Raw genomic sequence first — 71,074 nt, forward strand, 5'->3', positions numbered from 1 at the left:
AATCATCCCCTCAGTGAATTCCCTATCTTCATGGAAGAGACACATATTGCAACATGACTGTTAGTTATCTCTCTAGAAAGCAGGTTTTTCTGACATGTTATTTGGACATAAACATAAAAATGAAGGGCCATTTCTGTCTATGATCTTAAGCTCAGACACTGGCTAGGTATACAATTGAAAGTTGTATTTCAAGCCAGTTCTGACCTCTTTATGGTTAATTAGTTCCATAATTAAGAACAGTTATTTTATCTTCTTTACTGGGGCTATGTGCCAATAAAATGTTTCTTATACATTATTAAATAGCTGATTTATTCCAAGTTACAAGATCCCTAAATCATCACAACTAATGCTCAGAGTGAAGCTTCATAATTTTCTGATAGCTACAAATGTTCAAAGGCACACCTTGCCAAAATGACATGTAAATTCTACTTGGAATTCTATAGTTCCACAGGAAATAACCACTTCTTTGTGGGCAAAATTTAACACTAGTAAAAGCTGAAAGGAAGGAGTCACCCAACATAGTCAACCTGTTAAAGAACAAATTATTAGTTGTTTGCAAATTTATAATATAAGGTATGTTAAGAACTCAAACAGCAATGAGTTTAAAGCATTTGATAAATGATTTTCATATGGATATTAAATTACCACTTTTAAAATATTTCACAGTGAAGACAGACCTCCAGGAGAGCAAAAACCAATACTTAAGAAAGAGCCTGTCCAGATCAATACAGGTAAGATTAATAGTGAATATTCTACTGATTCTACCCAACTTAAAAAAGAGTAAATAGTTTTGCCCCTGCTAACAGGAACCAAGGAAATCAATATAAATGTAGTTATAGTCTTTTTTTTTTCCTACATGTTCGTTATAGTCTTTCTTAATTTGCTTCTTAACACCTTAAAAATTCAGAGTCAGTTAAAATATTTCTATGAAATTTCAAATCCCCAAACCTATCATCTGAAACACATTTAACATTCATTTAACACAAGCCTACTCATGAATGTAATATCTTTGTGTAAGTAAGAAAAAGATTTATAACCTAGTAGACAATATGTGTTCTCTATAGTGACATAATAGCAAGTTGGCTTTGTTATAAACTGGGTTGTTTTTCAGTTTTTATAGTAAATGAATTACATTCTGTGCTACATATTATATAGTTCAGTATTACAATAAATTTATCTGTTTGGCCTAGGATGCCAATAATTGACACAGAGACTGAAATGTACTTTAAAGCTGCAAGCACTATGCCGGGCAGAATCTAAACTGATACTAATTTACTAGTAAACTAAAATAAGCTACTCTAAGCCTCATAACATACATATATTCCAAGCACTTGCCTATCTGATCCTTGGAGACTCCTCTCCTCCTCCCCTCTCTCCTCTCAACTCCTGGCTTCTCTCCCACTCCAGGAAGTCCCACCTTCCACTTCCTGTCCTTCCACCTAGCCGATTGGCTAAACAGCGCTTTACTGACAGTTGTTACATCCACTCAAGACATTCCTCCACAGTCATCCCTTGTGGTTCTTCCTTTAGTCAGGCTTTGCTTACTCCAGACTCATGTTAAAGTAGACACTCTCAAAGCTTCAAAGGATTAGCAAGCATTAAGCATTAATTTTACTAAGGACTGTAAGCACGCTGCTCTGTGGTGATAGCTACAAGCTATTTAAATACCCTGTGTGGGACTGGGGTCATTGCACTTGTCTTAAAGAACAGGGCCTCCCAGCCACATATAAACCAGTTTTGATATGGCAACAGAGTAACAACAGAAGACTTTTATTAAAATTAAAAGTGAAACATCTTTTTAACAAAAGGAGAAAAATTACTTTATAGGAACTGCTTACTGAAATTTGAAAAAGTAAACAAAAAATAAAAATAAAAAAATTGTACACAATTTCATGTTTTATACTTTAAGACCTAAAATACCATTTTATAAAACTATCTCTGCTATATTTATACAAAGACGGTACCGTACTCTGTCACTCCTTTGAAAACAGGAGTAGCAATTTCCTTTTAAATAGTTACAAAGAACCATACAACTTTCTTTTCCTCTCCTTCTTCTTCCTCCTCCTTTTTTTTTTAGCCTCAGGGTCCTCACCATGTAGACCAGACTGGCCTGGAACTAACAGATCCACCTGCCTCTGCCTCCTGAGTCCCAGGATTACAGGCATGCACCACCACACCAAGTTAATATTTTAGCTAGACAAAGCCCTTTAGTTCTACAAATTAAATCTGAAGGCTTGTAAGCTGTACTCCTCGGTCACTTAAGACACTAACGCATTATACATAAACCTGCTTTAGCCAGTGTTCCATTTCAGGACAGCACGTGTGAGTCTTCTGACATTCTATAGTAAGACACTTTTATGAGAGTCAGAAGCCTAGCTAAAATTCCCTAAGTGAGTACAGAACAGGAACCAACAAAAGGTCTTGAACAGAGAGAAAAGTCTAGAGGTCTCTCGGGCAGCAAGGGTGCCTTTCCAGTACAGGCTTCCGTGGGTACCATCCTCCATTCGTCCTCACGTTTCCCAGGCCCTACAGATGAGCAAGGAGACTTTACTGTAGATTAATTAATTTTCATGCTCCATGAAAATAAGAAAACTACTTTATAAACTCATATAAATTATGAAGATCATGACATTAAGAGTGACAACAGTCTTTGTGTTCTTTTTGGTATCAGTGATTACTTAAGAGGGAGAAATTAATATGAACTCGAAGTTAGTAGACTGGCAACTACCAGGAGCATCAGTCCCTACCCCTTACAGTGTCTGCTTCTTTGTACAATCTCCATATTTCCAACCCCAACCCAGCATTTATTAACTACATATTATAAAAGTATGCTTATTTTTAAGGATTATTTTTTCATATTTTGCCTGTACGCATGTAGGTGCACCACACACACAGTATCCATGGAGAACAAAAGAGTGCGTCAGGTCCTTTGGAATTGGAGCTATAGACACTTGTAGGCTAACATGTGGGTGTTAGGAATCGAATCTGGGTCCTCTAAAAGAGCAAGTGCTCTAACCAGTGAGGCAGCTTTCCAGCCACCCAAATTATATTTCTTAAAAAGTACAGTATACATGTGCATGGTGGCACATACCTACAGACCCAGCAGTTGGCACTGAGGCAGGAGGGCTGCTGTAAGTTCAAGGCCAGCCTGGCCTACCTAGGAAGACCCTTGTCATGAACACGCTAAAGCAAAGGAATACACACTTTAGAAAGGTAATCACTTTTGTTTGCAGATTTGGAAAACTGCAGTTCCCTAAGCGAGGTAAGCATATGTCAGTGTAGGCCACTCCTGGGTATAAACGCATCTCGAGGTAAGAGCACACGCTGTGCAGAGCCCTGTTAGAAAAACAGGGCAGTATTATCTGAAACAGCTGCAAAATGCAAGGAACCTTACGAGTAGTCACATGTCCCCAGCTGGAAGGAGGGATAGTCTCAATGCAGCAGGGATGAACATTGACAAGCTGACTGCTTTAAGCCACCTGACTTGTCCCATTCACAAGACTATCCAGAATAAACAAGGTAAACGTCTGTTGCCAGGGCCTGGAGGTAAAGCTGAAGGAGATTAACGAATAGAAAATGGCCACTGCTGGTGGGTGGGGTGGGCTTTAACTATGTGATATGAGATATTCTGCTTCTACAAGGTGGCAGTTGCATAAGTGTGTGGACGTAATAAAATACAGTGAATTCTCCAGCCTAGAAAGGTGATTTGCCAGGCTTGATGGCACACGCCTGTACTCCCAGCTCCTTGGAAGGTGAGACAGGACAATTGCAAACTCAAGGTCTGTTTCAGTTGTAGGTCAAGCTCAAGGCCAATTTACGAAAGTTAGCAAGATTTGATCTCAAAAAACACCAAAATGGAAGGCCACAGATCCAGCCCATTCAATGATGGAATGCCTACCTAGCCCACCTGAGGCCCTAGGTTCCACCCTCTGTACCAAGAATGAGGGGGAAAAAATGAAAAGAGAAAAAAGGCTCGAAACAGCAGAAAGGTGAATTTCATGCTATGTGAGTTGGATCTACCTGGATAAGCTTTCTCCTATGTTGGATCCCCAGTCTCGTCTCTGAAAGACAAGTGCTGCTTATGGTTTTTTCTACTCTTTCGGAAATTCTTCAAGCACATAGCCAGCATGAATATGAAAATCTCACTGCTCAGCTGACTTCCTAATGCGAACGATGACCTAAGTCAGCACCCAACACCCAATTTTACCAGCCACTGCACTCTGCAGGGGATCTGCACTCTTTATCTGGAGCAGCGAAGGGCACAGAGGAAAATCACACCCTTCCCCAGCAGCCATTAACTCCCCACAGGCCTGCTGAGAGGGATGGGTGATAAGTGTTTATTGTTTATTGCCACACATGGGTTCATGGTGTGTGTGTGTGTGTGTGTGTGTGTGTGTGTGTGCGCGCGTGCGCGCACACGCGCCAAACTGTGCCTGTGGGAGGACAGAGGACAACTCTGTGGAGTCGCTTCTCTCCTGTCACCTTTATGTAAGTCCTAGGGACCAAAATCAGGGCACTGGACTTATGAGGCAGCTGCCCTTTCCTTCTGAACCACCTCAGCAGCCACACCTTTCCATTTTTAGGTGAGCATTTCCATTTCTATAATTTTTCCTGTGAACTATTTCCTCATATCCTGTGTCTACTTTTCCTTTAGTCCTTAAAAACTTGAAAGCAAATTAATTTCTATCCGAAAAATGCTTTGTGGGCTGGAGGGTTGGCTCAACAGTTAAGAGCACTAGTTGCTCTGGTAGAGGGCCCAGGTTTGATTCCTAGCAGCCATGTGGTGCCTCACAACTGTCTGTTACTCCAGCCCCAGGAGATCTGATGCCCTCTGCTCTCTGGGCACTAGGAATGCATGTGGTGCACAGACATACATGAAGGCAAATCACGCATACACATAAAATTAATTTTTTTTTAAATCTGAAAAAAAAAACAGCATTCTGATTAAGTAATTCTCAGTAAATTTATCTCTGTTTATATATTCTCATCTACAAATATATTCATGAGTTTCTCCTACTGTTCAGTAACAAAATATTTATTTCGATTAATTCTAACTAACTATTAATAATGCTCTATGTGTGATTATTAAATAGTTTTAGGGGACAGGAGAAAGGTGCATTAGAGAGGACAAGAACTTAATGCCTGGGCTGGAGAGAGTTCAGCAATTAAGTGTGTCCACTGATTTCCCAGAGTTCAATTTCCAGCAGCATCACCAGTCAGCCCACAACCACCCATAGCTCTAACTCCAGGCAAGGATCTGGACATCTTTCACCTACTCTGGGCATCCTCACTCAGGTGTGCACACCCACACACAGACATACAAACATATCCATAACTGAAAATAAAACAAATATTAAGAAACAAAACAAAAGCACAATTATTGGGGAAATGTTTTGGTGCTTCACAAATTAAAGAAAAAAAAAAGATAAAATTTGGCCATTATATTTGCCCAAATTTCTATAGGCACCCCTTGAATATTTTAGTTTTTTTTTTTCATTGAAAAATATGTGGGCATGTGTGTGCACATGGGTAGGCGCAGATGAGAACACTGGCAAGAATATAACGCATTCTTTTCTGTTTTGTATGCCATCAAAGAGTTCCCCAAAGAGTCCCTTTAAGTGCTGCTGTGTGTTCTAAATTCCCACCAGTGGTCCCACGTGGGCTCTTATCCGGCTGCTTGCATGGAGGCTGCTGTGGGCGGAACAAGGCTGTCCAGCTGCTGTCGATGTCCTGTGTTAATCAACCATTCATAGAACTTGTTCTCCACAAGGCCCTGGAACTGCTTCCTCTGCTCCCTGGAGTTGGGATGGAGAGCAGAAGAATTAAAGATGACAAAGCCCAGCGGATTTTACTCCCACGATTACCTAAAACCTCAACACAACAGAATGACTATTCCTGGCCTCCCTTCAGTTCTCACTGTATTCGCGGCACAGTGAGACACAATGGCTACAGCCTGCCCATTGCCAGATTCTTACTAAGGACAAAATGAATGAGGTAGGGTTCTGCTTGATGGGCAGAAATACATAAGGAGAGAGACTGCCCTGTTGTGCGCGTCAGCACACAGTGATCTGTGTGTGTGTCCCTGTGAGCTGTATACCCTTACAGGGAAGCCAGGAAAGAAGCAGGAAGAGTATGCAGCACCAAGTTAAGTACTAATAAGAAAACAATGGCGCATCAGGTGAGGACACAGCGTCACTAGGAATGGACAGAAGATGCTCTCTAACATGGCGCTTGAACAGACGTCTACAGGAAACGATGAAAGCAGCAAAAGGATGATGTGGAATGCGGGCCAGGCAGAAGAAACAGAAATGATAAAGGCCACAACGTGACAGCATGGTGTAGGCAAGAAAGAGAAGAGTAGCCCCACAGCTGGGGACAGCTCGCACACCAGTCTGGCCTTACAGTGCAGCACACATTCCACTGGCCCCACACGACACCGACAGCAGACAGGGCACTTTGGGGTGACTACAGCCCATCAAGAACAGGACACTCCACAACCCCACTGAGGTCATGTTTAAGTTAGAAATTTAACTTCATGACAGGATAAAAACAACATGTTTACTCTGCAGGAAACTCTTCTTCCATGTGTGTATTTTCTCACACTCATATTCCGCAACGATCCTCCTTTAAATGCTGGGCAGCGGCAGTGAAGTACAAGCCAGCCACAGGTCAGGAGAGCGGATGCACTACAGCACACTGTGCTCCCACACTGCGCAATCAGCTCTGTCACTTAGGAACAGTAAAGGAATTGTTGGCTTACAATAAGTTTTGCTCTGGACATAACCCTTGTATAAGCTGAAGTTCACCTTCATTCCTAAAATTACACTGGCTCCTTTTTCACCATTTCTAGCATGGGTTATAAGTGCTCACCACATTCCAGATTCTACCAATCTCCCTAGGCTTTTCACGTGTGTAATAAAGTTTAGGCATTTAAATGGTAGAAACATTTAAACAGGGGGCTGGAGAGATGGCTCAGAGGTTAAGAGCACTGGCTGTGCTTCCAAAGGTCCTGAGTTCAATTCCCAGCAACAACATGGTGGCTCACAACCACCTATAATGAGATCTGGTGCCCTCTTCTGGCATACAGGTGTACATGCAGGCAGAACACTGTATACATAATAAATAAATGTTTAATTAAAAAAAAAAGAAACATTTAAACAGCAAGTGTTCTAAAGGGGTTTTTTTCAATGAAGACCTGTTTTTATACAGTATAATTTTACTACTGCCCTATATAGTGTAATAACAAATGAAAGGAATAATAAAGCCAGCAGACACACGAAAACCACCTCTAGAACAAGGCCAACAAGGCAGTACTGAGTCGTTTGTGGCTAAGCAGGGTACTTAATCTTAGTTTTCCCTCTACAACTGGGTATAGGTGATAAAAATAATCAGCGAGCCAGCACAGCTGTTTAGATCAGTATTTGGAACATCATAAGAACTCAGCTGCGCCATTACTGGTAGAGAGTACTTTTTATCAGAAGGCTCTGAGTACGATGAGATGACCAGTCTAGTGACAAGAGCCACGTTCAGTTTTATAAAGGTACCTGTAGTATTATATAACATGGATTCCCAATTAAAGCAGAAGCTGTGACTGTAGTTGAGTGTGTGTGTGTGTGTGTGTGTGTCTGTGTGTGTGTGTGTGTGTGTGTGTGTGTGTCTGTGTGTGTGGTATATATATGTACAGAGAGAGAGAGAGAGAATAGATTGAGATTTACAAAAAGAACTTGGGCCCTCTACTTAAATGGAGAGATAAAGAAGCCACAATGTTTTGGTACTGTAGTATTTCCTTTTTCTCCCCGCCCCCCATTAGCATCTCCAACAAATAAAATCTGTCCAACAACAAATTTGTAAAAACAATTACTTACTCTGAGCATTGGTAATTTTAAGTTACATACAGTTGTCTGCTCAGAGAAAAATTGGTTAATGAAAACTTACTAAGCCAAGGCCCAACTTTTTTACTTCCTTGTCTTCACAAAATCACACCCTGAGCCCTGCCTCCAGCCTGAGCCCTTCCGCCCTCGACCCTCCTCCTTTCTGCTTCACCCAGACACTGAGCCACCATCTCCTCCTTCAGTTTGCTTTCTGACTGCACATGTGCCAGCCCCACGGCCTCTAGTGAGTAGTCCGTGTGCTGTGCGGCTTACGGATGTTCCGAAATAAATAATACCTTTCAGGAATGCATTCCACTGCTTAAAGTAAACACTGAAAGGCTCCTACTGCCTGATTCCAATGGAATCTTCCCGGCCAGATTGTCAGCAGGTGACGTAATCTGACTCAGGTCACGCATCAGGCTTAAGGACCAATAAGCACCTTAGTCTCTGCTCCTCAGACATCTGTTCCTCCAGCACTTCCCAGAGACTCAGACTAGCCCTCACTTGCTATGCAAATATTTCATTCTTCAGGACTCGTCACAAAGTCTACAGCCTTGATACACCTCCCTTAACTGTACACTCTGCTGTCTTCTGACTCTCTGGGAACTGCAGGCCACGTCCCCAGCTTCTGGAGTTCAAGACCAGGATCCCTTAAGTAAAGGGTTGTGCATAACATAGTATCTACAGCTATTATCTGTTACCCTATGCATGTAATTAAAAATAAGCTATTTCAGTGCCCCCTAAGTAGAATGAAACCCAACATTTTATACTGCAAATCTAGCTTAAAAAAAAAAAAAAAAAAAACACTTTACAACAACAAAAACCACTTTACTTATTTCTCTCATTTTAGCATGGCTTAAGAAATTAAGTGATAGAAACCTACAAGTGGAACATTATGATAGGCAGATTCGGGCCCAGGGGTCCCGCTCAAACTAAGGCACCAGCCAAGGACAATACAGGCGGTAAACTTTAAGCCCCTACCCAGATCTAGCCAATGGTCAGAATATTCTCCACAGTTGAGTGGAGAGTGGGATATGACTTTCTCACGTACTCTTGTGCCTCATATTTGACCATGTCTCCTGGAGGGGGAGACCTGGTGGCACTCAGAGGAAGGACAGCAGGTTACCGAGAAGAGACTTGATACCCTATGAGCATATACAGGGGGAGGTAATCCCCCTCAGAAACAGTCATAGGGGAGGGGAATAAGGGGAAAATGGGAGGGAGAGAAGAATGGGAGGATACAAGGGATGGGATAAACATTGAGATGTAACAAGAATAAATTAATTTTAAAAAAATTTTTTTAAAAAAAGAAATTAAGTGACAAGAACTAGCAATAATCCATAGGTCAGCCTTGGAAAAACACCCCTCAAAAATGTGACTTGTAAGTCTGTGCTGTATTTTACACAAGGTTTCTGGAGGATTCTGATGCAGGGAGCTCTCAGGCAGCCACCAGTATAGAACAGTAAGCGAGAGGACGTGAATAGCTAAATCATTTAAGACTGAATCATGTGCCATCTTCTAGACAACGCTGCTTTAACCCATGCAAGCCTTACCTCCGCCAACTAAATATGCTTACTTTTATTTTGAGGCAGGGTCTGACCATACAGCTCCCACTAACTTTGAATTTGTGATCCTCCTGCCTCGAGCCTTTCGAGGCTGGGATTACAGGTTTATGCCACAGAGCAATTTCAACTTCTTCAAGTAAGGGAGCCTAGAATACTAACTTGGGGGTAAAAAAAGACTAACAAAACACTGGCTCTAGAAAACACTTACTTGGTCAAACAGGCCTCCTTCACAGTTTTCTGCCAGATCTGTATCCTCTGCTCCCTTTGAGCCAGCGCTTTCTGGTAAGCAGAGGGGAGACCCCCTGGTATCTCCACTGTGTCCCCTTCCATCTCAAAGGGAGTAATAAATACGTAGAATTCACAAGGCGGCAGAAGCTGGAAGACTCTGGTGTCACTGCTCTCTCTGCACACAACCATTGGGTTATCCCAAAGGTTAGGCACTGTGGCAAGGCCAGCCCTGGCCATATGGTCCTCCAATGTTGGGTAATAGGTATGATATGGGGCAAACGTCACTCTCTGGTTCCCAGAGAGAATGAGTGGGCGGGAAGGCGTCATAACATGAAAGGTGCAGCCTGTTGTTGAGGAGATGGACAGGCGATGGCAAACAGCAATGACTTTCAGATTCTCACAGTCATGTAGGTGAAGAGCCGTCTCCACAGGACCCAACACAAATGTGCTATTCCTGCATTTTTCAATTGTCACAGATCTGAAAAAGTTTAAATGAATTAAATTCTTCTGAATGAATTACCTAGAATAAAATGCTTTCCTTAAAAAAGTAAAATAAAAAAGAATCATAGTATCAGGATGCTGAGCTTACCGTAACGGGGAGAGCAGATATATAAAAGACTTGTTGCAGCGATGAACCCTGACATGGGCTCCAACTAAAGTATCCGAGCTCTTGGCCAGTGTCTGCTTGTAAACCTGGCTCATCACCACAATGCGGTGCTTCCGAGGGGCCACGTGAGTATTGCAAGCAATCTTAGCTCTCTTGGTCATTCCTTCAACTATTTATGAAAACAAGCAAATAATAAGATAGCTTCAATTCAAAGGAAAACATGTGACCATGAGATCATACGTGTCTGCATGTAACCATGTCTAAACTCAAATATACGTGAAGAAAACAGATTTGAGTTAATGATAAAGAAGTGTTTACAGTTCTTTTCTACACATCTGTAATCTTTCAAAACTATTATTAAGAAATGTAAACCTGTAATATAGTCACGATTTCTGATAGAGCTAAGATGTGATTTGTTTGTTTGTTTACCTGTGTGCCTAGGGTCCTCGACTAGTGTGAGATCCAAACAGCTCTTCCTACAGGATTCTCACTGTGTCGTCCCAATCATATGGACCTCTCACGCTGCCATAATGTAAATTCTGCAGCCCTCTCAACTTACCAACAGCGTCATTCCTGAACCCATGCCTTCACCCCCAACATCAATACTACTTGGGAGCACAACTTCCCCGCACAGGGTCCAACATAACTACAAAAGGTTTCCTCCTGAATCAGCCCTGTCAGGCTGAGACCTGCTTCTCTGCCTGCACTCCCCCACAAGCCATGCAAACAGTCTAGACTGGCCCAACGTGGATAGGATACACAAATATGCCAAAATCCTTCTTTTCAAAAGACTTAGTTTTAAATTGCACATACACCATATGCACAATACATGATTATGTATAAAAATAATAGTGAAAAGTATGTTCCCAAAGTATGAGCATTTATTATAATCTTATGAGACTGAATAGTCCTAATTTTCCTAGTGCTGCCTACCCCATCAAGGTGAAAAAGCTCACTTAAGCCTAAGTGTTTTTACAAAGCTAAAGACTACATGGTTTCACCTACAGAACTAAAGGAGCCCTGGATCCCAAGGGGAGTCCGATGCATAGCAGAAGAGCTGGGTTGGACACAGACTTCCTGATCCCTTTTTAAAAACAAAACAAAAAACCCTTCAGATTCTGTAGATAATGTGCAATCACTCTGTTTCATAATGTAAAAATACGAAAAAGTGTGATTCTTTCTGGAAGCGTTGCTCAGTGGCAGAATGCATTCTGAGCCCTGGGTTTGATCCCCTAGAATGCCAAAAAAAAAAAAAAAAAAAAACTGGAAAAGATTAAATTTGGGGGGAGGGGCACTAAGGCAGGGTCTCACTATACAGACCAGGCTGTCCTGGAACTCACTCTCAGAGACCAGGTTGGCCTGAGATCCACAGCCCTCTGCCTCTATGAGTGCTGGGATTAAAGGCATGTGACACCATGTCCAGCTAAACCAGTATATTTTTAAACGTATATATGGAAGCTTTCTGTGTGTCTACGTTTGAGATTCTGTGACTGTGGAAACACAGTCTACTATATTTTCTCTCAACAACTTGGCGTGGCACCTAGCTTATAAGGTAGCACAAACATCTGCAGACATGTTTTCCTGGTTCTTCTTTTGAAATTTCTCCATGGGCCCAGGAGTCTACAGCTCTTTGCTTGTGCTATGCAGCTAAAAGCCACTGGTCTCTACACCAACTCTGAGGTGACGTCTATTGGTTTGCCAAATTCTGCCGCTCAACAGAAATTAAAACGCCTCAGGCAAGTACCTCACAGCAAGGGGAGAGAGTCTGCAGGGAGGATGGACTATAGTTTCTGTGACTTCTAACAAAACACCCAAGTTAACTCAGAACTGCTCCAATGTGCGAATCACAGAAAATGGAGCCTCTTTTATACTGGAGGTTTTGTGGATTTTTTTTCCTTACATACTGTGGTGGTTGGAATAGGAACGGCCCGCACACTCATGTGTGTGAATGCATGGCCCACTGGGAGGGGCACTATTAGGAGGTGTGGCCTCACAGGAGGAGGTGTGTCACTAAGGGATGGGCTTTGAGGTCCCAGAAGCTCAAGCCAGATTTTCTTCCTGCTGCCTGCGGATCAAGTGTAGATCTCACAGGTACCTCTCGCACACCATGTCTGTCTGCATCCCACCATGCTACCCACCATGACGATAACAGACTAAACCTCTGAACTCTAGGCCAGCCCTAGTGAAATGTTTTCCTTTATATAAGAGCTACCATGATCATGGTGTCTATTCACAGCAATAAAACTCTAAGATAATGACTTGATTTTTCCCTCTTTTATTTTTACCTTATGTGTATGGGTGTTTTGCCTGCATGTATGCTGTGTACCACATGTATGAAGTACAGAGAAAGGGTCTCTGTAGCCCAATTTGGCCTTGAGCCAGTGATTCTTCTGCCCTGTCCTCCAAGTGTGAGATTACAAGTATATGGCACTGCACTGGGCTGATAGACACCTGACCATTAATACAGCAAGAAATAGGAGGTGTCCTTGTTGCTCAACTTAAGATTAGGTAAAGGATGTTTTAAAAATACCTTGGCGAGCCCAGGCCAATTTCCTTCCAGTCTTGAGGCAAGCAGATGGACCAAATGGATTTGCAGTCAAACAGGCTCTCAACCAGGCTTCCAGCTTGAAGAAAGAGAAAGCCTTAGAGAGTTTTGAGAAGCCGCTTGCTGCGTGCAGCGGTTGCCACAGTGCGAGCTCATGAAGCGGGTAAACCTTCCTGGCTCCGCTCACAGTGCCCTCGATGAGGAAGCTGAGCGCCATGACAGCCTCGAGGGAGAGCAGACTACTGTGGGATGAATGAAAGGACGCAGTGAGCTGCTCTGGAGCTAGAAGCAGCTCGAGCAGATCCGGCAGGTGGTCACAGACGAAAGCCCGGTGACTGTAGTCATTCCAGTTCTAAAACAAGCAAGGAAGCAACACTCAACAGAATGAAGAGACGCTGCAAGAGAAAACTCTTACATTTCAACTATAGCATTTTTATGCTATCTCAGTCCCTCAAAAGAAAGTAGGCAGCTATGTAAAACTGGCCTTTATGTATGTAACGTTTGTAAACTAACTCAAAAGCTCTACAGGCACAGGGCCCTTATCAAATATGTTGAGACCGAAACTGTTCTGCATTTTTTTCAGATTTTGCAAATTTTACATTTTTACCCAAGGAGCTATCTTAAGGATGGGACCATGCCATCACACCTTACACACACAGCCTAAAGGGAGTTCTAGTCAATTTTTTTTTTTTTTTTTTTTTTTTGTATACTTGCTTGACTGCAATCTGATTAAATACAAAAGTAAGCATTGTAGGAACTCATTCAACAAGCACTGGGCTTTTCAATTTACAGTGTCTAGTGACAATTTTGAATTCTGATGAGTAAGACAGTTTCATGCTACCTACATTTATAGGAATTAGTACCTTCGGTATACGGTTTGAGTAGGTGAGTGCCATGGCTACTTGCCTCAATATGAAAGCTATCAGTTTAGACTTGCCAGCTGGCCCGGACTGTGCTACAGGGTGGTATGCAAACTGAGTAAAGCACTCCAGAGTCCACAGTGAGAAGACAGCCTAGAGGAGAGATCTGTAAGGGCATTCTACAAGCCTGAGATGAGATTCTACAAGCCTGAGAAAACTACCTCCTCCAAGGGGCATCATGACGCAGTGCTATTTAAGTAAATTCTTGATTGACGCTGGGAGTGAAGTGAACCACTAAGAAAAAGGGCAGTGAAGTTACAGAGAAGAGCAAAGCCTCATAGGAGCAAGCACACAACTCTGTCAAGAAAAAGAAGTTCTGGGTGGGGTACAGGAAGCACACTGGGAAGTAGGCAGGGCCAATCATGGCCGACTTCAACAGCTCTGCATCTGCCATGTCAGAGGCACTCGATCTATACTTTCTTTTCTTTTAAATAAAATCTCATTTGTATTCTGATGAAAACAGGCCAAGGAGGAACCGTGTTTAGCCTCAATCTGGTATTATTCATTCTTGTTATACCCTGGCGAGCAATATGAAAACAAGCACGACAGTAAGGAATCATCAACAGCATTTAAGTAGGTGATTACAACACACCCGTACTTTACAAAGTCCAGTAGAGTAGGGGCCGACTGTAGACTAAAAGTAGGGAGACCAGCTAGGATCTAATGATGGGAATCAAAGCCAAGAAGTCTAGCTAAGAGAGGAAAGGAGCAATATTTAAAGTGTTCTTTTGAGGCAGTCAGTGAGAACTGACAACTACTAGCTATGGCTAGACTGAGGAGTACACACAGGGCAGGTGGAAGCTTCCCTGGCATGTGGGGTACAGATAAAGGTAGACTGTACCTCGGGGACACATATTCCTCTTCCAAGCTAAAGCCATCAGGGCTCACTATAGAGCAGGGACTGGAAAGCCATCTGCTCCTCTGTGTCTCCCATAACTGAAGGTCACTCGCGAGACTTGCGGCTACTCTAATGGGCTACAGAGGCACGTAAGTACCCACTGTTAGCTAGTGAGCTCTTCAGTCTGAAGGACTGACATCTCTAGGTCTTCGTTTCAAATCAGCTGCCGAGAGGCACGGAGGGCAGTCCATTTCAATTACTTGGGACGCTCAGGCCGCAAGAACATGTGTGCCAGGGAGTGTGGGACCAGCTTTGCTAATACAACGAGATTCTGTCCCGACAACAAAGCAAAGGTCTGACAGTGAATAAGTTACTCCTCAAGAGTCCGTTTCTCAATTTTCCTCGAGCCTTAGCCATAAAGACTATGCTCTAGATGTATTATTTGGCGCTGGGCACTCCACAATTACTTATTTCCTGTATTTTGGCCCTTTTTGAGTCCCTGCAAACAGCCTGCATTTGCTGCAAAAAGCTACTTTGAGGAGGGGTGCAAGATGCATGCCTCTGTGAATGCAAAGATAAGAACACAGTTCGACTGCACTGGGCTAGGATAATGGCAGCAGTCGCTTCTTCTCTAAGCTCCAGGACCTCTCCAGACACAGGAAGTTAGCTGGCTGGGTTTACAGTACCAAGCATGAATTCCCTCCCTTAACTACAGCTAGACAGTTGCTGGTTACCTCTAAGATTTAAGTGCCACTCCTGCACCACTGGAGGTACCCTGCCAGGCCAGTCACTGCTGTGGTTGGTAGGTTTTACACTGTGGCAGCCTGGGCGAAGACCAGAATGCCTGCTCTAACATATTATCTTCAAGCATGACAGAAAAGTTGTATCTATCAAATCTTAACAATATGGTTGCATTAAAAAAGGACCTGTGAAATGATACCAGTTGACATGACAATGTGGAGGGTGGAGACTTCACAAGGCCTCCCTCCTAGGTGATCATCAGCTGCTGATCATTTTTCTCTACAGACAAGCCCTCTGAGAGGTGATCCAATTACAAGAATTCAGCGCGCGCGCACACACACGTCTGAACACACATGTATGTATGCATGTATGTGTGTGAGCAACACTAACATAAGTAACAATAATAACTATGGAAGAGGCTAACTCTAAGGGGGTACGGTGGGGGGCAAGGGAGGAGCTGGGAGACAAGAGGGAGAGGCAGCAATGATGGAACTTTAGTACTTGTGTATAAAATTCTCAAGAAGGATAATTAAATTCAAAGAGCCCATTCATGTTATAACCCAGGACTTTAGTTTATTCATGTGCATGTGTCTCTGTGCATGAAGGTATGCGCATGTGTGCGCTGCTCCACAGAGAGCATGTCAGGAATCCTCCAGCACTTTCTAACTGTTACTTTTGAGAGAGCATCTTTCCCTGAACCTGGAGCTTACATTTTCTCAGGCTAGAAGCCAGCAAGTCCTAACAAATCAACAAAAAACCTTTTTCTTTCTAGTTAAAAAATTTTTTATCTTGTGTGCATGGGTATTTTGTCTGCAGGCATGTCTGTGCAGCACGCCTTGTGCCAGTGGAGGCCAGAAGAGGGTGTTGGACACTGTGGTGGGTTGACGAGGAATGGCCCCGAGACTCGTGTGTTTGAAGGCTTGGCCCACAGGGAGCGGTCCTGTTACGAACTATGGCCTTGTGGGAGGAAGTGTGTCCCTGTGAGGTCTCCAACGCTCAAGCTACAGCCAGTGTGGCCCACAGTCTCCTTCCACTGCCTGTGGTTCAAGATGTAGAACTCTCAGCTCCTGCTCTAGCACCATGTCTGCCTGAGCACTGCCTTGCTTCCCGCCATGACCACACTGATAACGGACTGAACCTCTGAAACTGTAAGCCAGCCCCAGTGCAATGCTTTCCTTATAAAAGTTGCCATGGCCATGCTATCTCTTTATAATAATAAAACCCTGACTAAGATAGATGCCACAGAGCTTGAGTTATGAACAGTGATGGTGTGTGTACTAGAAATACAATCTGGGTCTTCTGCAGGAGCACCAGTGCTAACTGTTGCGCTGTGGGGATCCATGCTAAATTCAGCCATGATAGAAATCCCATGCTTAGGCTGCACACTGAGAGTTGTTGACTCTTGCTGAAGAAGGTCTTGTGTTCTAGGCTATCTTTGGATTATTTTACCTTTGAAAGAAATAGGGAAGTCCTTACAAGGAACTACCCAGAGGAATAAGGAAGTTCTTACAGGGAGATATTCAGGTGACTGTATTCTTGCCTGGGGGCTAGGGAAAGTGGGCTTAGAATAGATCCTGTTGACCTTGCTTTATAAAGTCTTACTCACCTGCATTGAAGGAAGTCTTGATCAGAAATTTCCAGACTTGGCTCATTATTTTTTATGTCTCTGTCCCCCACTTTCAATCCCTACTCCCTCTTTCAGGGGAACCCTGATTCGATTTGTCCCGTGGGCCAGGACACTGAGTCATCTGTCCAGCTGCTAATAAGGACTTATTAAACTTTTTCTACTCTTACTTTTTTGCCTGAGAAATTTTTACATAATCCTAGATGTGCGGGTCTATAAACCCGGCAGAGAGTCAAACTGAAACATGTGCTGACAATAAAGCACTAAGAAATTCACTTTAAGGTGAAAGCAGAAGTTTGCTCCTGGCAGAGGTGGAGGGTTGGCTACCCTGAGTGAAAAACGCCTCTTTAAAGGTAGCCCAAGCTGAAAGAATGCTCATCAAGCAGACATCTTGCAGAACAATTTGCAACTAGAGAATAAACAACATGTCAAAAATGGAAGAGAAACAAAGGTTGCCTACTGGCCAAGGTGGCCAAGGTATATACATCTGACGGAAACTCTCTCAAATTGCGCGGCAATGACACACTACCATAGCTACTTGACACTATCTGGAATCAACCTGACTACATCCAGAATCAACTAAAACTCAAGATGTTGGACACACCTCCAAGAGATTTTCTTAATCTAATTACTTGAGGTAGAATGACCCCACCCCACCCCAGAAAAAAAAAAAAAAAACAACAACTGGGCCACACCTTCTCGCAGCAGTCTACATATAGGACCTGGAAGAAGGAAGCTTTGCTTTGTGCCTGCTTGCCGCTACACTTGCTGCTGGCAAGTTCATCTACCCTGGCTGAGGCGGTGGTCTTATGTCTTAACTTCTTCAGAATTCCAACAGAGACTGAAGACTGGCAGATCTCCAGGGATGCCCCAGCCCTTCAGCACCAGATCCAGATTGGGAGGGAAGAGACATCCAGCATCATGGACTGAGCAACTACTAGGTTCTCGGCCTTTCCCCTGTGAGATAGCAATTGCCTGTAAGGCATCCCGTAATACTACATCCTGTAATATAGTCCCTTTTACTGTGGGACTGTTCCTTGAGAACACTTGACTAATACGTACATCTTGTGCTGTAAAGTGGAATCTAGGAACAGTAGATTTGCTTCTACTGAATTAAAGTTCTAACAATGAGCTGCTCAACCAGAAAAAAAAAAAAATCAGAAATGGATTCATTCCCATAAAATAGTATTTTGATCTTAACCATTAGAGGGTCTGGCCTACACTAAAAATGGGGAAAGGTACAGGTTTATAACAAAGGATCCCTTTACAAATGATCTTCAGAAAATATATGAAGCAAATATCAAAAGTTTTTTTTTTTCAGAACCACCTTTCAATTAGGCCTAAGAATTCTAGGTATCCTGGGATATCTCCAGAAGCCTTGGGTGTGTGCCAAGGGACAACAGGGCCTCAAACCTTCTGAACGCGAAGAGCCTTGGCCAGGTCTACTTGGTACAGTACAGCCTTGGTTGCTGGTACTGTCCAGATGAAGTCCACAGAGAACACAAAGATGCTGGGATGCACTGTGGCATTCACCAGTGATGCTGCTGCACACAACGGCATGGCCCATCAAGATGGGTTACTGCATGCTCCAGCGGCTGCTACGTTTCCCTTAAGATAACTTGAGAAATCCTAACTACATTAAGAAATTCCAAACTTAAGTACAGAGAAAATCTTGCAGGTTTTCTGGGAAAGTGGAGTGGTAGGGCAGGTTTAAACCAGATGAAATTGCTGAGTAAATTGAAACTATAAAATTAATACTGAGAAAAATCTTCATCAAAATGTATGCAAGTATCTTTCACCCTGACCAAAAGCCATAGGAAGCCAGGATGACCGTACTGGGGCTTCGTGCTTTAGAAATGGGAGTTTGGAAAAAAAAAAAAAATCAGTATCAAGAAAGCAAAAGAGAGAATAAAGTACTGTTTAGTGCAGGAGCTACAGATGCTCAACTACAGACACATGCGAGAACTAGAAAGAGGACCATGGAGATGGCCCAGGGTGTAAAAGGCCTGCTTTACAAAACAGACCCCTTTACAAAATAGATCCCCAGCACTGGGTGTAAAGTGGGGAGCCACTGGGAAGGGTGAGCAGGGTAGACAGAAGAATCACTGAAGCTTGCTGCCTGCTGGCCTAGTCCCAAAACAGTGAGCTCCAGGCTCAATGAGAACCTCCGTATACTGGGGAGGGGAGGGGAGGGGCGAGGAGGGGAGGGGAAAGGAGAGTGACGTGGAGAGGAGAAGGGAAGAGGAGAGGAGGGAAGGGGAGGAGATAGGAGAGGGGTGGAAGAGGGGAGGGGAGGGGAGGAGAGAGGAGAGGGACAGGGACAGGGAAAGGGGAAGGGAAGGGGAGAGGTGGGGGAGGAGGAGAGGGGAAGAGAGAGGAGGGAAAGGAAAAGAGAGAAGAAGGAGAGTAAAGGGAGGGGAGAGTTGAGGAGGAAAGAGAGGGGAGGAGGAGAGAGGAGAAAGAGACTTTTATTTCACATGTTATTACCATGGCGTTAAGGATAAAAGGAGCCAGAGGGCTCAGAAGACAAATGCTGGGCCCTGATTTTCTTTGTGCTTATATGACAATTTTCGTTCCTTTCTTTCTATTTTCTAGAGTTTTGTGGCCCAAGAGGAATAATAACAGCTGTGTTTCTGAAAAGCTAGCTACTAGGCCACACTCTGTAGAGCTTAAAGACGGCTAGCTTGTGCGATCCCCAGACCTCCAGGTTGTACACGTTGAGCCAGCACAGCCAGTCTGTACTTGCCTTGCTGGAGAACACAGAAGAGTAGAAGAAATGCTTGCAAAATGCTTATTTTTAAGGAACTATCAAAACTAAAAATTAAGGTCTTTTTGGCTTGATGCAAATATAATTTTTTATTGTTATAAAAAAAAAATGGGTTCAGCCGGGCATGGTGCCGCACGCCTTTAATCCCAGCACTCGGGAGGCAGAGGCAGGTGAGTTCCAGGCTAGCCTGGTCTACAAAATGAATCCAGGACAGCCAGGGATACACACAGAGAAACCCTGTCTCATAAAAAACAAAAGGGGGGGGGGTTGACTTGTACTGATAAAAAAAAATTACAAGAATTCTTCAGAATACATATAATTTTACCATTTATTAAAGATTAAATCATATATGCATACTACTCCCATAGTGTAGGAAATAAGACCAATAATCAACAAATGGGACCTAAAAAGTGAGAAGAGGGGACTAACAAGGGGACTAACGAGGGAAATTACCAGGAAACAGAATGAGAGGAAATCTTTCCCAACTACTTATCTAACAAAGGATTAACATCGACAATATACTAAGAACTCAAAAAATTAAAGAAAATAACTAAAAATGGGCAATGAGAATCAACAAAATATTCCCAAAAGGAGATATGCAAATGGCTAGGAAACACTTTAAAAGTGCTCAACACCCTAGTCATAAGAAATACAGATGAAAACTACAGTAAGATTCCACGTCACCCCAGTCTGAAGGGCCATCATCAGGACACAAACAGCAACAAAAGCAGGTGTGAATGTGGCAAAAGAGCCCTTTCCTTATACACTGTTGGTGGGAGTATAGACTTGCAGACTAAGGAAGGTTTCTCAGAAAAAAAAAAAAAAACTAGAAAGAGGGTCAGGTATCATGGTACATGCCTTCAATCCCGGCACTTGGGAAGGAAGGGCAGGCAGATCTTGCCGAGTTGGAGGCCAGCCTGGTCTACATGGCGAGTTCCAGGGCAGCTGAGGCTACAAAGTGAAACCCTATTCCAAAAAAAAAAAAAAAAAAATAAGAAGCAGGTGAAGAAACGTATACTGCTCCTGGGCGTACACCCAAAGAGCTTCATGTCCTGCTAGACGCCTGCACATCCATGAGCTTAGCTGCTCTACTCACAATAGTCAGGAAGAGGAATCAACCTAGATGTCCACCAACAGATGAACGGATAAGGTAATGTGGCACACAGACTCAATGGGATTCCAGTCAGCTGTTAAGAAAATAGAATCTTGAAAATTGCAGATAAATGGACGGAAATGGAAAAAACTATACTGAGTGAGGTAACCTAGGTCCAGAAAGATGCCCTCCCCACATGCCCTCTCTCACAGTCGATCCTAGCTGCAAGCCTTTTCTTTCTGTGTGTAACTTGGAGCTTGAGTGGAAGCAAAGAAACTAGGGACATAAAGATTGCACTGAACCAGACCATAAAATACGAAAATACTGATTAGCCAAGCTAGATGTGCTTGGGGCCAGCTAGATGGCTCCACCAATAGAGGTGCTTGCTGCCAAGCCTGGGGACCTGAGTTCAGTCCCTCGGCCCCACAGGACAAAAGAGAAGAAACACATTTCCAGGCTACCCGCTGACCTCCGCATACACGCTATGGCACACCCACTAGTGTACATGCCCACACTAAAACAGAGCTTTCATATAGTACTACGATTTACATTTTGAAGTTTTTCAACATACTTTACACACACACAAAGCATAAAATATTTACTTTTCTTTAAAATAGAAAAGAAAAAGCAGTAAGACCTTTTTCAAGACTCACTGTTTGACAGTTAGTTATTTGCGACAGGTTGTTAAAACACATATAATTACTTAAGCAATTTAAGGAGAAAGAAAGCTTTCTTTTTCTTTCGTTTTGAGGCTCACTCTATAGGCCAAGTTGGGCTTGAACTCGTTACCCTCCTGGCTCAGCCTCCCAGGAACTGGAGGTTTCCAGCATGCTCTACAATGTCTGTGGCCATCCCAACATCCGTTGTTCAGTGAAGGGGAAGCCTTTCCTTACAAGCTACAGCAATACCTTACTGTGACAGCTGGGCCTCTCAGCCAGGCTCGGAGACTGAGGTCTGCCTCTGGGGCTGGGCCACTCCTCCCCAATCAACGATGTCCTCAGTGAGAGCTTGTTTAACTGCTGGATATACAGGAAGAGCAGAAACTGCAGTGTGTCCACTGAAAGCTGTTCGGGAAACAAGAGACGACCACGCCTTAAAACACCACCGACCACTAGTGTTCAATTCAGTGTACAATAAACCAGGGTTACACAGCTTCCCCATCTTAAAAACGACAAGTTTAGAAACGGCTATCATTTGATGCCTGGGCAGAGGGATTTTTTTTAATTAATTCATGCATTTATTGGCAGAGGAATTTCTTAACTATGTTAACTAGAGTCACTTCTGAAAACCAATGTACTTTCCAAAATTACACTACAGGTGAAAAAGCAGCCGTGCGTGGCAATTTGAGTAAGTGACCAGACAGAAGGAAGAAAAAAAAGAGTTCAACCGAGCACAGAGGTTTAACCTGGATTCACAGGCTGACCAAGAACACCCGGGGCAGTCTAACTGCCCTGGTATCAGTGTGGCAACTGGAACGATACCGTTTCTTCATGCACGTGCATTCTGGAGGGGAATGGACCTCAGGCTCCTGTAAAATTCTCAAAAGCTTGTCTGACTTAAAGAAAATGCCGTTGTGGTAGCTCACAGCTGTAACCCCAGAACTGAGCAAGCTAAGGTGGACGTACCGTAAGTCTGAGTACATCCCGGGCTACACAGTGAGGTGCTTTTAAAATAAACAAAACCACCACTGCTGCTCTGCCATCGCCATCTTATTTGAGGAAGGGTGCGGTTTCAAGACCATGACTGTCACACTTCCAGGCAAGCAATGCATCCGGGGCTACACTTAGATCCACGCCAACCTTGAATCGTGAGCATTTCTAACCCAACATACTGGCTAGTGTTTGTCGACTTGACGCAAACTTAAGTCCCCTGGGAAGAGGGACCCTGACTGGGGAGCGGGCTCCATCAGCGCGGCCTGGGGCCCATGTCTGTGGGACATCTTGATTAGTGATTGATGTAGGAACATCCAGCCCCGTGAGCCATGCCAACTCTGGACGGTGGTCCTGGGTTGTATAAGGAAAGCACAGTGAACATGCCACAGGAGGCAAGCCAGTAAGCCGCGCTCCTCTCTGGTCTCGCTTCAGTTCCTGTCTCTAGTTCCTGCTTGAGTTCGTGCCCTGGCTTCCCTGGAGGGACTAGAACCTTTAATAAACCCTTTCCAGTCCATGCTGGTTTTGGTCAGTGTTTTATCACAGCAATAGAGAGCAAGCATACCCAAGAAGCTGAAAAACACAGGTTCCCATGATCACCCAAATCCACTCAACCAATGTCAACTGTGAATACATGTATTTAAAAAAGTAAGACAGGGTTTCATGTGACCCTGAACTTCTGATCCTTCTGCTTCCACCTCCTTAGTTCTGGGGCCACAGGCATGCCCCACCCCATTCAGCTTATTCAATGAGGCAACTCAAGGCAAGCACTGTTTACTTTCTTAAACTTTTGGCAGAGATGTAAAAATGACATAAATCTCACATACTCTTCACCCAGCTTTCCACCTTTAAACCAGAGCAGTATCACAGCTAGGATATCTCCAGAAAAAGAACGTCCCCATCAACAAGAGGACCCCTTCCCTTTTTCCTTCACCCCTCCCCCGGCCCTTGGCATCCACTTACCAACTCCTCTTCTTGGTGTTTTAAGAGTGTTACACAAAAGGGCCACACTGAGGCAGGCAAGTTTGGGCCCTCCACTAGGTTTTGGGTTACACACACCCCTATTACGCCCTTAGCACCTTAATTCCCTCCCGGCACATAACACACACACACACAACCCTCTTCAAACAGTGTACCTAGCAACCCCAGGACTCAACTCCCCACCAGCACCAGGTCACTCCTGCTCCCACGTCTGGACAATGCTTGTTGTTTCCCTGCCCCTGGTAACATTTACAGTTTCCATTCAAGCATGCCCTCGGTGAAGACTAGAAGGACAGACCCAGGCAGAACTGCTTTTGGATGTATGCAGAACAGGGGGAAATTGTGTTCCCTAGCAACATTTTAAGGAGAATCCCCTATTTACCATCCTATGCCTACGCGTAGTTGGGCAAGGATGATTAAAATCAGATGCATCATGGGAGGTACATGTACAGTACAAAAAATGAACATATGATCCAATCTATCAATCAAAATAAAGAAGCACCCTCTTCCCCTTAATAACCAGCCCTTTCTTCCCTAAATTCCACAGAAAGACCCAGGCCGCAGCCCAAGGCCCGTGAGTGTCTTCAGTCACGTGCCTGCTATGAGTCTTGACAGCGCATCTCTCTTTAATCTGTACTGTCACTTTGTGCCAAATAAAATCACCTTGCTTCTTTCATAAATCTGTGCATCCTCTTGTTTTCAATTCTTGGGTAAAATACCAAGAAACTGGAAACACACAAGCTGGGCCCTGATCACCAGTAACAACTGGGTAACTAACATTTATTTTGAGGGATTCGCTTTCACAGGATGAATCTCTTAATTTTATCTCTATTTTAATAGGTGTTATAGTGTCATTACTACTTCAGGCAGTCTCCCTGTAAGGAGTCTTGCTTTTTCTACTTTATATCCACAGTAACTAGCAAGAACTGTGGTACAAAACAAACAGTCAAGAAGCTTGGAAGTGTCTTAACATTCTACACATCTCCGCGTCCAGGCACTGCTACTGCCCCTAGCGTATAACAGCTACTGGAAGATACATGTGACTAATGGCCCTGTCCTCCCCGCTTAGTTGTGGGACAAACTGCTTTTAGGTTTCCAAAATCTTTAGCTATTAGGTCAGTGTTACAAACACAAGGTAGATGTTAAGTCCTCCTCTTCTCCTAGGGCACACATCCAGGTGGCATTCATTTCCAGGCTCTGCTGAAGTTAATATGCTATGCGTTACAGTCATCGGACATAGATGAATTCATATTTGTCACTCTTAAGACTGGCCAATGAAAGTGAAGCCAAGGACTCAGGTCCTATTTTGCAGGGCTGGGGCAACTGTACTGTTGTCTGTAACTGTTTGATTCCCATCTTTCCAGAGACCTACACAGTGCTACCCACAGACAGGAACAAAGCACATGCTTAGTAAGCCAGACACAGAAAGTTAATCATGACTTCCTTTGCATGCTGTCTCAGTCTACTTTTGTTAGTATAATGAAATATGCATGGAAGGCTATTTTAGAAAAAAAAAAAAAAGTTGTTTTGGCTCACAGTTCTGGAGGGCAAGGTAAAGGGGTATCCGTCTGGTAGTAGCCTTCTGCTGGCAGAGTCACAAGCGGCCTGGGGACATCAGAGGCAAGAGTGGAAGCAAGAGTGGGAGTATATGTGTTGTCTGTCTGTCTGCCTGCCTGCCTGTCTGTCTCTCTGTCTCTGTCTCTCTCTGTCTTTCTCTGTCTCTGTCTGTCTCTGTCTGTCTGTCTGTCTGTCTGTCTCTCTCTCTCTCTCTCTCTCTCTCACACACACACACACACACACACACACACACACACACACACACACAATCCACCACTATTAAGTCTACCCTAATGACCTTACCTAATCTTAATCACTTTCTAAAAGCACCTATCTCTAAACACTGTAGTTAGATTAGATTTTGGAGTGTGATTTTAAAAACATTTTAATAGCACATACTCCCTATATGAAGCAATGGGCTTTGTTATGGCACTATCATGCACATAAACCACATATGCTAGTAATAGTAATCTAATTTCACTCTCTTTTACAGCTTAATAAAGTTCTACTAGGCACATATACATTTTCTTTCTTCATCCCTCTGTTGGTGGACAACTAGACTCATTCTATATTTTGGCCACTGTGCACTGTAACAATAAACATGGTTGTCACGTATGTCCTTGGTATGCTCACTTATGCTACGCTTAGGTACACACATTCAAGCAAATTCCCATAGTGGCTGCACCTGTTTACATCCCCATCAGCAGTGTGAGGGATCCTCTTCTCCCACATCTTCAGCAGTAGTCTTTGCAATGTGTTTTCTAGAACAATCATTCTGATTGTAGTAAACTGGATTCTCAAAGCAGCTTGAATTCCTATTTCCCTAATGACTAAAGACACTTAACATTTTTCTCATACATTTATTGCCACTTTTATTTGTTTTGTTTATTTGTTTTGTCTCTGTGCAGCCCTGGCTGTCCTGGAACCTGCTTTGCAGACTAGGTTAGCCTCAAAGTCACAGAGATGCACTTGCCTTTGCCTCCTGAGTGCTGGATTAAAGGTGTGTGCCTTCATGCCTGGTTGACACTTGGGTTTTTTGTTTGTTTGTTTGTTTGTTTGTTTGGAGACTTGTTACACAATTCATCTGCCCATTTATTGGTTGAGTTGTTTCATTTTGTTTAATTTGCATAGTTCTTTAGAGATCAATCCCATCAGATGTATAGCTTGCATTTTCTCTCAGTCTGTGATGTCTTTTCACTCTTCCAAGTATTTCCTTCACTGTGCAGTTTTAAGTGCACACAGTCCGTATCATCTACTCTTGATGCCCTGTGCTCTCCGAGTCCTTTCAGCAAGTCCTTGGCTAGGCCTGACCCTTATGCTGGTCTCCTTAACAGTTTTAGAGTTTCAGGTCTTTGGTGTACTTTTCATTGGCTTTTTTTTTTTTTTTTTTTGCTCCATATGGACGCCCAGCTTTCCCAGCACCACTCACTGAAGACAACACCATCTCTCCGATGTGTTTCTGACACCTGTTGAAGATTAGCAGCTAGAGCTGTGCTTGTTCTTCCTCTGGGTCCTCTATTCTATCTGTTAGGCTACGTGTCTGTTTTTGTTACTATGGCTCCTTGAGATCGAGTATTGTGATATCTCCAGCCTTGCTCTTTCTCCATTACTGCTTTGCCAGGGTCTTCTGTGCTTCTGTATGAATTCTAAGATTGGTTTCCTTGTATTGTAAAGAATTGTAGGGGCTAGGGCTGGGGCACAGTGGACTGTAAGGGAGGCTCCCATATCGCTCTATAGTGCATGTGCCCACGTCTGCCGGCACACCATGTAACACAAGATAGAGGATCCTGGCAAACTTCAGATGGAGCCCGGAACAGAGAGGTGGCTGCCTCCCCCATCTTCACAGAAGTCTCAGGTGCTGGAAGCCTGGCACCTACCCATAGTGACAGTGGGACAGTTGGCTACCCGAGAATTCGTGCTGATCCCTATTGGTCTGAACGCTATATAAAAATGCTTGTTGCTGCGTAATATAATAGATCTATGCCTTGATGTGGGGGAGTTTATTTCCTGGGTTTGTGACCCCACCTCCCTCACTCCCTCTTGGATCCCAGTTGCCATGAAGAATGTCATTAAAATTTTGAGTTGTATAGAACCTGTAGATCACTTTTAGTAACACTGCCATTTTTTATAATATTATTTCTGTTAATCTGTGAGCACTGGTGTCATTTCTATTTTTCTATGTCTTCTTCAATCTCCTCCTTCAGTACTTAACGTGTTCACTGTAGAGGTCTTTCGTTTCCTTTGTTATATTTATTCCCAGGTTGTTTGAGTGTTTTCCTGTCTCTCTGTCTCTCTGTCTGTCTCTCTGTCTTTCTTTCTATAGCAAAACTACTGATTTTTTGTTTGTTGTTCTTATACCCTATTATTGTACTTTTCTGAGATTGTCTGGTGGAGTCACTAGGATCTTTTGCAGATAATTATATATGCATTTTATTTATTTATTATTTTAAAACTAAGTTGCCCTGGATAGACTTAAACTCACTCTGTAGCCCAGGCTGCCCTGAACCTGTGGGTCTCCTGCCTGTTTAGTGGCTGGGATTACAGCCTGTGCCATGAGACCTTGCTCAGACTAAGTCTGTACTCTCTTAATCTCTCACAAGGAGCATTAAACTAAGGTAGCTCAGTAAGGTGAAGGCAGCAGACTGCTAAAGAGACTGGGGAGCCGCTAAAGAGACTGGGGTGCCGCTACGTGCAACATGTCACGCGTTCATAACATTCGCTTGCCCCAAAGTATTTTTACAGTCAGTGGAAGAGTTTCCAATTCAGGAGTGGGGAAATATGGACTAGTAAGTATGGACTAATTAATCAAACACACATATCAAAACACTTCCAAATTAGGAATGCTAAAATTCAAATGGTACTTTAGAATCACAATGGCCAACAACCTAAAACCTCAAACTATACTGTTAGTACAAAAATTAAGGATGGATTATTTTAATTCCAGCACTCGGGAGATCACTGTGAGTTCGAGGCCAGCCTGGTCCACAAAGTGAGTCCAGAACAGCCAAGGCTACACAGAGAAGCCTTGTCTTGAAAAAACAGACCAGAACAAAAACAAACAACAACAAAAGAATGGATTATTTCTCAAAGTAACTACATATACCTCAATCCATACCTTATTTCTTTGCTTTTCAATTTCATCTTCAGTTGTGCAGTTGGACAAAATTTCAGACCATTCCAGGCGCTCCTCCGGTGTCCTCACCGAAAGATTATCAAATATTTCAAAGTAAAGCCATGCGAGATCCTTAGCCAACTGCAGCTTCCCACAGGCAATGCGCCTCCACGTGGACCAGTAGAGACGTGGGTAGGCACCTTCTGTGGCCCGAGTTCGCACATAGGTGGCTATCTTCCTGATGTAGTGAAGACTGAACTTGGATGGAGGCGGGACTTGCAAGGCACCCACTATAAAAGGTTCCGCCTTTACCCAGAGGAGAACTCCGGACTGATCCATAGTCTCTCTGAAGACATCAGGACAAAGAGGCTTCTTCGCATACCTACGAAGGAACACGTTTCTTTACACACATGAAACAAATCCCATTTACCCATTTTCTTAAGAAGCGATCCTCCCTCAGTTACCTTTAAATGTGCTGTATCCTCTGTTTAACAGCAGCTATGGCCCCCACCAAAAGCGAAATAGAGACTTCTGGTCAAAGTCCATTGTAATCTATTGGAGAAAGAAAAAGCAAACAAAAACTTATGAGGAAATTATCTTATTTAAATTGTTTGAAATGGTTGTTTAAAAATATATAAATGCATAAGGTCAAGGTTATATTCCTGCCTAGAGAATGAAGAAAAGGAGAGGTGGTGGCAGTGGTAGGGGATGTCACACTGTCACTATGGATACTATGCTGTGTCCTGCTATGAAACATTGGTAGAAATAAGTGGACTAAGTTTACACAGTAGTATCAATTACACATGGAAGACAGATGGTCAATAATGATTTGGCTAAACAGGGTAATCAAGATGGCTCAGGGATAAAGATCTTGCCACCAAGCCTGATGACCTGAGTCCAACCCTCCAGCCTCACATGCTGAAGAAGGGAAGCCATTTCTGTAGGCTATCTTCTACTGCCCACAGCTCCCCACCCCACCCCCAACCAAGTAAACAAAAGTAAAATGAAAAGCTGTTCCTGAAGATTTGAACTTGTAATTTGAGCCTGAGGCTCAAGACCAAGGGGTCCTATCAGGAGGCAGACAGAGATGGGTGTGAACAGGGCTAAGGAGAGGGAAAGCATCAGTGAAAGGGTTCTCTGTGGCAGTGCACAGGCTGACAGGGGCTGACATGCCTGTGCTCAGTCCTGGCACAGAACTTCCAGATTTGTTATATACAATAACATAGCACAAGTGGGGCCCCACTCATATTCCCGCCACTAAAGGAAAATTAGTTACTTCGTGGTTTTTGTTTGTTTGTTTGTTTGTTTGTTTGTTTTGTCTTTTTTCTAGACTGGATGCTACTTTGATTTTGAATGTCCTTGGCTGTGGTACATATATACAACTCTATATTATTTTCAAGGTATCCACAGGCATTCTGAACGTACTCCAGTTTACTTTCCCAATACTTAATACTACTCAATTTTTCATAAAAACAAGCTGGGTAAAATACTGATGACTGTTCATAAGGATGGACAGAGGGATCTATTTACTTCTTACTCTCCTTTATCTTTAAAAATCCGATATTTAAAAGTCTGAATGTTTCAGCTATTACTATAACGCTCTGATTATCATCTTTCTGTATATCATGCACTATGAATTGCTTCCCAGAGATTTTTAGACGTGCAATTTAAAAAATAAAAAATGACATTTCTGGAACTCCTGACGGAGTCCCCATTCCCAAAACAACTATCACACTGAATCATTCATTGTCTAACTCAAAACCCATCTCACGAAGCACTTCTTAGCGTTAACATCACTTGAAAAGAACTTTCTATATAGCCAGTGAGAAATGTTCTATTATTGCATTTTGAAAAGAAATAATTGGGCAGCAGAAATGGCTCAGTGGTTAAGAGCACGACTGCTCTTCCAAAGGACCTGGGTTCAATTGCCAGCATCCACGTGCATAACCACACAGACAGCCAAAACATCCGTACACATGAAAATAAGTAAGTATGTATTTTTTTAAAAGAAATAATCGACAGAGCACTTATACGCCCTGTGGGGTGCTTATGTGGGCAACAGGATCCTAAGCGTTCGTTCTTTCATCCCTTCTACTCACACAATCTCCTGTATTTCCCTCACTTCACACAGGAAGCTTTGAGAAGTTAGGGGACTTGTCTAAGTTCATATATTTAACTGGCACACTCTGATTTAGGGTTCTGGACTGCTTTGAGAACTTCATAGCTACAAAAGTACTTTGGGAAGTCGTACAGGGACAATAGTTTTAAATGAATGGGTCTGTAAGAGGATGACAACCCTTAGACACGAGATCCTTTAAGTACCAGACGAAAGGACGAAGAATGAGCAACTTAAACGAGGGGTGTGGGGAAGTAAACCCCTACTAAACATCTACGGCGGTCCGGTCCAATCCAGGAATTGGACCAGCACCGTCAGGAAGCCCTCGGTTTTCTCCAAAACGGACAAGGTGTCCTGGAGGCACTAGGTGCTGGATGCTGCCGACCCCTGTATTTTGACTGAGCTCAACAAGGGCAGGTGAGGCACCACCCCGAGGCTGCTACCTGGGCAGCGCTGGCTTGGGCGGGTAAGCCAAGCGCTTCCCGGAGGTCGGCCGCCCCGCCGCTGTCCCCCGTGGAGGGGAAATAGCCAAGGGCGCAGACCGAGTTGGCGGGGCTCCGGGGCAGCCAACCCTCCCTCCCCCAGAGGCCGCAACACAGTGAGCAGCAGCGCAGCACTCACCACCACCCATCTCTTCAGCTGCAGGCGGAGCATCCCGTACCCCGCGCCGCCGCCCAGTGCGCAAGCGCCGGGTCTTCCACCACAGAGGCCTGGCGGACCGCGGCTAGAGCGGCCCAGGACAAGCTGGTTCCAGGGGGCTGGGAATTTTCTTGTGTTGTGCCCTTCACCTTTGGGAGTAGGATGTTTTCTATGGCTCAGTATAATTGTGGTCCTCCCACGCGGCTGGTACTGACGGGTAATTACAAGGATAACAGCCGATTATAGCTACTTTGGGGTGGGTACCTGTAAAGTTTCTCTAGTAAACAAAACCGAGGGTGGAAAGGCAAACTCAACCCAGTCCTAAGGTTGACGCTAAAGTCAGATGCCATGGATATGACAGGAGAGCCTTGGCATTAGCTCCTTAATTCTAAGTCCCTGGCTAAGTAAGCCCCAGCCTTCAGGAGGGTCTTTAGATTCCACCAAGAAGACGGGCAAGGAAGAAAATTTCCTCTTACTGACTTTCAATATTCTTGCTTTCCTAACTAGGAAATAACTATTCACAGCTTCTTTGGGTGATAGAACATAAGAAGTAATAGTTCTTTAAGGTAAGTTCCCTCCTCCCAGTGAGAGGGAGGGGCGAGAGCTTAAAGAGAGCTTCCCGCAAAGTACTCTTAGAAGAAAACATTTGAGGGGAGGGGAGACCACGCGTGGTTAATTTTTTGCCATCTTGACAAAAACTGAAGTCATCTAGGAAAGAGGGAATCTGAATTAAGGCCTTCCTCCATCAGAATTGCTTGGGGCCATGTCCAATGGGGGCATTTCCTCGATTAATAGTGGGAGTCTAGCCCACTGGTGGTGCCACCCTGAGCAGGTGGACTTGGATGGCATAAGAAAGCAGGCCAGGCAAGCGTTTGGGAGCAAGCCTGTAAGCAGCACTCCTCCATGGTCTCTGATTTGGTCCCTGCCTTGAGTCATCCTTGTTCCCCCCCACACACACACACAAAAAAAAAATTGGACTGTTACTATTAGGTCAAATAAGCCCTTCCCTCTCCAAGTTAAGTCATAGTGTTTACCACAGCAACAGAAAGCAGACTAAGACACCAGAAACCCCCTCTCTTCTGGGTATTCAACAAGAGAGGAGCAGGAACCATTTAAGATCCCTGTCCCCAAACAAATACCCTAAGACTACATGCTGAACCCAAACAGCAGATTTGCAAAAAGCCTATTCAGCAAGGAGCAAACATATTCGGAGCCAGGGTTGGCCTGGTTTCCAGTGGAGTGCCCCAGTGGAGGAGGACCTGACAGTATCTGCTGCTTGGCTCCTGAGGACAGGCCCAGCACTGTGGCAAGAAGAGTATTCACAACCCTGAAGGGCTGCCCAGCACTTGGGACCCCTCCTGGGAAGGACAGCCAAGTGCCAGGATCAGGATCTGTGGCTCGACCTTGCAAATGACTGTCTACGGGTGTGCCTGGCACCTAAGAGCCTAGGAAGGGAAATAGGACCCAGGCTGGTACTGGTGATGGATCAAGAGACCACAGTCACCCCGCTCTCTTCCCTTTACAATTATCTCTTTATTTAATACACAGGATCAGTTTACAGGCCTGTGTTGTTTTGTTTTTATCCCCGCCCCCCATTTACTTCCTTTCCCACTTTCATTTTGAAAGGCTTTCTCAAAGAACACAGGCTGGCCTGTTTGGTGGGATCTCTGAGTCTCCCGAGAGTCCCAGCTGTTTCAGGTTGTATGACTGCATTCCTTCTCTCTTTTCATTCCATCTTTAGCCTGAACAGCACCATCTCCCCTCCGGCACTCACTGCTCACTCTTATTTACTCTTCCCACCTCTAGTTTTAATCATCCCAACACTAATCCTAATTCTTAGCCGTCCTTATGGACTAATTGTGGTAGGGGACTGTTATCCTCTAAGCATGCTGTGGCTGTTGGCCCTAAACTCCCAGCAGCTGTGACCATCTGCAAAAGACCTGCACAAGGTTGGTGTCCTTCTTATGGAGAGTGCAAGGCTCCTGAGGCCTCAGGATACTCAGGCAGTTAATAGTTGCTAGGGTGGAAAGAATGACTCAAGAAGTCAAGCCTGCTCTGGAGATATATAATATATAGGCAGTGCACAATGCTGAGAGGAAGAGATTTTCCTCAAGGTGCAGTCACTTTTAAGTTGTCCGTGCTCCTGTTGAAACCTCTCACTCATGTTCCTGTAAGCAACCCCAATAAATTCACTGGTTATCGTGCGAGACTTCTTGTATGTGATTTTTCTTTTTTTTTTTTTTTTTTTTTTTTTTTTTTTTTTTTGGTGGTGGTGGTGATGGTGACCTATGTGGCATCAACAGACATCTAGTCACACTCCCAGAAAAAGCTCACACAATGCTTGTTGCCCAAACGTGGGACATGGTGGAACCAAAGAGGACTTTGTAAGGAGCACTTGCACAGCACTGAAGCAGGGACTGGGACAACCCTTCCAAATATGGGACAGGATGGCATGTCTTCTACTGTCCACACGCCATGGGTAAAGACACACCACGGGATCTGCTGTGTCTGAAGGAGGGGTGGCTGTAGATCTCAAGGTGGCCATCTTCCTCAAAAAGCTATGGAGTGGCCTGCCTCCTTGACAAATGGGTCCACTGAGTGCGGATTAGAGAATATGCTACCTTCCCCCCAAGTAGCATGTAGGGGACAAGTCTTCAAGCAATCTGGAGCCTGGGCCTTAGCTAGACAGTAAGGTACGCAACTAAGGTGGAGCTGTCTTCCCAGAAAAACTGAAGTCAAAAAGGAAGAATTATAAGAAAGAAACATAAAGATGATACCCACATTCACCTCTGCACTGGCAGGAGAGGGGGTAGTGAGAGACAAGGAGATGAAGCACTGACTTGATATTTCTTGTGCTGTCAGGAGCAAGGGATAGAGTACAAGTTCTATCTGTAGTAAATAACTTTCACCATATTGTATTGCTGTGACGAGACAGCATGAGCATGGCTACTCCTATAAAGGAAAGCGTTTAGTTGGAGCTTGCTTACAGTTGCAGGTTTAGCCCACTATCATCATGGGCGATGGTGCCACACAGGCAGATACGGTGCTGGTGACGTAGCTAAGAGCTCCAGATCCACAAGGAAGAGAAAGCACCAATTTTGAAACCTCAAAGACCATACCTACCCAGTGACACACCTCCTTTAACAAAGCCACACTTACTCTGACATTCCCTCCTACTCCATCCCACTTGAGCCTGTAAGGACCATTCTTACTCAGACCACCACATTCCACTCCCTGGCCTCTACAGGCTTGTAGCCATATCATAATGCAAAAATGCATTTAGCCCAACTTCTAAAATCCCCATAGTCTATCACAGTCTCAACCATATTTAAAAGCCCAAAGTTTAAAAGCTCTCCTGAGACTCATGGCAACCTTTTCACTGTAAAATTAAAAATAAAAAAGCAGATCACATGCTTCCAAACAACAATGGCACCGAATGTACGGTATCACTCCAAAAAGGAGGAAAGAAAGCATGGTAAGGAAATACTGGACCAAAGCGAGACAGAAAACCATCAGGAAAAACTCCGCATCTCCATATCTGATGTCAAAGTGCTCTCCCAGTCTCCAACTCCTTCCAGCTTTGTTGACTACAGCAGTCAGTAGGTGTCCCACCACTTTGCTATCTCAAAAATCTTGGGGTCTCCAAGGCAATCCAGGCTTCGCCTTCACAGCTTCGGGTAATGGCCTCTCTGGGCCTCCATGCAGGGACACTCCTGACATTCCTTTCCTCAGTCATGGAGGGAGAAAACTGCTTTCCTGTATCCTTGGCTCCAAAGCCAGACCCATAGGGCCAAGCTGCCAAGTTCTGCTGCTTGCTAGGGCTGGGACGTGGTCCCTCTTTCAATTACATCTGCATCAGCTTTCTGTTGTAGATGGTTTACTTCACTGCTTAAGCTTTCCTTTCATTCCTTTCCACAGCTGGAGGCTTATCTGGCAGAGGCCTTGCCCCGAGGTCACCACTCCCTTTATTCCATTTAGCATCAGGCTTTTATCTCCTTTAGCTTAGACTTAGCTCCATTACACTGCCTGGCGCTCCTTTTCTCCTCAAACTGTTCATTTTGTATTTTCCCCTGCTCAGCTTACTCTTTTTTCGTTATAGATCTGCGTCAGAGTAACCACTAACAACCACACAAGAGTCAATACTTGACTGTCTTAAAATCTCCTCTGCCAACGCATTCATCAAAAAACTCTTCAATTTAGCCTCAGGCAGACTTTTTTAGACACATCCTTTGCCAAAATATAATGAGAATGGTATCTAGGCCACTTGCTGATAGTCTTTCCCTCTGAAACTCCTTGAGCTGGACTCCCCCCCCCCCCAAGAGTTCAAATCTCCCTCAGTGCTGTCTTCTAAGCTCCTACTAGAATGGCCCATTACGCCCAGACACCAGCACATTCAACTGCTTCCCTAATCTGAAGTCCAAAAATGCCCACTCCACCAAAAAGAAGCATGGTCAGGTCATCACAGCAACACTCGGCTCCCTGGTAACAACTTCACTCTTAGTCCCCACATTGCGCCCTTGGGATCCCAAAGCTGGAAACCCATGATAAGTGAATAATGAGGATGAGGCAGGAGTGACTAAGATACCTAACCATCAGGCCTAGCCTTTAATACAGAAAGAAAACTTCATTGTACCGCTTACAGACAGAGGCCTTACTAATGTCCAATAAACTATGATAATCAGGGAATATTCTGTCACTGAACTGTATGACTTGAGAATGAGTTTTTAAATTGTGGGGTGTGGGTGTGTGTGTGTCTGTGTGCCTCTGTGTCTGTGTCTGTCTGTCTCACTCTCTGCTTCCTGAGTGTAGGTGCACTGTGGTCAGGCACCTTTCTGTTCTTACTATTATCATGCCTTCCCCTCCGGACAACCATCCCTTTGGAACTATGAGCTAAAATAAGATCTTTCTGCTCTAACTTTTTTTTTTTTTTAAATCACAATAACAGAAAAAAAACTAATACAGGAAATGATGCCAAAAGTGGAGTCATTGCTGTGGTAAACCTGACCACATGTTCTGTAGAATGTCAAGGTTTCAGAACTCTAGGCTGGAAAAGCATTGAATGCTGGAAGCAAAATGTCATGAGTCATTCTTGTGGAGGCCAAAAGACAGCAATGCTGAAAGATCGAGACAGTGGAGCCTGGATGATCCTCAGGAGGGGAACAAGGACTCTGCTAGGACTTGGACTGGGGCATTAGTGCAATGTTTTGGCACGGAATCTGGCTGCATCCTGCCCCTTTCCTAAGAATCTGAGTAAGCCTGAGTCTAAAAGTAACTGACTAAAATTTCAAGGCAGCCTAACACCGAGCCTGTTGCATGGTTTTTACTGGTTACTCTGATGTAGGCCTACAATAAAAAAAGAAGTGGGGTCGAAAGAAATACATGTGCAGTTTGGAGAGGAAGAAAAAGCAGTGAGAAGCTTAAATCTGCCTCCAAGGCATGTCCCGGAAAAGAGGCAGTAATTGCTAAAGGGATTACCGTATTTTTCAGAACATTAGATGCACTTTTGCCGCCCCCAAAAGTGGTGGGGGGAAATTAGGGTGCGCCTTATGGTCCGATTGCTGTTCTTACTGTTTTTCTTGTTTACTGCTCTAAAAACTGGGTGTGTCTTATGATCAGGTGTGTCTTACAGTCTGAAAAATACAGTTAACACCATTAGAGAGAAGCATCTTGCCCTGCACAGCAACAAAAGGAGAGGAAGGAGTCCTGAGAGCAACGCCTCAACTTAGGTCCCGACCTGGGAGAGGAGAACTCCTCTGGTCTCCACTTCATACCTAGCAAATACCTGGGTAAGTTTTCACCAGCGGCTACACACTGAAGCTGTTCCAACAGTAGTCCCGGGGGCTGAGGCTCCATCGCCAGCTGACAGAAGAAGTAGGTAGTATCATCCACGCCATACTGGCTTTGGAAACCCGAAAGATACAAGACTGCAGAGGTCATGGATTTGTTTTCCTTTGAACTTTCTGAGCCCTAGTAGTGTGTGTGTGTGTGTGTGTGTGTGTGTGTGTGTGTGTGTGTGTGTGTGTGTATCAGGTTGAGAGTCCCTGAGAAGCCACTGTACGAAGCTGTGAAGATAAAGCCTGGGTTGTGATGGAGTCCCCAAGATGTCTGAGATGTCGTCATCATAGCGCATTGAGCATGAAGGGCTGCATACAGAGTGGGACGCTCCACCCAGCAGGCAGCAGAGCTGGGGGGGGCAGTTAGGCCTTGGAAACAAGTCCCAGGTAACAGAAATGGCAGTAAAGGGGTTGTTATTTTCTCTCCTGGACTTTAGTAACATTTTGGTCTGATCTTTCATCACTATGCCCAGGGTTGACCACCTCCTTAAGAGCTGTTGGCCAGGCGTGGTGGCGCACGCCTGTAATCTCAGCACTCAAGGAGGCAGAGGCAGGTGGATCACTGTGAGTTCGAGGCCAGCCTGGTCTACAGAGTGTGTCCAGGACAGCCAAGGCTACACAGAGATCCCTGTCTTGGAAAAAAAAGGGGGGGGGGGGAAGCCCCTGGGCCCCCACCCCCAAACAATACAAGCAACTGAGTGCCTGAAGAACTAGACGGAAAGCCCCTACCACTGAAGACATCACATACTCCGGTTGCAGGTCATGGAGAGATCAAGCTGGGATTAAGCTGGAAGCTTTCTCCCTGTGGGCTACTTCTCAGAGTGCTGAATGCTGTCATTAACAGCCTTACCCATCCACATGCCTTCTGGTACAGCAGTCACATGGCTGCAGTAAAGAAGACCGACTTCTTTTCTATTAGACTTAAGGCCTGCGCCACAGAAAGAAATGGAAGAAATTCATGGCTGCGACTGTAAATCCAGTACTTAAACCTGGTCAAAAGCCAGTGGCTGGGTAGACCATAGCCCTAGGCGGGAAGCTACTCCTGTGAGTTTGCTAAGTGAACAGGATGCACTGGTCCACTTGTCTTTTACATGCTTATGTTTATGCCCAGATTACTGTTGCTGTCATCTCTGAACCACGGAAGCTTCTTTCTGCAGTGGGCAACAGTTCTGAAGAAACAGAAATGGCCAAAGTAGAAAAGTGTGACTCCTGAACGCTCAGCCCTGAATGGGCCATGTATATCACCAATATCTACGTCATCTATACCTGTATCATCTGTATCACTTACATACCCACCCAAGGCTCCAAGAACACAGAAGATGGAGAAGACTCAGAAGGGAGGAAAAGGCCGTTCCGGCGTGGTTGCCATCTTCCAAGCATGACACAGCTGTGGAGCTCTTGAACTCTAAACAGCTGTGATTAACTGCAGGCGATCTGCACGCCCTGTGCTTTTCTGTAAGACACCAGCCCACTAGTGTTCTGTTCTGCAGGCTGCCCCTCTGAGGATGTACAGGCAGTTAACAGTTGCTGGTGGAGGGGCTCACCGGGCTGTGTGCCTCCCCGAGCATCTGCATGCAGTTAACAGCTGGTAGGAGAAGCTTCTTCAGTGCTGCAGGGGCGAAACTGCTCATGCTGCTAAAAGTGATTCTAATTAGGACCCAGGCTTACGTAGAACTGTTTCTCTGGCGGGGTGAAAAGCCCACAGGTAAAGTTCATACAACACTAGTCTTACTCTGCTGCTTTTCTTTCCATTCATATTCACAGTAAATATGCCATAGTGAACTATCTTAGCTCTTACTAGTATCTTAGCACTTAAGGGTACTTAGTACTAAGTACTACCCTAAGTACTTAGGTATCCCTTTGCATCCAGAATGACTGGAGCTCAAGGGATGGCTTGCTTTTTGTTTTTCTATTACTGTATTTTCATAGTGAGCCTACACTTTGATAATGATTATTTTTACAGACAATATCTTTGCTCTCAGGGAAGTTTGGGTATTGTAGCTAGTACTCCAAACGCATGGGCCAAGGCTTGGAACCATACATTTTAAGCTTTGAAAGATAACAACTGCCAGCCCAGACTATCATATCCAAGCTACCTGTCATAACTGAAGAAGAAAGGAGGCCTTTTCATGATAAAAAAAAAAAAAAAAAAAACCAGACTAATGGAATTCATGGCCGCTAGGCTAGTTCTACAGAAGGAATCCTTCACAACGGAGACAGAAGTAAACATACCCACAAGGCCAACAGAAAGAAAAACCACCAAGGAACTAAAACTAAACAAGCAAGCACAGGATACCACCTAATATTACATATTAAACAAAACGATGGGAAATCAATACATACAATATATTGAGACTTGAATCTTAATGATCTTGATTCCCCAATCAAAAGACACAGGCTAGCAGATTGGATTTAAAAGGGGGGGGGGGGGAGGGGTAGGAGATCGAGCTTTTTTGTTCCCTCAAAAAAATGCATCTCACCATCAAGAACATTACTCACCACGTTGGGGTGAAAGAATGGAAAAGGGTATTCCAAGGAAATGAGCCTAGGAAGCAAATGGACGTTGCTCAAACCGAATCTTTGCAGAAAAGATAAGGTCGCCTCACAATGACAAAGGGAACAACCAATCAAGATATTACTATTCCAAAGCATATATTCCCCAAGCCCAGGTGATCCCAATTATATAAAACAGATACTACCAGGACTAGACACAGACACAGATTAGCCCCAGAATGGGGGAGTTCAATAGCCCACCCTCAACAATACACAGACGACCCTGACAATAACTAACCACCGGCATTAAAGAGCATCCTAGGCCAAACTGACCTACCAGACATCTACAAAGCATGCAAACACCACCTTCTCAACATCTGAAACGGATCACAGAACAGCACACAAAGCGAGTCTTTTTAATGCTGAGAGGGTTTTGGCAAAACACCTTCATGCCAGCCCTGCTCACAGTAGCCAAGTCACAGAACTAACCTAGGAGTTCCACAACGGATTAAAGAATGTGATTTACATACACAATGTGTTGGTTTTTTTTTTTTTTCAGCCATTAGGAATGTAGTTATGTTATCTACAGAAAAACAGATACAACTGGAGATGATAACCCTACGGGAGTTAAGCCAGTCTCCAAGAAACAAATATATGTTTTCTCTCATTTGTGGTTCCTAGGTTTTATATAGGTACTTAAAATCACTTATGTATATATTGCATGAAAGCAGAAGCAAAACTGCCTAGCGAAACAAAAGGAATAACAGGACAGAGAGAAAAGAAAGGTAAGAGGGTACATGGTAAAAGGGAGGAAATATTATTATATTGTATAATTTGCTTATACAAGAAAGTACCATATACAATGAATGTACACCACGAAAAGTTTTTAAAAGGAGGAAGCCGATTCTTCTAGAACACACTAAGATAGTTAATGGGTGACGATACAGATCATTAAACAGCTTTGTAAGTTAGCAGAGAGTTGCCATTCTACTCTGAGTGCAATGAAAAGCCATTAGAGCCATTAGAGGCTTTTAAGCAGGAGAGTGACATGACTTGCCTTTTTTTTTTTAAGTCACAAGAGCACTGGGGAAATAATTCGGTCATAAAGCTTGCCACTTACTTGCTGTACAAGCAGGAGGCTTTGAATTCCACCCATAGCAGCTGCAGGAACAAAGGCCTGAAATGTCAGCACTCTGGAGAAAGACAGAACCTTGGGCTCCCAGGTCCCCCAGCCTCCTCTGTGATCCCCGGGTCCCTAGTGCGCTCCTGCATGCACACAGTCATGGGAGGGAGCGCAGAAGTATTTTAAAGTATTGTATCGAGATATAAAGTTTGGAGGCAGGAAGATCGGTTAGGAGGCCTTTGCAAGGACGAGATAACTATTATTTTGGGCGAGAGATGAAGAAGTGGAGATATAGTGGGCATATTCAAGATACGGTTCGTTGATAAAGATCCGGACAGGCTAAACAGAGAGGCTTTCCTAAACAGCTAGTTTTCTGTAGTAAACTGGAGAAAAGAATAACCAATTGAACAAGCTCTACTCCTACAAGTAATAATGGCTTTTATTGATTGCATACTTACAACGTGCAACTTACAGAAAATGCTTCAGTTGATTTCCAACATTGCCAGTGAACGCTTTGCCTTAGTTTTCTCAAACTAACAGATTCGGAAGCGGGACGGGGGATGGGGCTCTCTCACCGCTACGAAGTGCTGGAAGCCGATTCTGAACTTAAGTCGGTCTCCACGGCGGCTTCCTACAAGGAACCATTTATAATCAAACCATTTGTAATAAGTCTGTTCTGCGAGATCGTGTCCCTAGGCAAGATGCCCCGTGTACAGAGTGTATCACCTCTCCGGGGTAGCGTCCCGGTGATCGCGCGCATGTCACGTGCACACCCGACGTAGGGTTTCCAGATTGGCAGCCAAGTTAAGATCCCTCGCAGGCAATTGGTCAGAATCGGGAAGTAGCTGCCCGATTGGTGGACATTCGTGTTTTCTCGCAGCGCGCTCTTCGCCACCGGTAAATTTCTGCTTTTCGCAGGAGCTTCCGGGCGGCGCGGACCTATGACGTTGCCTCTCCCCATTGGTCGGCAGCTGCGGGTGCAGCTCCGCTATCGGATTGGCTACCTGCGCCGCCACGGAGGTGAAGTGTACCGCGCTGATTGGCTGCGGAGTGGCGGCCGCGTGTGATGTCCCGGGCGACGATTGGCCCACGCCTGGCTGCTCGCCGGCTCTGGGGCTCCCGGAAAGTGGCAGCTGAGGAGGGGGCGCGCTAGCTGTCTCCGCGGCCCGGCAGGAGACCCGGGCGTGAGGCGGCCTCTCTGGGCCGGAAGGGCTGATCAGCCGACGCGGCGGCAGGAGAGGCTGAGCGTGTGGGACCAGGCCACACCATGGCCCCGCAGAACCTGAGCACCTTCTGCCTGTTGCTGCTGTACCTCATCGGGACTGTGCTCGCCGGGTGAGGAAGGGGCTCCCGCGCGGGTACCGGGCCCGAGGGGCGATCTTTGCTGAGAAGGACGCGGGTGGCATCGAGGAGGGGGCAGTGAGCGAGAGGCACTGCCGGGCCCAGGGACGGAGGGGTACTGTGGGCCAGGCTGGCCGTGCAGGGGCCAGATCTTCCCCGCCCCCCCCCCCCCAAAGAGCAGGAGTTGGTCGCAGTGCCCAATCTGGGCACTCGGAAAGAGTTAAGTAACTGTGAACAGAAGTGGGGACACGGAAGTCTGAGGAATGGGACTTCTGATGGAAATGAAGTACCAAGCTGGGGTTGAGGTTACGGCCACGTCTTTGACCTACCTGCTGAGTTCCAGAGTGGGACGGATGGTGGGTGACCTAGCTTTCCACAAGCCTTTGAGGGGCTGGCACTAAGAGTGAGTGGGGACGTGATGCCAAGTCAAACGAGGAGCTCAGGTAAGGAAGCCAAACTCAGATGAAGAAAATTGGCTTGAGACAGTAACAGGACCCTTTGGAGAGCCCTCCTACTTCCCGCCTTCCTGAGCTAGCGAGCTGTCATCTTGCCTCACTATCTCTCGATAGTTCCTTCTTGAACTGGGTGGTATGAGTCGCAAGGGCTAACATGCGATAAAAACTGAGAGTCTTATGAATCATGCAACCTTATGGAGCTATATGAATTCTCTAAATCGTGGATAACATTGTGCCTCCCTTTAGGGAGAAAGAGCAGACTTAGTAATAATGCATGGCCCTATAGTTACGATGTCTCGGGATATGGTATGTCAGGCTGGTGCCTGCACCCTGAATCCCAGCTTTTGGCGAGTGGAAACAGGTGGTTCAGAATTCAAGGTCATCTTCAGCTACAGAGTAAGTTCCAGGTTTGCCTGGCCTATATCACACCCTATCGCAAATAAATAAGTAACCACAAACGTAAAAGCACACCCAAACGTAGTAGATAGCAGATCCTGACAATTTATAGGTTCGCATAGCTTTTAAAGTTGTTTTCTTTACAGTTTTTGCTCTTTGCATATATGCCTAAATTTTGTCTTTTTTTTTCCCCTTCTGAAATATTTTAAATTCCTAGAAGTTTCTTACATAAGCTTTTTTTTTTTCTTAGTTTGAGCCATGAGTACTCAAGATGTTTAATAAAACATCAACAGGAAATTTTAGAGTTGGGAGTTGAGGGATGCTGGTCTCCAACTCAATTTGTAGCTGAGGGTGACCTTGAACTCTTTCACAGTCCCTCAGCCTCCACTTCCCAGGTGCTGGGATTGCAGGCATGAGTTACCTGTCCTGGCAAATACTAGTTTGTTTGTTTGTTTGTTTGTTTTTAAATATTATAGCCTTAAACTTAAGTCACTCGTAAAGTGGCCTCTGGGGAGTATAATGTTGACACTGACCTATATCAGCCATTTTTATCTTGTAATTTTCCGAGCTGTCATTTAACCTTTTCCATCTTAAGGCTTTGATTTACTCTCTGATAATTTCATACAATCACAACGTAATTATGCCTACCACACCCACATATGCACCCCCGTACTTCCCCTGGGCACACCCCAGTGTGTTCCCTTACCACCTTCACGTAACTTGAGTCTAGTTAGGTAGTGCTGCCTGCTGGATGGATGCTGACTAGCTGTATTGGCTTGCTTGTGTGACGGTTGTGTACGGTCATGATCGGGCAACCATACATGGGTGCCACTTTCAGAAGACAAGATTTTACGATGCTCTTCTCATCCTCTCCATTTCCATTTCTTCTGTTCCTCCTTTCCCTGAACACTGGGGAGTGGGGGGAAGGGGTAGAAGGTTGAAATACTTGTTCCGTTTAAGACTGACCACTCAACAGTCACTTGGGTAGTCTCATTTTGGACAGTTATGCTAATGCATTAACTACCGTCCCCTGCAGAAAGAAACCCCTCTGCCCAAGCTGTAGCATGCCAGGCCATGAATTTATGGATATGGCCTAAATATTTACAAGGCGGTTTGGCAACATGTCTGTTTAACAGAACAACCGTAATAAGTTTCCTCCCTCTCACAGATCTCCCCAGCCATGGGCTTTCAGACAGACTCACAGTACCGGATATGAATTCCCTCCTGTGGAGCAGACTTCAAACCCAGTCAGAAAGCAGTAGGCTAACCCCGTAGTCTTGGTGCCACTATGGTACAGCATGTGTGACTTTTCTTCCCACGTAGCCTGCACAACACTTTCACAGCACTGCAAAAGCTGGCCAGGAGGGAGGAAGTTGTCCTATCACCACCAGTTTGGTTTCTCTATGCCCTGTGACCAGAGTGTGTGTGTCATCAGCAATAGGGTCTTCCCTCTCTCTACTTACAATGGGCAACCAGTAGTGATAAGAATAACCTTTATTGTTTTAGGAGCCACCTTGACTTAGAACTCATAAGGAGGTGTCCCACAGCTGACCCTGAGATTTTCTGAGGGAAGCATTGGCCACTCATGTAGGTGCTATGTTCAGAATCCTCTGTCTCTCTGTGTTTGTATAGCCATCTGTCTCTCCCTAAGATTTTATTTTTCAGTACATTCATATGTGTGTCTATGTGTAGGTATAAACGTGTAAGTACAGGTGCCCATGGAAGCAAGAAAGGAGTGTTGAACTTCCTGGAGCAAGAGTTATAGGTGGATGCAAGTCACACAACATGGGTGCTGAAAACTGAACTCAGCTCCTCTGTAATAAGCACTTTAAAGTCATTGGGATGGGGAGGTATATTTTTTTTTTGAATTAGCTTACAAAATAGTGTCTTTCCATCCTTAGTTCTGTTTGACCTACCACTCTCCAGGAGCATAGTCTTAAGAACATTACTTAAGTGAGCCTCGCCTTCTAGTTAGCTTTTTCATTATTAAATGACTGGTTCCTTTCTCATGAAACGTCAAGACTTTATAGATGAGATGGGGACTTCCTGTGGGTGACAAGCCCAGTGATCTACACCTCCACTCCCAGCTCTTGGGAAGCAGAAGCAAGTGGATCTCTGAGGCCAGCCTGATCTACAGAGTGAGTTCCAGGGCAGGCAGGGCTACAGGGAAACACTGGGTTGAAAAAAGAAAATTATATAGTTGAGTTGGGCTTTTCAAAAAAAGCATGACTACGGGTTTATAAAATAACCGCAGCCTCCTAAGTGCTGGATTCTAGGCATGTGCCATCGTGGCTTGAGGACTCCATGAATTTGAGGCAGGCACTGTAATAAATGAGCCACATGCCAGACCATAAAACATCTTTTTAACATTCTGTCTTATGTCTTGGTTCCCCAATTCATTTCCCCCATTACATCTTTAAATTACTATCCGTCCTATGTTAGTATCTATTGTGTGACATTCCCCCGCCCTCTTATTAAGATAATGTTTTCAGAATAAATTCTAGTGGCTAAAATTCTGGCAAAAGGAGGAGGCGTTGTGCACATTCTTATGTGTCCACCTCCCTCAGCAGGTTTTTACTGGTCTCTTCAGTGAGCCGGCTATGGCCCTTGCCTGCAGTGTCTTTACAGTTTTACTCTAGCTTTCCATTAACACTTCTTACAAAGAGCCCTTTTATGGCTGATTCCAGCAGAGTCCCCTGGCAGTGTTCTGTGTCCCAGTTTATATCATATGCATATTCTCAGCGACCAGGATATAGAGGCTCCTGCGTGTGGACTTCAGACACCGTCTATCATAAAGTCTAGATCTCAGCAAATTACTGGCAATGAATTATGAAATCTATTTTCTCTCATTTAGTAAAATACACCATAGTCCTTACATGAAGATGAGTGCTATTCTTCCTTCAGGGTTGTTATTCGGACTTTGCTTATCCCTTAGCTCCTTAAATCAGTCTATCTTTAATGTTCCAAAAGGGCTACCTTTAAGGCATTTATGTGACATAATCCTTGTGAATAAAGATAACTCTCTTTTGAAATTATTTGACCTTCAGGAACAGTCAAAAGTCACTGGGGTGAGGCTGGAGAGATGGCTCAGCGGGTAAGGGCACTTGCTGCTCTTGCAGCTCACAACTGCCAAGGTCTTCTTCCACCCCTACAAGTACCTGCATGTGGTAGACAGACAGACAGACATGCACACACACATACACAGGATTGGTTTTTTGTTATGGTTGGTTGTTTGTTTATTTGTTTTTAATGTAATAGGGAGCTAAAGAGATGGCTCAGACAAATACATGAGTTCAAAACAAAGCAAAACCATGATTCATCCATCCTTCCCTGAGGGAAGAGCTGTTGACAGCTAATGGTTGCTGGGTAAGAGGGAATAATTTTTCTTTAGGGATGTAGCCACTGTTAAGTTTCCAGGCTCCACTAAATACCTCCCTGCCCACACTCATGTAAGTCTCTCTAGTAAAACTCAATAGGTCACAAACAAAATATAAGGGAGAAGAAAGGGGGCCTTACTGGGAAGAAGGAAGGTATCCAGGGGAGTGAGGGAGCCTGGTGAAAATGACCAAAGGACATTACGTCCATACAAAGGAAAAAGTAAATGAAAAATGTAGTGCAGAACTCTTTAATGAAGTCTTACCTCTCCTTCCTCGCAGGCGAGATTTCTATAAGATCTTGGGGGTGCCGCGAAGTGCCTCCATAAAGGACATTAAAAAGGCCTACAGGAAACTGGCCCTACAGCTTCACCCTGACCGGAACCCCGATGACCCCCAAGCTCAGGAGAAATTCCAGGATCTGGGTGCTGCTTATGAGGTGAGTCATGGAAACAAAGCCAGCAACAAAACCTGTGGATTTGGAAAGACCAGGCCCCGAGGAACCTCTTTCAGGTCATTCCTGTCAAAAAATAGATGGTATATAAAAATCAAAATAGCATGTGTTACCAGGTTGTACAGTCATTATCCATGGGTTCCACTTCCTGCTTTTTTTTTAAAGATTTGTTTTTAAGCTCGGCATGGTGGCACTTGCCTTTAATCCCAGCATTTGGGGAGACAAAGGCAGGTGGGTTTCTGAGTTCAAGACCGGTCTAGTCTACAAAAGGAGTCCAGGACAGTCAAAGCTACACAGAGAAACCCCATCTCAAAAAAAAAAAAAAAATGTTTTTATTTATGTGTATATGTGTGGGTGCCTGGTATGTGTGGGTGCCTGGTATGTGTGGGTGCCTGGTATGTGTGGGTGCCCACAGATGCTAGAAGAGATATCAGGTCTCCTTCACCTGGAGTTCCAGGTGATGGTGAGCTGCCTAGTGTGGGTGCTAGGAACCAAACTCAGGTCCTCTGCAAGAGCAGCAAGTGTTCTTAATGGCGGAAGCACCGTGCTAACCCCTCTGACAGAAATGCTTAACCTGGGACCATGTGGGAATCTGAGTGGGTTGGTGGCCCCTAAAATGACCCATAACATTTTATATTTTGTGAGATACAGATTTTATATTTTATACTGTCTCCCATCAATAGTATCATTGTTCGCTAGGAACCCAGAACTCCAAAATACTCTCTAGGGAAGCTGCTTCCCCCTTTTCCCCGATGCTTACAGTGCACATGTGCTTCTCTCCTCCCTGCCCGGCCCCCCTCTCTCTCCAGATCTCACTATGTATCTCTGGCTGTCCTGGAACTCAGTGTGTAGAGGCCAGGCTGGCCTCACATGCCTGACTTCATGTGTTATTCTTATTAATGAATCTACAACATTCTTTATCAATGATATGGGCCTGTGAAACTGAAGTTTATTTGACCCTAACTCCCTTTGTGGCGTTGTTGTAGATTTTCTTTTTCCTTTGTATCTTTCAAGCCTGTTTGCCTTTCTCCCAGGTAAATTAGTTTGCACAAATCAGAATATTAATACAGTACAAAGGCTCTTTAGCAAACAAAAGGGTTTTCCCCCCTCTACTGAGGTAAGATCAGTTACTGTTAGCATATTAGTCCAGTAATCAACTATCTGCTCCCCTACCCCTCCTTAAAGTAGGCCAAGTATGCTGAAAAGCACCTGTGTACATGTATGGCCAGAGCACCCAATGCCAATCTTCTAACATGTAGTGTGTGTTACAGGGGCAGGGTAGAAGCAGTTGTTTTGTTTTTGTTTGTTTGTTTTTCTGAGACAGGGTTTCTCTATGTAGCCTGGGCTGTCCTGGACTCATAAAGATCCACCTGCCTCTGCCTCCCGAGTGCTGGGATTAAAGACGTGCACCACCACGCCTGGCTGAGGCAACTGGCAATTTTTGGTTTTGTTTTTTGGTTTTTCGAGACAGGGTCTGTCTGTGTTAGCCTTGGCTGCCCTGGACTCACAGCAATCCATCTGCCTCTGCCTCCCAAGTACTGGGATTAAAGGTGGCGTCACCATGCCCGGTTTGAGGCAACTGTTTTTACGACTACTAATTTAGCTAATCTGTCATAGTTCTATGCTAGGTTACAGTTTAGCACAGAGTTTTCAGAATGAGCCCTGCAATTAAATTACCTAGAAAATTACCCTGAGCAGTCCATCTCCCACTTTTCTGGTACCCTCTTGACCTTCACGGTCAGTTGCTTAAGTACAGTTTTTAAAGTACCCGATCAGATATGATAACTTCAAGTTAAAAGCATGTGTTAGGCAATGTGGAATAGGCTGTGCAGCAGAGAATTCAGTCTGCTAAAACAGCTTGCCAGGCATGGTGCTGCGTTCCTGGAATCCTACTCAGGAGGCAAAGGCAAGAAGCACATGAGTTTGAGTGTAAGACCACCTGAGCCACGTAGCAAGCCCTTATCTCAAAAATCCAAAGCAAAAAAAGATACCAACTTTAAATACTCTTTATGGCCTAATAAAAATCACGCTCTCGAGCCGGGCGTGGTGGCGCACGCCTTTAATCCCAGCACTCGGGAGGCAGAGGCAGGCGGATTGCTGTGAGTTCAAGGCCAGCCTGGTCAACAAAGTGAGTCCAGGATGGCCAAGGCTACACAGAAACCCTGTCTCGAAAAACCAAAAAAAAAAAAAAAAAAAAAAAATCACGCTCTCTGAAAAGCTTTAGAAACGTGGGGTCAGAGTAGAAAGGAGCTCTAACATAAATGAACTTTAACTGACCATCACAGTATGGCATTTATCTCTAGGTCCTGTCAGATAGTGAAAAACGGAAACAGTATGATACTTACGGTGAAGAAGGCTTGAAAGATGGTCATCAGAGCTCCCATGGGGACATTTTTTCACAGTAAGTAACTTGCCCATTTGCAAAATTCTGCATTCTGAGACTGGACCACTTGGACACTAAATGAATTATTCTTCGAAGCAGAGGGCAGAGTTGCCGGTGTTCTGTTGTGTGGGCAAGAGAGGGGTGGCTGTAATGGTCACCATCACATGAGGAATTCATGGAGTCTCTTGATCTCCTATGGCACTTGCCTTTCTGGGGATTTAGGATAGCTGGAATGCTAACAAATACTCTCCGCACTTTGAACCCCTCCTTGTCAACATCGTCGCGTCTTGTACTAGGAGAGCAATCCAGAATTCCACTGTGTAATTGTAAGCAGAAAAACGTTGACTCTGCACTCATAAGTTAGGCTAGGCATGCTGTACACACCTTTATTCTCAGGCAGAGGCTGGCAGAGCTCTATGAGTTCAAGGCCACCATGATCTACGAAGGGAGTCCAGGACAGCGAGGTCTGTTATACAAAGAAATCCTGTCTTTTAAAAAAAAGAAAGAAAGAAAGAAAGAAATTCCTTAAACTAACTAAAAAATTCAAAACGCACAGGATTTTATATATATATTACCCTTTTTCAATATGTCTGTCCTACTTGGATTTTGCTCAGTATTGGAATGGATTATTTCATTGACTCCAAGATCAAATCCATTGGCCTACTGTGAATTCATTCATGTGCTGTTACGTATGGAACATACTATATTAAAAAGTACATATTTTTAGTAGTGGGCATCAACCTGGTGCTATGTAAATTAAAATTTTTATGGTACTTTACTCCATTACATTAAAAATGTTTGTTTTATATAGTGGGACATAGGATTTGAGTTCCTTCTCCTGATGAATTTCCATGTATCTGCAGCTTCTTTGGAGATTTTGGCTTCATGTTTGGAGGAACTCCTCGTCAGCAGGACAGAAATATTCCAAGAGGAAGTGATATTATCGTAGACCTAGAAGTCACTTTGGAAGAAGTATACTCAGGAAATTTTGTGGAAGTAAGTTCACACAGTGGACCCACTCATACTGACGGGTAGAGCTTGTGCTGTTGGCCATAGGTCAGGTGTTAGTGTCCTTTCTGTCTTTAAGAGGCCACAAGAGAGTGACCGATGCACAGTTGAATTAGTCCGAATCCGTTGTTCATAACAGTCACAAACTGAACTCACTACCTGGTCTGTGACCTCAGTGAAGCAGTGCCAGGCCTCTACCTGCCTCTGTGCTGCCTCCGTATGCCAGTCCCTGCCTCGCTGCAGAGGTAACTGTATCATTGCTATTCTGATTATTACAGTATATGATCCTAAACTGTGTTTTTTATCGTCTTTAAGTTTGTAAAACTGGCATGTCATTATCTTCTGAGACAGATTTTGTCTCTGAATCATCCTTGTTGCTTACAGCTGTCAGTCTGCTGACTGAAACCTTACTGTGGCCATCAATAGGGTTTTTTGGTTTGTCTTCTTTTAACTCCCAAAGAGTCCTATACAGAAACATTCCTGTGCATGTTCTTAAACATGATCAGCAGTAGGGCAACACATGTTCACGCTTTACATGGAAATGCAGTGGTATGTTTGAAATTGTCCAAGCCAAGATTCCACATACCACGGCAGTGTATGGGGCTCCCCCGCTCTGCTCCCCAGTCCCCAGCTGTGCGGTTGTGGGAGTTGAACCTAAGGCTTCACCTATGCTAGGCAGGTACTCTGCCCATATGACATATCCCCTACTCCCTCGCTGTGGTCTTGGTTTATGCCCCTTAATTAGCAGCTAGGATGAGCATCTCTTCCATGGGCCTGCTTTGTTCCCTCGTGTGAAGTGCTCCTTGGCCGTGTGCCCTGCTTTGTCTTTCCCTTGTTGGTTTGTAAGCCTGCTCCATTTTTGCTACCAAGTTTTTGTTAGCCATAATACAGATGTGTGTCTGCCCATTTATAATACAAATTGTTTTGACATGATATTTAAGATTTTAGTTAATGTGAAAAAAAAATCTGGCCTTTAATTGTTACTTTTGGAGTATTACGTTTTAAAAATCTGCTCTAAGGTGAGAAGCTGCTCTGTGCTGTCTAGTAGAAGTTTGCCACCTTTAACCCGAGGTGGTCTTTCTTTAACATTTGGAGTGGACTTTGCGGCTAGACTGCATACTTTCAAACCTGGTCTTCTTGTTTAACCATATGTGCTGCTGGTGCCTCACCTGTACATGAGAAGACTAAGCGCTGCCCACAGAGCTGTGGTTAGATGGTGTGTGCATGGCTAAAGGTTGTTTCCTTTATATGTAGATATGTCGGGGAGTTTTCTCCAAACATTTGTGGCACTTCAACATGCGCATAATGCCATGGCATTACACAAATACAAGAATGGGGGTTTGTTTGTTTGTTTGTTTTTCCTTTAACGTTTATTTTATTTTTAATTTTGTGCATGTCTGCATGGGTATGTTTGCACACAAGCACAGGTGTCCCAGGCATCAGCTGTAGATAATGGAAATCGAACTGAATGCTGCATAAGAGCAAGGTGTGCTCTTATCCACTGAGCCCTCTCCAGCCCCAAAATATGTGCCTTTTGGTTTTGGTTTTTGGGGATGAGGTATCACATAGCACAGGCTGGCCACATGCTCACTAGGTAACTGAGGAGAAAGTGTGTGTGTGTGTGTGTGTGTGTGTGTGTGTGTGTGTGTGTGTGTGTGTGTGTGAGAGAGAGAATTTCATGTACTAAGATGGGTTGGGTGTTTGCAAACAATCAGTTAACGTAGGGATGACTGTCACCTCTCCTTATATGTCAGTGTCTGAGTGGTCACAGCACTGGAGATTAGCCTTGGACTGCCTAAAACAGAAAGACGTGCTTTGGGGAGATTGCTCATAGAACTGACTGATAGCTACACAGCAGCTATTGGCCGCTGTAACTGTTCTTTGCGATTGGGGGTAATGCTTTACACAGCTCAAGACTTCTTAATAACATAGCAATCCTATGAACTGCTTTAACCCAGGAGCCCTAGGTGTGTCTTGGAAATGCTGGTACTAATACTTTGTTTTGGAGACTCTTATTCCCCTCTCCCTACTCCTACAGCCTGGGGTTGAGATTAGAGTCACACAAGTATAGGTTTTCGTCATTCTTGTGTGGGGATTGATTGTACCCCCAGAGTTCTGTGGACATACACTTTCTGTGAGGGATAGCTGACAGAGAAGACATGCATGAAGAACATTGCTCCCCCAAGGAAACTAACGGCTCTTTTATGTGTTCTCAGGTAGTTAGAAACAAACCTGTAGCCAGGCAGGCACCTGGCAAACGGAAATGTAACTGTCGGCAGGAGATGCGAACCACACAGCTGGGCCCTGGGCGCTTCCAAATGACCCAGGAGGTGGTGTGTGATGAGTGCCCCAATGTCAAGTAAGTAGAAGGCCCTCTGTGGGTCTCTTGAGGAACACATAAATGCTCTGATTGTCTATACCTAACTGTCCCCTCCCCCACCACATTTCACCAAAGGAGAGAGCAGTGCATGTCTGTAAGCTGCTAGGCAGTGCCCTGCATCTCTGAGCTGAGTGTGGCAGACATTTGTTTCCCTCCAGCTCTGACCGTGAGAGCAAATGTTGATGTCCGTGTGATGCGCGGTCCCGCCATTCTGGGTGTTGATACCTGGAAGCTACAGTACAGTGTAGCTGTCCAAGAAAAAGCTCTCGGGGAGCACAGTAGCAAAGCTGATTGGATCTAGGGGCTTGTTACTGTCTTTCTTTTCCCTTTCTAATTCCCTTTTTGCTCAGACTAGTGAATGAAGAACGAACACTAGAAGTAGAAATAGAGCCCGGGGTGAGAGATGGCATGGAGTACCCCTTCATTGGAGAAGGTGAGATGCTGGTGTTTATTGTCGTAACTCACTTCCACCTTCCCCCCATACTTAATGGCTACGTTGTTTGTAGGGGGAGTGGAGAGACTGCTTTCCCAGGCAGACCTGATGGAGGCAGTGCCTGAGGCAGCAGATTTAGAGATTACTTGAAGTCCCACATAGATCTGTGTTCAGCTTGTGTAACTCCTGGTCTTCTTTGGACTACTCTAACCAGGTGAACCTCACGTGGATGGAGAGCCCGGAGACTTACGGTTCCGGATCAAAGTTGTCAAGTAAGTTTCAGCTGAGGGGAGGCACCTCTCAGCCCTGCTTTCCACATGGACGATGACGGAGATAATGCATCTACACTTTTTCTTCTGTTTCATGCCCACAATGCCATAAGAAATTGTTTCTAACTCTGCAGTAATAGTGCAAATAGGAGGTTAGGTCCTGGCCTTGAGCCCTAGTTAGTTATTTACCTAGGACTTAAAAATTCAAAAGATGCTGAAAGGAAAGACTCAGTAAGAATTGAAAGGAGAACTGGGCGTTGGCAGAGCTTGCCTCACATGCACAGAGCTGTGGGTTTGGGCCCTGGCACTGTATAAGCCCAGCTGAATGGCACGGGCCTGTAATGCCTTCCATGTGGTAGAGACAGGCAGACCAGGTAGGAGCTCAAAGTCATCCAGCCTAGGATACATGATATATTGTCTCCAAACGAGAAGAGAAAAGAGCTGTGAGAGGCAGTCTGCAACAGGGATCAAGGAGTGCTGCAGCTGTTTTCCATAAAAAGGACGCACAGTCACGTTAATATGCAAATTCTCCTACTGGCTTCTCTCCAGTATGGAGTGCTGCTTAAACAGCAATTTTGCCAAGGACGCAGGCCTTCTTATTTATTATTGTCTCGTATTAACTAGTTGGAAACCAGTGATAGGTCTGTGTTCCTGGGGGCTGGAGAGATGGCTCAGGTTAAGAGCACTGTCTGCTCTTCTGGAGGTCTTGAGTTCAATTCCCAGCAACCATATGACGGCTCACAACCATCTATAATAGGATCTAATGCCCTCTTCTGGCCTGCAGGTGTACATGCAGATACATAAATTTTTTTTTTAAAAATATATATCATTCCCAATGGATTGTACAGATATAGCCCCCTCTACTTAGACTTCCCCCTTTCTGTACTCTGTGTTGGATGGTGTTTTCCTGCATGTGTTGGCTCCATATCAGTTTCCCTGAGAAACTAAAGCAGTTGCTGGTCCCAATATCCTTAGCAGCTTGGGTAAGGCGGGGTGGGGAGTTGAGAGATAGACTCTCACTCTGTAGCCCAGGCTGCTTGGAACTTCATGCTCTCCTATACTCTTTCCTCGTCCTGCCCTGCTTCAGTTCCTGTCCTGACTTTCTTCAATGCTGGACTGCTACCTGGAAGTGTAAGACAAATAAATCCTCCCACGGAACCTCCAACTTGATATTTGTTCATGGGGTTTCATTGCAGCAATAGAAACCCTAACTAAGACACAGCATTTCCTGTGAAAGAATGTCTCACAACAGACTTGGGAAAGCACAGAAAAGACAGCCAAGCATCCTTTCTTGTCTATAGCCTAGTGACTGATGGTTTTCCTTACATTTGTATACTTCTGCTATTGTAAGCTCCTCGGGAATCAAGTTCAATAAGACTTACACAGCTCTGTGATCTCAGATAATGCCATGTGTGGATGCAAGTCAAATGCTTATTACTCTTTGAAAGAAAGGTGTTCATCTTTCTCCAAGATGCTTTTTCTAGCACTTTAAACTCTGATCATTTTACCTTCTTCTGTTTCAGGCACCGGATATTTGAGAGGAGAGGGGATGATCTGTACACAAACGTGACAATCTCCCTAGTTGAGGCTCTGGTTGGCTTTGAGATGGACATAACTCACTTGGATGGTCACAAGGTAAACACGCCGGCCTTGCGTTTTGCAGTCATAAGGTTTTGAGTCATCTCAGCCACTTGGTCATTGGACCCAGAAGCTTCTTTCTGGCCCTCTCTCACTATCTATCCTCTCTCTGCTACCTCTAGCAGCAGCAGCTATAGTCCTAAGTCTCTGTGCCTGTCAGCCTGAGGCTTTCCTCACCTTTATCTTCTCTGCTGAGCTGGGACACTAGCTTTGTCACCAGTGCTCACTAGAAGTTCCCTGATAGATTTGGGGTGTGCCAGTCCTGCTCCACTCCAGTCCTTTTTGCTTTCCAGGTCCACATTTCCCGAGATAAGATTACCAGACCAGGCGCCAAGCTGTGGAAGAAAGGGGAAGGGCTCCCCAACTTCGACAACAACAACATCAAGGGCTCTCTGATAATCACTTTTGATGTGGACTTTCCAAAAGAGCAGCTGACAGAGGAAGCAAAAGAAGGTGTGGTGTGCGCGCGCTCGTGTTCGTACGTGGGGGGCAGGGGTGAATATCTGAAAGCAGAATAGCAAAACCCTTTGGAGCATGAGACCTGGACGTAGGCCTTTGTCAGTAAGGGCCATAAGAGGTCCCGCCATCGCTGCGGTCACTAACGGCTGCGTGAGCTGGGCTCTGAAGGGGGGAAAGCGGGGTCAGGGAAGGGAAGAAGGTAAAGCAAACTGAAAGGGAAGACGAGCTGTGCCGTGCGAGAGCCGGAGCTCTGGTGAGCTTCTCTGTGCGCCTTGAAACCAGCGCCTGGTGTAAGCGTTTAAATGATAAGAACACGGCTAAAGGGGTGAGAGCTGACAGAAGACAGGAAGGGATGAAAGGTTAGCTGGAGGGGTTTTGTCCCTTGTTTTACCTGTCCTCATTTCCTGGGGCGTAGGGAAATGCTTGGGGATGGGGCTTGAGAGAAAGAGACAGGTGGGCACACCTGTGTGTGCTTGAGACGCCCACGTGTGAGGCTGGAGACTCTAGGGAAGCCACCTTTTCGTTAATGTAGTCATTCTCTCCGCAGGGGTCAAGCAGCTGCTCAAACAAGGACCAGTGCAGAAGGTATACAACGGACTGCAGGGCTATTAGGAGGGAAGAAATTGGACTTTGACAGAGGTGGAATGGCGATATTTATTATCTGCAGGGGTTTATTGTGTGTTTCATTATTTTCAATATGCAAGTTTGGCTTAGTCTTTTTTCTCTGATGATCATCATGACGTGAATGAGAGGTCTGAGAACGCTTCGAATAAGCATTCAAGCAAGAGTGACCAGCAGAAGGTTAACTAATACCTCCCCCTCTGGGGATTTAACGTCTGGTGCTGCCCGAGGTTCAAGGAGTCAAGTCTCAGAGGATCCCAGAGCAAAGGAAACCAGATGAGGGTTAGAGACAATTGTTAGCTATTTCAAAATGCCAACTGGAGAAGTCTGTTTTTAAATACATCTTCTTATTTTTTTTTCCTTGACTCCTGTTTCTTTTTCCATGAGTGGATGGGTAGTCCTCCTGTCAGGCAAGATAGGCACACAGCATGCAAAGGGATGGTGAGAGTCCAGCTCCCAGGCCCCACCACACACATGGCGTCCAAGACGACAAGCTTGAAGAAACCGAATAGATTAGAGACTGAGCTACATAAATTCAAGTTACACAAAGACCTCATTGTCTTTGAAAGAAAATATTTTCTTGTTTTTCTTAGTAATAATAAAGACTGATATGGGTATTTTACTGTTTAGAAAGTACTTCTTGTATATCTATCCCACTTGGCCTTATGACCCGGAACCTGTTAGTGTAGGAGCTAAAATGGCTCTAGAGAGTAAATACTAGAAGTAGAATAGCAAGTGACTTTTTTGCTTCCAGTGGTGCCAGATGCAGATGCTAGCTGGCTTGAGCACACTTGACTTGAGTCTCCTTCGTGTCTCCAGTCCACAGGACTTCTTGCCACAGCTAATCAGTAGACATACAGCCAGAGACAGCTGGCTTTCTGTATGTCACACACACACAGGTTCAGTATGCCTTTTGCACTTTTATAAACATGTTTTCAGGTCAGTGGGCTTTCACACATTGTATATACATTTTAAGTGCATTGGAAAGATTTATGTCAAAGTTCCATAGACCTTACGTTTGACTGCAGTGACATGCCAGAGTAGGAATGGTGGCTCCAAAGCTCATGATTTGTGCACAGAGGTAGGTGCCCTCCCAGGGCGCTGTGGTCTCTGGACAAGAAGCTCCTACCGTGTGCTGGTGACAGCTATCCGCTCAAGATGGCGCAAAGGACTTCTAGACCTAGGAAATTCCTTCAAGCCAGACATTTCCACATGCTTGCGTAAGAGATCTTTCCTGTGGGGACCAACACATGTCTGCTCACCCCATAAAGAGAGCGGTCCAGGTAGTGACCACACTAGAAGTCCAGCTTGGTGAACTCATGAGTTCTTACTGCAGTTGCTGGAAAGAGTGTGGGTGAGGAGGCACAGCAGCAGGAACGACTCAAAAACAGCAGCTGCATCAACAAAAACTCGTCCCAGCACAGGTGGCAGGCAGTTCAGGAAAGCTGCTGCTACCTGCTACCCTAGGACTTCATAACCGCAGACAGCTTGAGGAGATCTACAGACACCTGAGGCTATCTGGTCAGTTCTGCAGCTGCCCACCCTACCCAACAGTTGTTTGCTCTGCCACGTCTGGAGGCAGAGCTTTAAGAATCTTGCAAGTTTCTGCTTTCTCAGATGTGGCCTTTTATCTCCTGGGCCCTGGGCCTCATGGTCTCTCCTTTCTGGAGGATGTTGGGTTCTGAGGAAGCTGCTGGTCAAGCAGGGCTGCAGGCTGAGAACAGTGAAAACTTGTTCTCATTGACATGGACAGAGGAGCTTGGTAAGGGCCTACTGTGAGCTAGGTTTTGTTCCAAGTACTCTCTATGGATACACTTAGCTTTAAGTTGGGACGAGAATTTGAACGTGGGCAATTTGCTCCCGGAAATGAATTTAGTGCAATGAGTGTGTAAGTATGGGGCACTGTTAGAAAACAGGTGGTAGAGGCCGGAGTCAGCTCAGTAGGTAAAGGCACTGCCAAGTACCACAACCTGAATCCACTCCCTGGGACCAGTATGGTGGAAGGAAAGAACAGATTTCTGCAGCTTGCCTTCTGACATCTACCAGAGCATCATGTTGCATGTATGCATGCACACAGACAAATGAAAACAATTTCAACGAGGAGAACGGATGCTAGGTAAAGGTGTTCTTTACGGTTCAGATCTGCAAGGAAAAATGGCATCTTAGGTAGCTCTGTAAGGCAGAATGGATACCTGGCTTGGAAAGAGATACAACCTTGGATGCTGGAAGCCAGGTAACCCCTTTGAACCTTGTTATCTGCAAAAGGAAGGTGAAGATAGGTAAGCTTTTGCTCTTGGTTTGGTTTGGTTTATTTTTCAAGACAGGATTTCTCTGTGTAGCCCTGGCTATCTCTGTAGACCAGGCTGGCCTCAAACTCAGAGATCCACCTGCCTCTGCCTCTTGAGTGCTGGCATTAAAGTTGTGTGCCACCATGCCCAGCTAAAGGGTGCATTGTTTTGGTTTTTTTTTTTTTTTTTTTTTAATTTGAGCTTTTGTGCATTTTGTTAGCATCTCATTTGACTATTCAGACATTGTAGATTTTCCTGCTCCTCAACTATTGGCTAAGTGGTTAGATTCCCAGATTTCCAGATTTCCAGCATAGATGGTATTGTGCTCCAAAGTCATGGAGATAGCTCCGTGGGTTTGCTATACAAACCTCGTGACCTGAATTCCACCTCCAGAACCCACCAAAAGCCAGATGCTGTGGCTTGTGGCTTGTATTGACACATTCCTACTGCAAGGTGGAAGGCAGAGACCAGAAAATCAAACAGGGAAGGTTGCAGGCCAGCTGCCCTGGAGCATGAAACAGGGCAGGAACAAAGTGGGAAAAAACAAACGGACTTCCAAACACCTGGGCTCATGTGGGTGCTCAGCCCCACACATGGCATAATTATAATAAATGTTTTTTTAAAGTTACACCCCAATTGAAAAGTTTTTAGTGTTACTATAAGTGGAAATAGAACGAATTTTATTTCTTTAAAAAAGAAAAAAAAGTTCTAGTTCTAGGGGTGAGCTGAAAAAGCAAGTATAATTGCCCCCAGCACTTGTGACTAAGGCTTGAGTAAAGTCACAGACAGTGATCACCAGTATGTTGTCAAAAGCCCAGACCTCACGTGCTGCCAAGCCTGACCCCTGAAATCACACTGGGGAAGGAGAGGACCAGTTCCTCCAGGCTGTCCTCTGACCACAAGAAAACTTGACATGTACCCTTCTCCCACAACAAAAGCAAACAGATGTAATTTAAAAAAATAATAACAAATGAAACCCCAGACCATTGAAAGACAATACTTCTAACTAGCATAATAGAGACTCACCCGCTGTTAAAGACAGTCTCCCTGGAGGACTGAGTGCCCAGGGGGGTAGTCATGGTTCAAGGGATACTATGATGAAGTACCAAATACACACTGGGCTTTTCTCTTGGAGCCAGGGTCTCATGTAGCCCTACTGGTCTCAAACTCACTGTGTAGGCCAGGCTGGCCTTGAACTCAGAAAGAGCCACCTGCTTCTGCCTCCTGAGTGCTGGCATTACAAGCATGCGCCACCATGCCTGGCAAAACAAAAAAACAACTCAATTCTTATATTGGTTACACTACAATAGCATGATTTTGAGTTGTATTGGGTAAAGGAAAATACAGATTTAAGAAGAGAATATACTATTAAAAGTCTCCTAAGTTTCTTTTTAAACTTTAAAATGTTACTAGTAAAATTATTCAAACACGTTTGTCATTCACACTATATTTCTGCTGATGGTGGGTCTATACCCAGGCTGCCCAGGTCAATGTGAGAGGAAAGAACTGTACTTAGGGGCTCACATCCACAGCCTCTCATTCCAAGCCGTTAACACTGTTTTGGGGTCCTCTAACCAGGCAACCCAATATTTTGTCTCTGCATTGTAATCTGAATACTGTGTTTGCTGAGGCAGAGATTTTTTTTTACCCAAAACTGAACAGATCACAGCCAAAGAACTGAAACCAACACATGGATTTTGTTAGTGAAATTCTCCAGACTGACAAGCAGTAGCATGTTCTTATGAAAACACGTCATTTCCATCCAGCCATGTTTCTGCCATGCCCTCAAGGGTGTGTGCAGAAGCTCATTGAGATGAGCCTGGCAGAGCCGCTTATTCTTGGGGAGCCTTGGGGTTAGAATGTCACAGTTCCTGATGATCGGGAGAGACTGCCCATCTCTCCAGCCCATCAGTGTCTCTTCACAATGTCTTCAAGCAACCTGCTCAGCGTGCTTTGTGGACAGCCAGACCACTCTGAACACACCTGGTCTTGTCCAAAGACATGTTTTCTTTCCAATATTACTGCTGTCTTATCAACCACCGCTTCCCCAAGTCTTTGATTTGTTCCTTACTAGGATTCATTCTCTCCCAGGTGGGTTTTTTGTTGTTAGTTTTGGTTTTTGGTTTTTCTGTTTGGGGGTTTGTTTGTTTGTTTGTTTGTTTTTGTCAAAGTGCCTGAACTTCTCCATTGTAGGATGGTAGGTTTAACAATACCCATTTCATACAATTATTGAACAATCAGAAACTCACAACTGGAGCACCTTTCTTGGGACAGACAGGCAAAAAGAAGTAACTTTGTATCTCTGTTTATCAAAGGTTTAAGAGGTTTAGTTTTGCTTTGGGTTTTTTGTTTTGTTTTGTTTTGTTTTTTGTTTTCCTTTCCCGATTTTCCTACTGCAGTAAACAATGTTCGCCCCCAGGTGGCGCTAAAAATAATGGTATGAACTGTAGAATCAGCCCTGTGGCTATAAATTTTTTTTAATTGATTGTAGTCCCACGATTGCCAATGAATGTCAAGCTATTCTGTAGAACAAATAACAATATAAATGCAAATTCAAATATATAATGCACCCTAACTGTGCCTGCTCTCCCCCTAAGCCTCCTTTAGTGCTAATGCAGAGAAGACAAATTGCACATGGGCTGGGTTGGGTATTTTTGTTGTTCCATTTATTTGTGTGCGTGCGTGCGTGCGTGCGTGCATGTATGGCTGCCACAATACATGTGAGGAGGTCAGAGAATAAACTGTGGGAGTCTGTTCTCTCCTTTCACAGTGCGGGATGGATGGAACTCAGGTCATCAGCCCTTTCACATACTGAGCCATCTCGCTAGCCCAACATGGACTGGGTTTGTATCTGGAGCTTTATTCTGCCCAATGTAAAAACAATAATATTAAATTAAAAGCAAAGATAACTTCTGAGCATGATGGATGGCAGTCCTGGAGACCACTGTAAAGGCCTGAGTTGTGTAAATAAAAACAAAGCTGGCAGCTAGTTAAAGCTTTGGCCTCCTCTTGGAGCTGCATCATTAAACTGGGAGAACAGGGACTGTACGCAGCAGACAAATTTTCTGTAAAGTGCTTAAAGTTTTATCTTGGGGTATTCCTGGGGAGGCATATGGTTGGATTCCTACCTTTGCTATTATGGTGGCACCTGCTGTGATAAGCACAAAGCCTGTTGGCACAAAGGGGCTGTGTTCTGATCGGCTCAGCATTTTTCTTGGCACTGAGTATCTGAGGAAGAGAGCTATGTGCCAAATGCTGACTGTGCCCGCAGGCTATGGAGTTCTCACAACTCCTGCCAATCAGAAGAGCTCAGAGGAAAGCAAAGCACATTAACACCAACCAGGTAAGCTTGTTTGATGTTTCAGAGCAAGAGAAACAGCTTAGGCCAGCAGCATCAGTAAGGAGGTGTGGCTTGACAGCGACATCATCAAATTTTCACCTGAACTGATGTCTATTACAGTTACAGGTAAGCTTGTCCTACATGTGTGGACAGAGCAATGAACAAGCTACCCAAGGGAATAACGGGTCTAACGTCAGGGACACTACAAGAGGGTGCAGGGCTTCGCATTATAATAAACGAAAACCCCTGTGTTTTGTGGTTTGGTAAAGGAATGTTGGCTCTTAGGAACAGAGGACTTCCTCCCTGTATGCTTGGCAGCTGCCATACAAGAGAGGTCAGGATCTCCCAGGTGACAGGCGGGCGAGACAATAAGGGTTGTGTCCCATTGCTGTTACGATGGAGCCAATTACTCAACATAATGGCTCAAAATAAAATTTTTGTTTTAAATCCCTCCAAGCCCACATTATAGCTGGGCTTGACGGAGACAGCCTTTTTCTACTTGGTGTGACTGTAGCAGCTCAGGGCCTGGGGACTGGAGTCATTTAAAGGCCCTCTTCTCATATGTGTGACCGTGGACTCCAGGAGGACTAAGATCCTGTGAACCACAGTCTTAAGACATATACTCCAAAAGGAAGAGAGATCAAGGTGGGGTCTTCTCCATGATCTGGCCTCATAGGCCCTCAGCAACTCCTCTGCTACATTTTTTGCCCATAAAGGCAGCCACAGGGTTCATCCCGTGGGAGAGAAATTCTATTTGACCTTTTGGCCAAAAAATAAAAATAAAATAAAAAGTCTTCCGATCTTGAAAGAGTATGTAAAGTTGCAAGCATTACTATGGCTATCTTTGAAAAGAAAATCCCAGAAGAGGGAGGGTGCTACAATTGGGGCATAAAGTAAATTAATTAATTAATTAATAAAAAATATTCCCAGGTGTTCACAGGAGGCAAGCGGGCAAACAGAAGCCGAAGCCGTAGCACACCAAAGCAGCAATGGGAAAAACCACACAGCTCACACACAGAGTAGGAAATGCAGCTGTTTCCTCCAAAGGTGAAAAGCATTTCCTAGGCCATGAGGACCAACCTGTGGGGAGTTGGGGGATGCTGATGGCAGGGAAAGGGGACAGGGGCTGACACACACTGCCGAATACAGTCACAAATGAAAACCTTCCATGCCTGGCTTTGAGTCCATTCCAGTGTGTGCTAAGTTGGTTGGTTCCCCTTTGGAATTGTTAGCCATGTCTGTGTGTGCCTGCCCTTTCCCTTGGCTCAGCTGGGGGCCTCTCTGTGTTCTTTCTAGCAGATGAAAAACCAAAGGTCTTTGGGGCACAGAGACAGAGAGCAGCCAAAACACATCAAGGTGAGTGCGTAAACTCTTGCACAGCCGGTTTTAGAACTGTGGTATAAAAAGCAGCCAGAAACACCTTTTTTGATGGGGGAATTGGCATAAAAACATCACTCTAGAGATCCTCTGAGATTCTCAAGTTACCGCTGGGTTTTAATCACCAGGAGGCTCTGGGGGCACCAAGGCTGTCATGAGGCCAGCCGGTGAGTAGTGAGGACAGCCTTACTCTACCACATGCTACGTAACTGGTCTCTGGACTCAGATACCTTCCTAGCATATGGCTCATGGAGTGGACCATGTGGTCCAGTTCCTGCTGAAGATGGATGGCTCTGGTTCTGGGGAAGGCCATTCCCACAGGGATGGTGAGGCCCTGGAGCCTGGCTTCTCTGCTTTCTCCCTCCTCTCCTTCATCCTCCTTCACACATATTCTTCTCTGACAATGTCACCAGCACCTCTCCTGGGTGTGTGTGTGTGTGTATACACCTGAGCCAGATCCTGGCTATTTCATGACAGGAAAAGCAGGTCCTGTGCCAGCTGTGCTGCTGAAACATATCACAATAGCTCTAAAAATTAATCCCTTTCCCTGCCACCCCATCTGTTTACACATTTATCAGAATAGAAAGTATAAGAATGGCATCAGCTTTAAACCACACATATTTAGATAGTTGACAATAATTCCTTTTACTGGGGAAAAGAATTGAAATAATGGTGAAAAATTCAGATCTGACAGCCAACACTGGTGTGTGTTGGGGTGGGGGAGCACTGGGCACAGGGTCACTTTAAGTGACTGAATCTAGACAGACCTTGGCAAAAGCCTAGGATTTTACATTTTTATTTTTCTTGTCTGGAAACCAAGAGCCACAGGAACCTTGCACACAGAGCAGCTGATGTGTCCAGAGATTTCAGAACTGATGTTTGCTTCTATGTGGTTCTTGGCTTGGCATCCAGCTGTCATTAGGGTATAACAAACAGGGTCACCCATCATCGGGGTATCAGGTTTCCTGGCACTATTTTTCTGAATCCCAAGATGGTATGGCCTGGAAAGGAAAAGCATGTGGGAGGGTCTGTGGGGGAAAGGGTGGTCTCTCCCTGTGGTGGGTATTGATGCACTCATCATGGAGGAAGACTGGAACTCTCATCCTACGGTGGGGAGAGCCTAGGCTTAAAGATGTTGCTGAGGTTTTTTTGTTTTTTTGGTTTTTTTTTTCTTTAATTTTGGGGGGGTTTGGGTGGTTTTGTTTTTTTGTTTGGTTGGTTGTTTGGTTGGGTTGGTTGGGTTGGGTTGGGTTTTTTCCAAGACAGGGTCTCTCTGTGTTAGCCTTGGCTGTCCTGGACTCAGTTTGTAGACCAGGCTGACCTTGAACTCACAGCAATCCGCCTGCCTCTGCCTCCCAAATGCTGGGATTAAAGGCGTGTGCCACCACAGCCTGGCTCAACGCTGCTGAGTTAAGCCTCTACTCTGACCATGTGCAGGAGACGGCAATGGGTTAACAGTACACGCAGTGAAGTGGCTTGTCACGTTGGACTGAGAGAACGTTAGCCAGGTACAGTAATGGAAGAGATTGCTGATCTGAACCAAGGGCCTAAGCCTCTCCCCACCCACTCGGGGTCACCTGGTTTTTTCGTTTCCTGCTCAGGTCCCCTTGCCAACAGTTTTCCCCTGGACCTGTGTTTGAGGACACATGAACAACAAGTTGACTGTGGACTTGCCTTCCATTGCATCACAGAGTAAATTAGCCTTGAACTGTTGGTTTTGGACTGTCTACAAGAGATAACACAGCCACCCCCACCTTGTTGCATGTAGTTTCTGGGGTTTGGTGTCCTCAGTAACCATTTCCTGTCCCTTCTGAGACGTGATGTTCCCAAATGTCTCTAGTTAAATGTTCTACGGTCTGCTTATTTCTTAAAATGGGCTGTGTGGTGGCTATTTACGTGAGCAGACATTATTTGAGGGTGAACTGATGATGTGGGGGCCATGTGAGTACCATGCCATTTTTTCAAGCAATTGCTCTCTGTCCCTGGGCACCATAGCTTGTTGCTGGGCATTGCTGCCTGCCCCTGCAGAGAGCTGTCCACCTCTCAGCTCTGTGCCCTTCTTTACGATACTTCTGCCTAAGTTTAGAGTCTACTCTCTCCGTGCAGATATCACAGCTTATCTCAGGATGCCTCTCAATGGGCGCCACTGTCTGCACCAAGGCTCTGCTGCCTGACATTGTTAACCCCTGCCATGCTATAAGGACTGCTCCCTTCCTCTGGCAGCCAGAGCATTCCCCTGAGAATGATTGCCTGACTCTTGACAACCACTTTCCCCAGGACCCCTGCTCATTCTCTTCAGAGTACCTTGGCCTACTTCTGGGTGTGGCTGACATCTCCTGGACACTATTCCTTGCTGTGGATGCCACATTCTCTTGAGGAATACTTTCTGCTTGAGAGTCCTGCTGTCTGCTTGGCTTTGGGCACTGTTGCTTGTAAGTGGACACTAGCCATCTTCAAGGCATAGCTGCCTGCTTCTGAGTGCTGCTACCTGGTGCTGGACAGCCACTGCACGCTGCTGGGCATGCTGCCTACCCTGAGCCCTCTGGACACTGCTACCTGGTGCTGGACAGCCACTGCACGCTACAGGGCATGCTGTCTACCCTAAGCCCTGCTGACCTTTTCACTAGGCATTATCCCGACTCTCTGCCTGTTCTTGTCCCAGCTGAGGTCTTGAACACCAAGGCCATACAGCGTTATAAAGATTATAGGATAATTCCTCTTTGTTTTCCTTTGTCCCTAGCTGGCAATGAGCCTCGAAATAAAGTGATTGGACTTCTAAAGTCCTCTGAGACAGTGCCTCTTTAGTTCTTATTACAGAAATATTTATATCAGGAGACAAATCCAGGTGACAGGCACTGCTGTGATTTTTCCAGTTGACCACAGATGTCCCAGTACCAGGCTAAGCCTGTTAGTCTAGAATTTATTCTAAGACAATATGGTCTAACCAAGAAAGGGAGCCTTCTGGAGAAGTAGCTGGAAGTTCTACATCTGGATTCACAGGCAGGCAGCAGAAGAGGCAGCCACTGGGCCTGGTTTGGGCTTGAGACCTCAAAGCCCACCCTCAGTGACAAGGCCATACCTCCTCCAACAAGACTATAACCTTCGATCCCTCCCAAGGAGTGCCACTCACTGATGGGCAAACATCCAAACATAGAGCCTAGGGGGTCAATCTCATGCAAACCACCCTTCCGTTAGGTAGTCTGTCCCTCAGTCCCCCCAAAAAAGCAGCCATGCTGCCTGGGGCGAGGGTGGCATGCATTAAATTGTCATGTGCTGTTTGTCTCACTGAGAAGCTAGCTCTGGAAGCAGGCCTGCACCCACCCCCTCCTAGCCCTTTCAGACCCAAGCATGTTTGTTTCAAAAATGTCCTCCAATATCCCTTATCTGGGGGTAGGTTGGTCCCCCTGAGTCCTGTAACAGAGAGGAAAATACAGAAAACAGATGTGCCCTTGAGAACTACTCCCAGCAGAGGTTACTGTTGTTTATCCCGTGACATGAAAGCACCTGCAGCAGGAAGAAGTCGAAAGCTCAGCCACTGCAAGCTCAGCCACAGGAAGCTCATCTATGGAGAAAAAAGCTCAACCAGGAAGCACAGGTGGCTCTGCATTTCCGCAGTCAGTTTCTGCTGAATGCCAGGAGCCGCCTTCCTAGCCCCCCGCCCCCATCCCCCAGTTAGATGATGCTGTTTGCTTTTTTACTTGGAAGTCTTACACTGCCGGAAAGATGTTCTGTCTGGGACCCTCTATCCATCAAAAACTCTGGGTGGCTGTTTTGGTTCCCCAGAGCTTCCCCAGTCATTTTCTGCTGATGGTCTGGGTGTCTGATCTGATCCTCCACTGTCTTTTCTTCTGTTTGCTGTCTTCTTCTCTGATACCTGCTTGCTGTGTACTCAACCGTCTCACTCATATGAAGCAGAAAGCACGCCTACCGTGGACTGTTGTCTACAGAGCATGGACAAGAGTCCAGAAAACACCCAGCTATGTATGCCACTGCCCCCTCAGGAGAAAGAGCCCAAGCCTTGGTGAGTTACAGGTCAAGAAAACTCCAAAATTTGTTGAGTAAGTAAAGGTTAGTAATTGTGCAAGTCAAATGGAGAGAAAATGCAAAGGGATTGTCATTCAGCACCAGTCACAGCACTAGAAGTGATGCCGTTGGGATCGGCTTAATAGAAACAGCACTTGAAATGCAAATATTAGGTGTTGAAAATAGAGATTGTGGGGCTGGAGAGATGGCTCAGCGGTTAAGAGCACTGCCTGCTCTTCCAGAGGTCCTGAGTTCAATTCCCAGAAACCACATGGTGGCTCACAACCATCTGTAATGTGATCTGATGCCCTCTTCTGCAGACAAAGCACTCATATACAATAAATAAATAAATAAATAAATAAATATTAAAAAAAAAAAAGAAAGAAAGAAAGAAAAGAAAGATTGTGAGATTTTTCTAAAGAAAAAAAAATCGCCTTTCCGCTCTCACTCATCAAGTCTTCAGGTCTGACCCCAGGTTCTGTGTAAGAGCTGACACGTGCACTGCGGGCTGGGTCACTCTGGGATTCTGTGTGGAAAATGCAGCACCTTCACAGGAAGTGGAGCTGTGTGGTAGTGTGGGGCAGAGGATGCAGACCTGGGTCAGCGTTCTGCGTTTATCTGCTGTGCAAAGCTCCATTCTTACATAATTTTTTTCTAGGACGTGGAGCATCACACATGATGAACAACTCTACACCTGAGCGAAATCTCCAACCCTTACATAATTAAAAGAAATTTATTTCAACAACCATATTTTTCATTAAGAACCAGTTAGTTTTAAAAAATTCTCCTCCGCCTGCCCTTATCTACATTTATTTTGGAAATGGAGTTTTATAACATGGTCAGAATTGACTTCTTAATTGAGCAGGCATCTAAGAGATAGCATCTGGAGGGAAAAAAAAAAAAACTAAACTAAAAAAGCCCTTGCGAGTGGGCTGGAGAGATGGCTCAGCAGTTAAGACACTCACACTGGCTGCTTGCTCTTCCAGAGGTCCTGAGTTCAATTCTCAGCCACCCACATGGTGGCTCACAACCCTCTGTAGTGGGATCTGATGCCCTCTTCTGATGTGTGTGACAACAGAGCATATGTATATATATAATAAAAAAAAAAAAAAAAAAAAAAAAAAAGCCACTTTCAGTTCTGTCTCTCTTGTGTGTTCTGGCTCTTTGGCTATAAAAATCACTTTCCTAGCATTTTCCAGGGCTCATTTCCTGGATTTTTACCTTGGGGTGTGCCTGAAGCAAAGGACTCCTCTGCTTTCACTCCCTTTTAAGGAGACCAGTTCTCTTTTCTTAAGAGACAGAAGCAGGACACGAAGGACGCCAGCTGAGTAACTCAGAGGCAGACTTCTGCCTGTGTAATCCTGTCCTCCTAATTTTCCTCCCCTCTCCTGCTTATCTTTGCTAGAAATGGTTCACTCCTTCTCTGTGGAGAGCCCTGCTGTGTGCTGTCACACGCAGGAGGGAGCAACAGGAAGGAAAGGGTCACACACTTTCCAGCTGTGTTTCCTTAGCCCAGGGCACATCATAGGAGTGCAAGAAAATGGACAGTTCTGGAGCGAGTTAGTGTGCGTTCCAGAGACTCTCCTCTGCACATCAGTGCAAAGATTTGCAACCTCAACTGCCTACAGGGTGGATTATCAAACGTCGAAACGCAACAAGGTGCCAGGAGTTACTTGGCAACAGTGGCCTCAGACGACCTTCAAGGGTGAGGCCCTGGAGCTTCTGGAAGTCCTTCCTGTGCAAACCTCAGCAAGCACATCACGTGGCTCCTTCTCGCTGCTCTCCTGTTGAAGAGTGACACTCCCCTTGAAGTCGGCAAAGGATGACGAAGAAGCCAGCAGGAGTGGTGGGTGCAATGCTCTCCTGGCTAGAATTTTCCTGAAAAACATCTAACTGTAAATAGGGTAATCATTTACCTTTTGTTTGCCTTCTAAACCTGCAGTGGAGATAACTAAAGTTTTTGGTCTTATTTTTCAGGAAAAAAAAAATGATTTCTAAGTATTTTTCGCTGACTGAAATTATGCAGGCAAACTCATTGAAAGCCTTTTTTTTCCCCCAAACTCTCTACACTTTTCTATTCCTTTAGCCTCCCCCCACCCAAAGCCATGGTTTTTGTTGTTGTTTTGTTTTTGTTTTATTTTGTTTGTTTGTTTGTTTTAACTGCTAAGAAGTTACTAGCTGTACTAGCCAGAAGCCCAAATCCTCTGGGCTCTATATTCTTCTGGTTTGGGATTAATAGAGAAGCAACGTGATTGGGCCAAATCCAGGCTCTGATTTCTTGATATGTCAGTAAGGTCACATTCTAGGACCTCTGCTTCCTCCGCTTAATGAAGGGAGGGTAGGGACGGTGTGGCTCTCCTGCTTCTCCTAGACCAGGAAGGAGGGGATCCTCGGTGCCTGTGGAGGTGGGACTCCAGCTCAGCAGCCATGCACCTCATTTCTCTGACCCTAAACTAGTTTTCTCTTTTGTGAGATGGAGCATGTGGTAGGCACCAAAGGCACAGCGAGAATCTTGTATTAGAAAACCTTCTTTCAAACCAAAGAGAACAGAGAGTTCCCATAATTTCTTCTGGGACCAAGTAAAAACGCCTACACATATCATGGTGTTTCTAGGGCCCGTCTCACCAGCTCAAATGATAAAAAACAGCAGTGGCGGCAGAGGTAGCAGCAATGACAATGTCCCCTGAAAAGGAATAAAGAAGAGTGAAAATATCTATTGAGATCTAAGGGATTTTTCTCGCTGTCCTGTGTGTACACCTGCCTCTTCGCTAACGCCGGACAGGAAGGGAGAGCGTAGAGCTCAGTACGGAAGGACGAGCTACCCAGGGGCTGCTCCTTCGTAAATTTGGCACCTTCATTTCTTCCTTGCCTCACTTCAGTCTGTCCCCACTCTTCCCATTCATGTGTGCCCTCAATCACAGCCTTCCTTTGGGTTTAGATCTCAGAGCCAGGCGGTAACCATGAGGACCAGGTCACTGCTTTTCATCTTTTTGCCTCTGTGGTCAGGCCGGTGTCATCCATCGGTAGCTCATGGGCATTGAGTGTGAATGGTTCCTCCAGATAGCGAGGCAATGTCTTCTGGGGTAGCTGGTACCTGATTGCCTTCCCAAGACACCTGATGGCTCCTGGGACTAGGCTGACCAGCATTCTGTTGGTTGGTGTCCAGAGGGTGTGATAATCCATACATTAACAGCATGGCAGTTTTGTACATCTGAGGTTCCTAGCAGGTCAGATGTCGCTGACCTGCAGTGAGAGAGCTTTTAGGGTCTTCTTCTCCTTCTGTGTCCAGGCACCTAACTTCACAGATAGGTGTGCAAAACGTGTTTCTTTGAACACAGGAATGAAGAAATGCTGTGTTTATCAGAAGGCCATTAGGAACCGTAAGGGGCAGAGTCAGGTAGCTGGCCTGGGATTAACGCAACCCCGAGGCTCCCTGTTCCCCTTCTCGTTTTTGCTGGCTTGCACACATTCATGCTCTCGGGCTTGTGAGAAACTGTCTTTCCAACTATCACCCCTCCTGCTGCCTCTCTTAGTACTTCACCTACTTTGGCTATCCTTCCAGACTGAGCCCCTCCCCCACAGCAGGGCCACAGAGGGAGCCCACCTCTGAGGGCTCCTTGTTGTCCTGGGTCACACAGCTATAAATACTGAATTCTCATCCATACCCCCCTCTCCCTCCCTCCGTCCCTCCCTCCCTCCTTCCCTCCCTCCCTCCCTCCCCCTCCTGCTCCCCCTCCCCTTTCCTCTCCTCCCTCTTCCCCTCTCTCATCTCCCTTTTATCAGCTGGAGATTGAACCCAGGATATTGGGGGTTGAACATGCTGAGTGAATGCTCCATCACTGAACTATAACCCAGCCTCCCTCTTTTTTTCTCCCCCCCAAGCCCCCCACCCCGCCCCACCGAGAATCACATTAAGTGGACCAGGCTGGCATTTAACTCAACTTTGTAGTCCTGGCTGACCTTGAATTTGTGATCCTCCTGCCTCAGCCTCCCTAAGTACCTAGGATTAGGATCAACAGAATTGTCTTACCAGGCCTGGTTTAAATATTAAACTGTGTCGGAATGATTCAAACATATCACCTAGTCTAGTGACTCCTTGGTGACACAAGGAGAGGCCATCTTAGGAATTTCTGATCCGTTTGTCCTCTTGAGACTGAGATCTGTTCCCCTAAGCTTTACCACGCTGCGTTGTATTTAGTGTGAGTACAGAGCACCGCTGCCACATAGTGAAATGAGTTCTCAGGGGGGAAAAAAACACACAGACGTAATTAAAATAACACATGCGCACAACAGAACCGCACACTGTCATTACAAACATGTTTTTAGGTGTTTTGGATAACATAGAGCAGTATTCACATGAGAATACTAAATGGAAAAAATAAACAGCTACACATTCTATCTGATATATTTTTTAAAATGAGGTATATATTTATGAGTGATTGCTATCCATTTTCTCACTGCACCCTGGGTGACAGAGAGTCAACACTGGCACTTTGTCACTTTCTTTTTTCATGCAAAATCTTATTTTAATA

At 45.0% G+C, this 71,074-nt stretch overlaps 2 protein-coding genes across 5 annotated transcripts; one reads left to right on the forward strand and one right to left on the reverse strand.

Moving 5' to 3' along the window:
* Positions 1-2,267: 2,267 nt before the first annotated feature.
* On the reverse strand, positions 2,268-41,232 carry Tbccd1 (TBCC domain containing 1). Of its 4 annotated transcripts, XM_051150766.1 has the most exons (9): positions 40,776-41,023; positions 28,563-28,650; positions 28,102-28,480; positions 21,708-21,863; positions 12,802-13,168; positions 10,254-10,440; positions 9,645-10,142; positions 5,646-5,795; positions 2,268-2,526 (listed from the first exon to the last, which is right to left on the reverse strand). In XM_051150766.1, the coding sequence occupies exons 3-8, from the start codon at positions 28,435-28,437 to the stop codon at positions 5,666-5,668; spliced, it is 1,674 nt and encodes a 557-aa protein (XP_051006723.1). In that variant the 5' UTR covers positions 28,438-28,480; positions 28,563-28,650; positions 40,776-41,023; the 3' UTR covers positions 2,268-2,526; positions 5,646-5,665. The 4 variants fall into 4 exon arrangements, with proteins under 4 accessions (XP_051006723.1, XP_051006722.1, XP_051006720.1 ...); XM_051150765.1 differs by lacking the exons at positions 21,708-21,863; positions 40,776-41,023 and adding an exon at positions 41,030-41,232; XM_051150763.1 differs by lacking the exon at positions 21,708-21,863 and having other exon boundaries at positions 40,879-41,023.
* A 153-nt stretch (positions 41,233-41,385) lies between these two features.
* Positions 41,386-55,879, forward strand: Dnajb11 (DnaJ heat shock protein family (Hsp40) member B11). The gene is made up of 10 exons (XM_051150767.1): positions 41,386-41,638; positions 46,152-46,308; positions 48,627-48,724; positions 49,570-49,702; positions 51,931-52,073; positions 52,445-52,527; positions 52,742-52,799; positions 54,320-54,431; positions 54,728-54,887; positions 55,441-55,879. Exons 1-10 carry the CDS (start codon positions 41,571-41,573, stop codon positions 55,503-55,505), a joined length of 1,077 nt encoding a protein of 358 aa, XP_051006724.1. The 5' UTR covers positions 41,386-41,570; the 3' UTR covers positions 55,506-55,879.
* The last annotated feature ends 15,195 nt before the right edge of the window (positions 55,880-71,074 follow it).

This window comes from Acomys russatus, chromosome 8, assembly GCF_903995435.1.
Source record: "Acomys russatus chromosome 8, mAcoRus1.1, whole genome shotgun sequence".
Taxonomy (NCBI): Eukaryota; Metazoa; Chordata; class Mammalia; order Rodentia; family Muridae; genus Acomys; species Acomys russatus.

Excerpts from the sequence above, each read along its gene's own strand:
- Tbccd1 (XM_051150766.1), bottom strand. The coding sequence starts at position 28,437 with ATGGATCAGTCCGGAGTTCTCCTCTGGGTAAAGGCGGAACCTTTTATA. Across the intron at positions 13,169-21,707 it reads GGCCCAGCTGTCACAGTAAG|AACTGGAATGACTACAGTCA; the intron begins GTATTGCTGTAG and ends TGCTTGTTTTAG. Across the intron at positions 10,441-12,801 it reads ATTGGCCTGGGCTCGCCAAG|TTGAAGGAATGACCAAGAGA; the intron begins GTATTTTTAAAA and ends TTTCATAAATAG.
- Dnajb11 (XM_051150767.1), top strand. The coding sequence starts at position 41,571 with ATGGCCCCGCAGAACCTGAGCACCTTCTGCCTGTTGCTGCTGTACCTC. Across the intron at positions 41,639-46,151 it reads ATCGGGACTGTGCTCGCCGG|GCGAGATTTCTATAAGATCT; the intron begins GTGAGGAAGGGG and ends CCTTCCTCGCAG. Across the intron at positions 52,074-52,444 it reads GATGAGTGCCCCAATGTCAA|ACTAGTGAATGAAGAACGAA; the intron begins GTAAGTAGAAGG and ends CTTTTTGCTCAG.